Genomic DNA, 62468 nt, shown 5'->3' with positions numbered 1-62468 from the left:
GCAGGTAGTTGATTTGCAAAGTAATCTCAGGAAACACTGGTAGGGTAGTAGGGGAGTGAAACAGGGAAGGGGAGGCAGCCAATAAACATTCTTATCAAGCAACTTTCTTGCAGGCATCTAGGCCTTAATCCTGCTGGAGAACACTGGGAAATAATACAGAACACTGTGCTGGTTAATTATTTGTGTCAACTTGACTGGGCCACAGGTTGCCCAGGTATCTGGTTAAATGTTATTTCTGGGTGTGTTTCTTGAGGAAGAGATTAGCTTTGGTAGACTGCACTCCACAATCTGGATGGACATCATCTAACCCCTCGGGGACCCAAATAGGACAGGAAGGCAGAGCAAGGTTGAACCATCTCTCTGCCTGTCTGCTTAAGCTGAGACATTGGTCTTCTCCTGCCCTTGGACTAGGACTTAAACACCATTGGCACTCCTGATTCTCAGTCTTTTAGATTCAAACTGGAATTTACACCACCACCTTTCCTCGGTGTGCAGCTTGCAGATGACAAATTGTAGGACTTCTCGGCCTCTATAATCACTTGAGCCAATTCCTTATAATAAATCTCATTCTAGATATAAAAATATACATATAGTGACCAGGCACAGTGGCTCATGTCTGTAATCCCAGCACTTTGGGAGGCCAAGGTGGGAAGATCACTGGAGGTCAGGAGACCAGCCTGGCCAGCATGGTGAAACCCTGTCTCTACTAAAAATACAAAAAAATTAGCCAGGCGTGGTGGCAAGCGCCTGTAATCCCAGCTGCTCAGGAGGCTGAGGCAAGATAATTGCTTGAACCTAGGAGTCAGAGGTTGCAATGAGCCGAGATTGGGCCACTGCACTCCAGCCTGGGTGACAACGTGGGACTCTGTCTCAAAACAAAAAAAATTAGCAAGGCATGGTGGCACATGCCTGTAATCCCAGCTACTCGGAAGGCTGAGGCAGGAGAATCGCTTGAACCCAGGAGATGGAGGTTGTAGTGAGAGTTCACCTCCTGATTCTCTCACCTCAGCCTCCCAAAGTACTGGGATTACAAGCGTGTGCCACCGCGCCCCGCCGAACTTCATTTAATTTAAACTGTGATGCACAGCTCAGTAATTAGAAGACTTTAGAATGATTAGAACAAGGGTATGTGACTCTACCGTAAATGCTATAAAATCTGAATACAAATCAAGTATTTCCAATGAAAATTTGACATCTGAATAGAGATGTGCTAGAGGTATAAAACATACACTGGGTTTCCAAGACTTAGCGCAAAAAAGGATTATAAAACATCTCACTAGTAAACGCTTATGAGTTGAAGTGATAATATTTTGGGTACATTGGGTTAAATAAAATATATTATTAAAAATTATTTTCATCTATTTTTAAAACTTTTTAAAATGTGGCTACTAGAAATTGTTAAATTTGATAAGTGGCTTGTGTTATATTTCTGTTGGACAGTGCAGGGCCAGAAAGTCTCCAAAGTGAACAAGGGCTTTGAAGTCAGACAGACCTGATTTGAATCCCAGCTCAGATATTTCATAGCTATGTGACATTTGGCAATTTACTCTCCCCTTCTGAGCCCAGGTTTTCTTATCTATGAAACTGAGATAACTGTGCCCACTATATAGGTATATGGTGAGGACCCAGTAAGATAATGTATGCACAGTGTCTGGAAGATCACACTGTCTATATGTTAGCCATGGCTGGGGCAAGAGGGGAAGTGGCCACTGTGCCTTTTTTTTTTTTTTTTTTTTTGAGACTGAGTTTCACTCTGTAGCTCAGGCTGGCGTGCAATGGCATGATCACGGCTCACCACAACCTCAGCCTCCCAAGTAGCTGGGACTACAGGCACATGCCACCACACCTGGCTAATTTTTGTATTCTTAGTAGAGACGGGGTTTCACCATGTTGGCCAGGCTGGTCTTGAACTCCTGACCTTCAGTGATCCACCCTCCTTAGCCTCCCAAAGTGCTGGGATTACAAGTGTGAGCTGCCACACCCAGCTCGCCACGCCATTCTTAAAAGGGGGCCAAAGCTGGGAATAGTGGCTCCTGCCTGTAATCCTAGCACTTTGGGAGGCCAAGACCAGAGGATTGCTTGAGTTCAGGAGTATGAGACCAGCCTGGGCAACATGGCAAGACCCCATCTCTACAACAAGTTAAAAAATAAAAAATTAGCCAGCCATGGTGGCACAGGCCTGTGGTCCTAGCAACTTGGGAGGCTGAGGTAGGAGGATCACTTGAGTCTGGGAGGCCGAAGCTGCAGTGAGCCAGGATCCCGCAACTGCACTCCAGCCTGGGCAACAAAGCGAGACCCCACCTCAAAAACAAAAAATAGGGCGGGGGGTGGTATTCCAAATGAAGGCACCAGACTGCTGATGGCCAGAAGGAAAATGAGTGAGTCTTTGGTGGTTTGGGATGTTGCTTAAAATTTAGTGGATAAGCTGAGAAAGTTTCATTTTCACAAAGAAACAATGCTGCCATTATAAGTAAGCTAAAAGTAATTGCCTCAAAGTCAAGTTACCGGGTCTCAATTTTTTTTGTTTGTTTGTTTTTGAGACGGAGTCACGCTCTGGGGCCCAGGCTGAGTGCAGTAGCGCAATCTCTGCTCACTGCAAACTCCACCTCCAGGGTTCAAATGATTCTGTCTTAGCCTCCCAAGTAGCTGAGATTACAAGCGCACACCACCATGCCCGGCTAATTTGTTGTTGTTGTTGTTGTTGTCGTTTGTTTTGTTTTTTTGAGACCGAATCTCACTCTGTTACCCAGGCTGGAGTGCAGTGGCGCGATCTCAGCTCACTGCAACCTCCACCTCCCAGGTTCAAGCGATTCTCCTGCCTCAGCCTCCTGAGTAGCTGGGATTACAGGCAGGTGCCACCATGCCCGGCTAATTTTTGTATTTTTAGTAGCAACAGGGTTTCACCATGTTGGCCAGGCTGGTCTTGAACTCCTGACCTCAGGTGATCCACCCGCCTCAGCCTCCCAGAGTGCTGGGATTACAGGCATGAGCCACTGCACCAGGCACATCATCTTTGTTTTATCTCGTGGCTACACTGAAGAAACTGAACCTTTAGAAAGTTAAAAAAAAAAAAAAGTTCTGGGCTGGGCGCGGTGTCCTAGCACTTTGGGAAGCTGATGCAGGAGGATCACTTGAGGTCAGGAGTTTAAAACCAGCCTGGCCAACATGGTGAAACCCCATCTTTACTAAAACTACAAAACAGTAGTGGGGCATGGTGGTGGGCAGTGGTGGGCACCTGTAATCCCAGCTACTCGGGAAGCTGAGGCAGGAGAATCGCTTGAACCGGGAGGTGGAGGTTGCAGTGAGCTGAGAACACACCACTGCACTCCCACCTGGGTGACAGAGCAAGACCCCATCTCAAAAAAAAAAAAAAAATTCATCATTGCTGTTGTCGTCGTGATTTTAGTAGGGAGTCATAACCACCACCCACTCACATCCAGTCAGCACATCGCAGTTTCCGAAGCACCAAACACATTCCACTCCACCTCCCTTCTGCAGGAAAGGGTCCTGAAGCTCTCTAAGATGGCTTTAAAATGGATCCACAAATTATTTGGCATTCCTTTCTTCAAGAAGTGGAGCCTAATTCCCCTCCCCTTGAGTGTGGACTGAACTTAGTGACTCACTTCTAACAAATAGAACAAAGCAGAAGCAACAGTGTATGGCTTCCAAGACTGGGTCGTAAGAGGCACTGTTTGTGGCTTCCTCTTTGCTCTCTCTTCTGTCTCATTGTGGGGAAAGCCAACTGCCATATCATGAGAAAACTCAAGCAGCAGCTCTAGGGTTAGCCCTACATGGTGAGGAACGGAGACCTCCTACCCACAGCCATGTGCATGAGCAGTATTGGAATGGATCCTCCAGCCCCAGTCAAGCCTTCAGATGACTGCAGCCCTAGCTGACAATTTGACTGCAACCTCATGAGCGACCCTGAGACAAGAACAGCCCAGCTTAGCCCCTCTCAAATCCCTGACCCACAGAACCTAAGAGATAATGAATATTTGTCATTTTAAGCTGTAAAAATGTGGGGTAATTTGTCACACAACAATAGATAACCAATACACTCTCTTTGGCCCATGTGGTAAAAGTCTGTTCTTCTCCAGGGAAAGGTGCCCCAGTCCTTGGTCTGGTCCATCTTGGGACTGCAGGGGCCACCCCAGGACCCAAAGGCCAAGGCACAGACCACAGACACTGGGCCGGGCTGCCTGTGTCTCACAGGCTGTTTATTTATCCAAGAGTAAGGAGGAGAGAGAGGATGAAGAGAAAAACCAGACTCCCCAAGGTGGCAGGGCTGAGGGGAAAAACAAACAAAGTCTCCTCTTGTTTCTCTTGCCGCTGACCCCAGGGGACTCCAGCTTCAGATGGGACCTCTAGGGGTGGCTTAGGGGCCTCGAGGAGGCCTGGCAGCTCAGCTGTTGGCTGGGGTCAGGATCCGCACAGGGGCAGGTCCCAGACTCGGAATGGCTTCTGTGTACACAAAATATCTCTCCGCAAAAGGCACTGGTGGTGGGGGGCAGCAGGAGAGCCACCCCATCACAGGCAGAGTCCACTCTGTCCTGGGTCTGGGTCCTGGGCCCCAGGCCCCAAGACCAATCCAGTCTCCCTCAGGGGTGGGGTCTCAGAGGCCCTTGTTCCTCTCCTCTCCCTTCCCTCAGCCCAGGGGTGAGCAGGCAGTCGGTGGAGGCCCAGCTCAGGCCATGTCATGGACACCCCTCTTCAGGGCTAGCGCATCCGGTGACTTCTAGGCCAATAGCCCAAGGCGGGTGACTTTGGCCGAGAGGAAGGAGTGGATGATGAAGACTATGGTTTTGGGACACGAGTGCAGGTCCAGCTGCTGCAGGGTGGATGGAGAGAAGAGTCAGGGCCCTGGCCAGCCTGGCCTCCAAGAGTGCATACCCCCTCCTCCCCAGGGTGCAAAGGCAGCCCCTCACTCACGATCTCGCCTTCAGCACCTCCAAAGTCCAGGAAAAGGAGACTGGCACCATCATCTGAAGACATCTGCAGCTTCTCGAAGGGCTGTCGCAGGAGCACAGCTCGGGCTGCACCTGGCTCAGCCGCCCACAGTGTGAAGCCCTTGTCGATATGCACAGACAGGCTGCAGGGACGCCCGTTCCATGTGCAGGCTGCAGGGAGGGCACATAGGTACAGGCACAGCTGGCACCTCAGACACTACACCCCAACCTCCAACCCCCACCGCAGCTTACAAAGTGGGGCCTGAATGCCTCCAGGGACGGGAGGCTCACTGTTTGTCGTGGCACCTGTACACCCACCCTGCAGAGAGTCATCACCCCCACCCTCAGAGGACCTACACCCACTTCCAGTCCACAAGTAGAAAGGGGGAGCTTAAAATCTGCCATGGACTGGAGGCTCACTCCTGATAAAGGCATCATCAGATCGACCAAGCACCGCCCTTGGAGACCTGCAGAGTTGCCCAGCTAAATTTAAATTTCAGATAAACAATGACTAATTTGGGCATACTTCTATGAAAAAAGTATTCATTGTTAACCTGAAATTCAAATAAGGCTGGGTGTCCTGTATTTCCTCTGGCAACCCTACCCCAAGTGCCATCTCTCACATCCTCACCAGCAGATTGACAAAGCTGGAGCAAGAAAACCCCAGGGAGAAGAGTCTCTGCCTGCCAGGGCACCTGCACATCCAAAACAGAGGGCCCAAACCCAACTTCCTTTTTTTTTTTTTTTGGAGAAACAGTCTCACTCTGTTACCCAGGCTGGAGTGCAGCGGGCACAATCTCAGCTCACCACAACCTCCACCTCCCGGGTTCAAGCGATTCTTGTTCCTCAGCTTCCTGCATAGCTGGGACTACAGGCACCTACTACCATGCCCAGCTAATTTTTGTATTATTATTATTATTTTTTTTTTTGAGACAGAGTCTTGCTCTGTTGCCCAGGCTGGAGTGCAGTGGTGCAATCTGGGACCACTACAACCTCCGCCTCCCAGATTCAAGCAATTCTTCTGCCTCAGCCTCCTGAGTAGCTGGGACTACGGGCACCCGCCACCACACCTGGCTAATTTTTGTATTTTTAGTAGAGACAGGGTTTCACCATTTTGGCCAGGCTGGTCTTCAACTGCTGACCTCAAGTGATCCACCTGCCTCAGCCTCGCAAAATGTTGGGATTACAGGCATGAGGCACCACACCCAGCCAATTTTTGTATTATTAGTAGAGATGGGGTTTTGCCATGTTGGCCAGGCTGGTCTCAAACTTCTGACCTCAGGTGATCCACCCACCTTAACCTCCAAACCCCATTTTCTGTCCCCTCCTGAAGTGCCCTAAAGAAGGAAGCTTGAATGCCCCTGGGGATAAGAGGCTCATTACCAGAGGGACACTCCCAGATCCTCCCAGCACACCTGTAGACACCTCCTGCACACCCTCGGCGGCCCGGTGACAGCCATCCACCAGCTGGCGGGTCCAGGCAGCCAGCTCCTGCGGTGACTCCACGCTGAACAGGTGAGTGTCCACACCGTGACGCGTGCCCGTGCGCAGGGCAAAAGAGAGCTCTGCATCGTAGGGCACTGAGCCCTTGGAGGGGCCTGAGTGCACCAGTCTGGGGGTGAGGGGCAGAGGGCTGAGCATGAGGCCTCGGGCAGGGGGCAAATAGTTCTGGGCAAAGGGGCCAATGACCTGGGAAAAACCCTGTAAATCCTTTACCACCTAACAGGACAGGACTTGCCAGGGGGCACTGATTGACTCAGCAGGAGACATCTCCTGCCACCCTCCCTGTCGCTCCCTTGGCTCCGGCTACACTGGTGTCCTCACACACACCTAGCACACGCCTGCCTCAGCACCTCTGCGTATGCTCTTCCCTCTGCCTATACACGCTTCCCTGATTATCTCCATGGCTCACTCCCTCACTTCCTTCAGATGTTAGTTTAAATGTCACCTCCTCTGAGAAGCTTTCCCTGGCCTGCCAGTCCAAAATAGCACCCTTGTCACTCACTAGCCTTACTTTTTCATCATGGTACCAGAAATTACACTTTTTATTATTTGTTTTTGTTGGTTTTTCACTGTCTTTTTCACTAGGATGTCAGCTAGGTTAGAAATGTTGATCTTGCGTTCACCACTGTATTCCCAATAAGTAAAACTATGCCTGACCACAGTAGGTGCTCAATAAATATTTGTTGCCTGACTTGAATCACTTGATTAGGTAGACAATCCAGGACCTAATTATCCCTAGTAGCCAGCAGGCTCCTGACACATGGGCCAGAGCCAGCCTGAGGTAAGGAGACATGGGTGACAAGGACTTCAGACCCCTGCAGCTTGACTGTCACTTGCTGTGTGGCCTTGGTAAGCCAACTGCCCCTCTCTGGGGCAGACCTAAGAGTTCTGCCCCATATCCCTCTTTGTTCCTCCTTTCACCCACTCTTTCTCCTATAGCTCACTTCCCCCCCAGACTTCTGCTGACGCCAGCCTTCCACTTTCCAGCCCTGAGCTGCAGACCCCTGAGTCCCCAAGCTTCCTATCCAAGCTCCCTCTCCATCCCACACACACTCTGGACTTGACTCAGCATCTTGCTCCAGCCTCCTCCCTTTCCACCCCCACCCCCAGTCCCACGCTCACCCAGACACCAGCTCCAAACCTCCTGTTCATTCCAGACCCCTCCTTCACCCGCCCCATCTGGCAAGCACGGAGCCCTGTTAATTTTACACCCATGTGGTTTCCAATGCCAATGCTGCCTTTCTTCTCCATCTGCTCCTGCCGCCCACTTCCACCTCCCCCAGCCACCATCATCTCTCCTGCACGACTGCAGCGCTTCCCCACTTCCATCCTGTACTCTCCGCTGCATTTTCCACGTGGCAGCCACAGGGATTCTCTTAAAGCAACCAGAGCACCTCGCTCCCCAGCTTAAACCCTTCAACACTGCCAAACTCTTAAGATAAAGCTAACATTCCTTAATCAGGCAAAAGAAGCTCTGCAAGATCAGGCCCTGCCAACTCCCTTCTCTCCATTTCCTGCATGAATTCTGGTTATCACAAACTCATAGCCCCATGAACACGCTATAGCCCTTCATGCCTCTGTACCTTTGACCATGATGTTCTCTCTGCATGGGATGCTCTTTCACCCTTTCTTAAACAGAAAACTTCTACTCATCCATCAAAGTCCAGCTCAGATGTCACCTCCTCCCTGAAGCGTTCCTCAACTACCCCTACAGAGTTAAGTGGCTCCTACAAACTCTGCACTGTAATGGCTGTTCCTGGGTCTGTCTCCCCAATCAGACAAGGTTCTCTCTGGAGGCAGCGACTGTTGGGGTCAGCTCTGTGCCCTCTGACCCATGCAGCATAAGGCATAAGTGTCAATGAATGAGTGGCTAGCGGGGACCTTATGTCCTTTTGTTCCAAGCACCCATTTTACAGATAAGGAAACTGAGGCCCAGACAGGGCAGAGACTTGCTTCAGGTCACCTGGGGAATAGCTGAGGGTGGACAGGGCTGGAGTTTCCAGCTTCTGGGGCCCTGCTGGAGCATCTCCCGGCAAGTTCTGGGGGAGACATACTGCCCCTGCCCATGGGTACCTGGTGGCGATGAGTGGGGCAGTACGGACTGGCCGGCTCAGGGCCTCGCGGGTCTCAGGGAGAGAAGAGTAGAGGAGCAGTTCCTTTTCAGTCAGCAGGGCCAGGGTGGGGGCCGTGCCCCCACTGGGCAGCTGCAGGGGACAAAACAGCAGTAAGGATGGGTGGGGGAAGAGAGGGCAGAGGGCCAGGGTGGGGCAAGGTAGCCGGGGCACTGGGAACAGGGCCAGCTCCAAAGGAGCAGAAGAGAGGGAGGGATAGGTCCCAGGCCCAGCAGGCACCTGCTCAGTCAGCCAGCCAATCTGCTTGATGTCCTGGCTGGCAGCTGTGCTGGTGGCTGCCAGCAGTGCCTGCAGCTCATCCTTGACCCGCAGCATCAGAGTGTTGACCTGGGCTTGGATGGCACTCGCCCACGACCTCGCGCTGGCCTCATCCTTGGCCCTCAGGAAGAGGGTGTCTTGGCCTTCTGCCGAGCAGATCTCCAGATACCTGCAGGCACAAATGGGTGGAGGCAAGGACCTGACCACTAGGCTGCAGCTGCCCAACCCTGGCCCAAGAAACCCCACCCACCACCAAACCAGAAGAAACCAGGGGGATGTCCCTGAGAATCAGGAGCGACCCTCACTGCTGGGCTCCAGCCGCAGTTGCTGTGGCCTCATGGGGCATAGGGACAAGAGAGTGTGAGACACACACACATATTCATGTATTTTGTGGGGATTTTGTTTTTGAAACAGAGCCTCGCTCTGTCACCCAGGCTGCACTGCAATGCCCCAATCTCGGCTCACTGCAATCTCCGCCTCCCAGGTTCAAGCGATTCTCCTGCCTCAGCCTCCCAAGAAGCTGGGATTACAGGTGCACGCCACCACACCCAGATCATTTTTGTATTTTTAATAGAGATGGGGTTTCACCATATTGGCCAGGATGGTCTTGATCTCCTGACCTCGTGATCTACCCGCCTCAGCCTCCCAAAGTGCTGGGATTATAGGCATGAGCCACCGTGCCCGGCCTTATTTTTTTTATTTTTAGTAGAGATGGGGTTTCACCATCTTAGCCAGGCTGGTCTCGAACTCCTGACCTCAAATGATTAACCTGCCTTGCCCTGCAAAGTGCTGGGATTACAGACATGAGCCACCGTGCCTGGCCTACACATATGCATATACACACAAATACACACACACACTCAAACATGCACGATGGTGTGATGGGGCCTAAATTATTGCTGTGTGACCATTCCTAATCTTGCCCCTTTCTCCTGGTTTCTAAGGAACATCCTCTTCTGGGCCAGCTCCCAGGTTCTCCTTGTTGCACAGAACCGAACTAATTCACTAATAAGAGCAGGAAAAAAAAAAAAAAAACTAGGCTGGGCATGGTGGCTCATGCCTGTAATCCCAGAACTCCGGGAGACTAAGCCAGGAGGATGGCTTGAGCCCAGGAGTTCGAGACCACCCTGAGCAACAAAGTGAGACACTCATCTCTAAAAAAGAAAAAAAAAAAAATTTTTTTTTTCTTTGAGATGGAGTCACGCCCTGTCATCCAGGCTGGAGTGCCGTGGCACAATCTCTGCTCACTGCCAGCTCCGCCTCCCAGGTTCATGCCATTCTCCTGCCTCAGCCTCCTGAGTAGCTGGAACTACAGGCACCTGCCAGCATGCCTGACTAATTTTTGGCATTTTTAGTAGAGACGGGGTTTCACCGTGTTAGCCAGGATGGTCTCGATCTCCTAACCTCATGATCCGCCCGCCCCGGCTTCCCAAAGTGCTGGGATTACAGGCATGAACCACTGCGCCCGGCCCAAAAAAAAATTTTTTTTTTTAGTTAGCCAAGCATGGTGACATGTGCCTGTAGTCCCAGCTACTTAGAGGCTGAGGCAGGAGAATCACTTGAGCCCAGGAGTTTGAGGCTGCAGTGAGCTATAAGGGTGCCACTGCACTCCAGCCTAGATGACAGCACAAGATCTCATCTTAAAAAACAGAAAAACAGGCCGGGCGCAGTGGCTCATGCCTGTAATCCCAGCACTTTGGGAGGCCGAGGCGGGTGGATCACCTGAGGTCGGAGTTCAAGACCAGCCTGACCAACATGGAGAAACCCCGTCTCTACTAAAAATACAAAATTAGCTGGGCGTGGTGGCACATGCCTATAATTCCAGCTACTAGGGAAGCTAAGGCAGGAGAATCGCTTGAACCTGCGAGGTGGAGGTTGCGGTGAGCCGAGATCGCACCATTGCACTCCAGCCTGGGCAACAAGTGTGAAACTCCGTCTCAAAAAAAAAAAAAAAAAAAAAAACCACAGAAAAACAGACCGGGCGCGGTGGCTCACGCCTGTAATCCCAGCACTTTGGGAGGCCAAGGCAGGCAGATAACCTGAGGTCAGGAGTTCAGGACCAGCCTGACCAACATGGAGAAACCCCATCTCTACTAAAAACACAAAATTAGCCGGGCATGGTGGTGCATGACTGTAATCCCAGGTACTAGGGAGGCTGAGTCAGGAGAATCGCTTGAACCCGGGAGGTGGAGGTTGTAGTGAGCTGAGATTGTGCCATTGCACTCCAGCCTGGGCAACAAGCGTGAAACTCCATCTAAAAAACAAAAACAAAAACAAAACAACCACAACAAAACTAAACTAAAGAGGTTTGAGGCCAGGCATGGTGGTTCACACCTATAATCCCAGCACTTTAGGAGGCTGAGCCGGGCAGATCACTTGAGGCCAGGAATTCAAAACCAGCCTAGCCAACAGGGCAAAACCCCATCTCTTCTAAAAACACAAAAAAATTAGCCAGACGTCATGGCGGGCACCTGTAGTCCCAGCTACTTGGGAGGCTGAGGCACCAGAATCACTTGATCCCGGGAGGTGGAGGTTGCAGTGAGCTGAGCTTGCACCACTGCACTCCAGCCTGGGTGACAGAGTGAGATCCCCCGTCTCAAAAAAAAAAAAAAAAGAAATAATAAATTATTGTTTTCTAAACCACTAAATTTTAGGAATGGTTTCTGATATAGCAACAGATAGCCAAAATACCAGGAGAAAAGACTTTGGCTTTTGTCTTCTTTCTGCCTGGAATATGAACACAATTCTTGGGATGCAGCCACCATCCTGCCTCCACAAAGAAGAAAACCGCCCATAATTAAAATGGCAGAGCAGGAAGCTAGAAGCCTGGTTCCTTGATGGCATCCTGGAGCATCTACAGCAGCCGGAATAGCTGACCCCTGGACTTTTTTTAAACGTGGGAAAATTAACCCCTTTTATTTAAGTAATTTCTTGTTGGAGTTTCTACACTTGCAGCCCAGTGCAATCCTAACATTGAGTAAAAGTTTGAAGTAGTTTTCATTATATTTTGGTTGCCAGGCTGTATCCCTATGACTGGGATACTGCACTGACAGTGGGCCATATGGAACCCCAGTTATATTCAGATTACATATATACTCAGGCATGTACATGTTCAAACACACATGCAGACACATATGTGCATACACACATACAAATAATATAAACACACACATACAAATCTATACTCACATGCAAATGCTCTCACATATACATACAAACACTTGCATTTACATGTCATCTACATGTGCACACACTTAGAAACATATACACACATGTTTCAGGTAATGTCTGGGATCAGGCTGGGAATCTAAGGTTCTATGAGTCTCTGAAAGGACTAATACTACCTCACCTTCACCCTCACAAAAGGCCCTTCCGGGCCAGGCATGGTGGCTCACCTCTGTAATCCCAGCACTTTGGGAGCCCAAGGTGAATGGATCTTGAGGTCAGGAGTTTGAGACCAGCCTAGCCAATGTGGTGAAACCCCATCTCTAGTAAAAAATACAGCCGGATACATGCCTGTCATCCTAGCACTTTGGGGGGCCGAGGCAGGCAGAATGCCTGAGCTCAGGAATTCAAGACCAGCCTGGGCAACATGGTGAACCCGTCTCTGCTAAAATACAAAAAAAAATTAGCCGGGCATGTTGACAGGTGCCTGTAATCCCAGCTACTTGGGAAGTCTGAGGCAGGAGAATCGCTTGAACCCAGGAGAAGGGGACCGCAGTGAGCCAAGATTTCACCACTGCACTCCAGCCTGGGCAACAGAGCGAGACTCCATCTCAGAAACAAAAACAAAAACAAAGGCTCTTCTGTAGAGCATCTGCAAGTGACCTGTGAATCACCAGGTCTTGCCTCATGGGGGCAGGCAAGAGGTGTGGCATCAAGTGAGACCAAGAGATTTGGATACTGGACATTATTAACCAGCCCTCCCAGCCAATGTTGGGCATTTGCGTGGCATTTAACCCTGGCTGTCACTAGGACCCACAGCCCAAGCTTGTAATGCATATACCACTTAAGCATCACCTCCAACACTGCATATCCCACTTGACCAAATATGCGCCATTCAGCCACCACCATCACTCAGGCATCTTGCAACTTCCAAAGCAGAAAGGACTACCAGGAATGAGGCAAGCACCACCCTTTCTGGTTGTGTGATCTCAAGCAGGTTACTTCCCCTCTCTGTCCTCATCTATAAAATGGAGGTGAGCTGGGAACGATGGCTCATGCCTGTAATCCCAGCACTTTGGGAGGCCGAGGCAGGCAGATCACCTGAGGTCAGGAGTGCGAGACCAGCCTGGCCAACATGGTGAAACCCCGTCTCTACAAAAAATACAAAAGTTAGGCAGGGCACAGTGGCTCACGCCTATAATCCCAGCACTTTGGGAGGCCGAGGCAGGCAGATCACCTGAGGTCAGGAGTTCGTGACCAGCCTGACCAACATGGAGAAACCCCGTTTCTACTAAAAATACAAAAAATTAGCCAGGCATGGTGGCGGGCGCCTGTAATCCCAGCTACTTGGGAGGCTGAGGGAGGAGAATTGCTTGAACCCAGAAGGCGGAGGTTGCAGTGAGCCAAGATCACACCATTGCACTCCAGCCTGGGCGACACAGTGAGACTCTGTCAAAAAAAAAAAAAAAAGTTAGCCAGGTGTGGTCGCGGGCACCTGTAGTCCCAGCTACTTGGGAGGCTAAGGCAGGAGAATCATTTGAACCCAGGAGGCAGGATTGCAGTGAGCCAAGATCATTGCACCACTGCACTCCAGCCTGGGTGACAGAGCGAAACTCTGGCTCAAAAATAGTAATAAAATAAAATAAAAAGGAGGTGAAATAATAGGACTTTGCCCATTGGGCCTCTGTGAGAGCTAAATAATACTGCACATGGAAAGCACTCAGCACAGTGCTGGGTACACAGTATATACTCAGTAAATGTTTGGTGGTATCAATATTATCAATGAACTGTTAAAGGCTGCTCAGATGTGAAGGATGTAACCGTCCATGGCCCTGATAAAACCAGACATCTCAGAGCTCAAGCAGAGTAAGAAGAGACGAGAGGATCGGTGAGTCTAATAACCTTATCTCACAATGGATAATCTAAAGGTCAGTGAGGAAAAGGGCCTAGTTCAAAGAGAACCAGGACTGGAACACAGGGTTCTTCCCCAGACCAAGTTCATCCCCATATGTGAGCTGCCCAGAGGAAGAAGTGAGAAGCAAAGCACACCATCATCTCCATAGCTTCACTCATGCTTCCAGTCAATCTATCTTTTAAGCACCTACTATGTTCTGGCATCATGCTGGTCATTCGTACAACACAGAGGTGTCTTTCCGTTGGTCCTACCATCTGACACCAGGGCATCTGTCTGTCTGAGTTGCCCCCCAGCCCAGCCTTACCTGGGCTCCGGGTCAGTGGGGGTGCACCTCTTCGAGACATATGCCATCTTCAGGGACACGTGTTTGGCCTCGCTGAGGTTCTGGGGTGTGGGGCCAGGGGAGGAAGGCTGCCGCTGAAGGGGTGAGGCGGGAGGTGAGTCCCAGCCGACCGAGGTCCCACCAGCAGAGTTCTTGAAATACGGTGAGACGTCCTTCATATACTTGACTGATTGGGAGAGACATCAGCAGTCACCACTGTGACATGGGCTCCCAGCACATATCACAATTGTCACTAATTTATTAAGAGTGTCCAGTGTCACTATTAGACCTTTAGTAAGCAAGAGTCCAATAGTGATATTAACAAATTCTTCTAGGTTAAAGTCTCTGATGGGGCAGTGGAGCAGAAAATACCGTATCCCTTTTCTCTATCCCTATATAGAGATAGGGCCTGCCTATATCCCTTCTCTCATTTTCCCTGTGGTTGATAGACACACAGCCACTGGAAGAAAGACTCTATTTCCCAGCCTCCTTTGCAGTGAGGTGTGGCCATGTGACTTTGTTTTTTTTCTTTTTGAAACAGTTTCTCTCTGTCACCCAGACTAGAGTGCCGTGGTGCTATCACAGCTCACTACAGCCTCAGTCTCCCAGATCAGTCAATCCTCCCACCTCAGCGCCCTAAGTAGCTGGGTCTACAGATATGCACCACCACACCCAGCTATTAATTTGTTGTAGAGATGGAGTCTCACCATGTTGCTGGTCTTGAACTCCTAGACAGTGTATACAAGAAGGTGGTTAAAAGACTTTCCCAGGCTGGGCGTGGTGGCTCACGCCTATAATCCCAGCACTTTTGGAGGCCAAGGCAGGCGGATCACTTGAGGTCAAAAGTTCGAGACCAGCCTGACCAACATGGTGAAACCCCGTCTCTACTAAAAATACAAAAATTAGCCGGGCGTGGTGGCTCGCACTTGTAATCCCAGCTACTGGGGAGGCTGAGGCAGGAGAATCACTTGAAACTGGGAGGACGGCCAGGCGCGGTGGCTCAAGCCTGTAATCCCAGCACTTTGGGAGGCCGAGGTGGGCGGATCACAAGGTCAGGAGATCGAGACCACAGTGAAACCCCGTCTCTACTAAAAATACAAAAAATCAGCCGGGCGCGGTGGCGGGCGCCTGTAGTCCCAGCTACTCAGGAGGCTGAGGCAGGAGAATGGCGTGAACCCAGGAGGCGGAGCTTGCAGTGAGCCGAGATCGCGCCACTGCACTCCAGCCTGGGCAACAGCGTGAGACTCCGTCTCAAAAAAAAAAAAAAAAAAAAAAAAAACTGGGAGGAGGAGGTTGCAGTGAGCCAAGATCGCTCCACTGTACTCCAGCCTGGGCAACAGAGCAAGACTCTGTCTCAAAAAAAAAAAAAAAAAAAAAAAAGACTTTCCCAGGCTGGGCATGGTGGCTCACACCTATAATTCCGGCACTTTGGGAGGCCGAGGCAGTGTGGATCACTTGAGGTCAGGAGTTCGAGACCAGTCTGGCCAACATGGTGCAACCCTGTCTCTACTAATAATACAAACGTTAGCTGGGCGGGGTGCTGCATGCCTGTAATCCCAGCTGCTTGAGAGGCTGAGGCATGAAAATCACTTGAACATGGGAAGCAGAGGTTGCAATGAACCAAGATTGCACCACTGCACTCCAGCCTGGACAATGAAGTGAGATTGTCTCAAAAAAAAAAAAAAGATGACTTTCCCAAGACCTTGTCTCTCTTCTCCCAACAAGGATATAGCCTCTATGGGTGCCTGATGCCTGCTAGCCTTTGGGCAGCCTCTCTTCCTCTGCAGCCTCTCTTCCTCTGCTCTCAACCACACCTGCTCCCAGGGCCATCTGACTTGCTAGCTATCTGACGTCTGCAGTCAAAGCCCAGCCAACATGCCCTGTGAGTGGACAGCCCAGGAAGGAGTTAGGAACTCTTGGCCCACCTCCCTGGAAGAACCAGATAAGAAGCTATTTCTGTCGCAGGAGATGCCTCTGAGGCTCAGATAGTATTCAAAGCAAACGGGGGCAAAAGAGAGAGGGAGTTACAAACCCTATTAGGGTTGGAATAGAAGCAATGTTGAAAGAAAGCAGGGCCAGGTTTTTTTGGAAGAAGCAAACCTAGGTCTGACTTTTGGGGACTAGGACTCAAATGACTTATCACTGCAGCAACGACTTACCCCACGACTGACTATTGGATTGTGTCTCAAAGGGCAGCGGAAGTGGGACATGTCACAGCCTACTTGACAGCCAAAAACCATCTCCCCTCTTTTTCCTTTGCTAAGAGAAGCCTGAGTCCTAGAGGCTCAGCTTCTCCCCAGCTTAAAGGGAGAACCTTGATTGGTCAAATCTAATCATGATCATTTCATCCTTCTTGCTTGGGATTGGTTTAGAAAGGGGCAAACAATACAGTTCTGGCCAATGAGATGTGATGAAAAAAACACTGCCTTCCTTTTCTCCTCCTTTCACCTTTCAAAGTTGCTAGGAGGGAGCTTGGTACTAGCACAACGACAGCTACTTTTTTTTTCCTTTTTTTTTTTTTTTTTTGAGACAGAGTCTCGCTCTGTCGCCCAGGCTGGAGTGCAGTGGTGCAATATTTGCTCACTGCAACCTCTGCCTCCCAGGTTCAAGCAATTCTCCTGCCTCAACCTCCCAAGTAGCTGGGATTATAGGTGCGTACCACCACACCCAGCTAATTTTTGTATTTTTAGTAGAGATGGGGTTTCGCCATATTGGCCAGACTGGTCTTGAACTCCTGACCTCAGGTGCTCTGCCGGCCTCGGCCTCCAAAAGTGCTGGGATTACAGGCGTGAGCCACTGTGCCCGGCCTACTTTTTGACCATAAAGGTTGGGGTCCACACATTGAAGATGGTGAAGCAGAAAGATGGAGAGACCTGAGTTTTCGATGATACCATGAGCCCCTAAATTAATCTTCCCTGGAGCCATGCTGCCTCAAGATGTTCTGGAAGATAACACATTTTCTTCGATGTTTAAACCTCATTGAATTGGGTTCCTGTTACTTGCAGTCAAAAGCATCCTGACAAATACAGCCCCCAGTGATGCAACTGCTACATCTCCTTGCTACAAGCGGCCACATCCCTCCCCTGCTCAAAGCCCTGCTCTGGCTCCCGTGCACCCTTTGCCTAACTTCAACACCATCTAGGATGTAGGCCCTGCCCATAGGTCCTGTCCTCCTCCCTGGCTTCACTTCTTGCCATATCCCTCATCTCACCCTCTAGTCCAATCATACTAACTACTCAGAGGCTGTATGAGCTTCCAAACTTCCACACTATTGAATGCAGTTCCCGGCCTTGCGCGGTGTCTCACGTCTATAATCCCAGCACTTTGGGAGGCCACAGTGGGTGGATTGCTTGAGTTCAGGAGTTTGAGATGAACCTGGCCAACATGCGGAAACCCCGTCCTTATTAAAAATACAGAAAAAAATTAGCTGGGCATGGTGGTGGGCACCTGTAATCCCAGCTACTTGGGAAGCTGAGGCCGGAGAATTGCTTGAACACAGGAGGCGGAGGTTCCAGTGAGCCAAGATCGCGCCACTGCACTCCAGCCTGAGGGACAGAGAGAGACCCCATCTCAAAAAAAAAAAAAAAAAAAAGGAAGTAAGTACAATTTAAAAAAAAAATTAGCCAGGTGTGGTGACACACACCTGTGATCCCAGCTACTCAAGAGGCTGTGGCAGGAGGATCCCTTGAGCCCAGGAGGCAGAGGTTGCAACAAGCCATGATTATGCCACTGCACTCCAGTCTGGGTAACAGAGTGATATCCTGTCTCAAAAAAAAAAAAAAAAAGAGAGAGAGAGAGAAAAGAAAAGAAAGAAAATGCAGTTCCCTCTGGAGTCAGATGCTCTTGGATTTGAATTCCAGCTCCAGCACTGTCTAGCTGTGTAACCATGGACAAGGTCATTCACCTCTCTGGGCCTCAATGTGCTAGTCAATAAAAGATGAATAGGGCTGGGCACAGTGGCTTACGCCTGTAATCCCAGCACTTTGGGAGGCCGAGGCGGGCAGATCACCTGAGGCTGGGAGTTCAAGACCAGCCTGGCCAACATGGCGAAACCCCGTCTCTACTAAAAACACAAAAATTAGCCGGGCCGTGGTGGCACGCACCTGTAATCCCAGCTACTCAGGAGGCTGAGGCAAGAGAATTGCTTAAACCCAGGAGGCAGAGGCTGCAGTGAACCGAGATTGCGCCATTGCACTCCAGCCTGGGCAACAAGAGCGAAACTCCATCTCAAAAAAATAATAATAATAAAAATAAAAAGTAATAAAAATAAAAGATGAATAACTACAGCCAGACATGGTGGCCCACGCCTGTAATCCCAGCACTTTGGGAGCCCGAGGCAGGCAGACTGCTCGAGCCCAGGAGTTCAAGACCAGCCTAGGCAACATAGCAAAACCTTGTCTCTACCAAAAATACAAAAAATTAGCCAGGCATGGTAGTGTGCGCCTGTAGTCTCAGCTACTCAGGAAGCTGAGGTGGGAGGATTGCTTGAGCCCAGGAGGCAGAGGTTACAGTAAGCCAAGATTACGCCACTGCACTCCAGCCTGGGCAATAGAGTGAGACCCTGTTTCAAAAAAAAAAAAAAAAGTCTACCTCAGAGAGATGTCAGGATTAAATAAAATGTTGTAAGGCATGTGGTGAGTATTAAGGACTCAAGAAATGGGTGTTAGGCCGGGCGCGGTGGCTCAAGCCTGTAATCCCAGCACTTTGGGAGGCCGAGGCGGGCGGATCACAAGGTCAGGAGATCGAGACCACAGTGAAACCCCGTCTCTACTAAAAAATACAAAAAATTAGCCGGGCGCCGTGGCGGGCGCCTGTAGTCCCAGCTACTCAGGAGGCTGAGGCAGGAGAATGGCGGGAACCCAGGAGGCGGAGCTTGCAGTGAGCCGAGATCGCGCCACTGCACTCCAGCCTGGGCAACAGCGTGAGACTCCGTCTCAAAAAAAAAAAAAAAAAAAAAAAAAGAAATGGGTGTTTCTCACTTATCAGCCTTCCTTGCCCACACTTCCTAGGTCTCTGATTCTGTGTGTTGGGGTTGTCTCCTCCACAAAACTGGGAACTCCTAAAAGAAATGGCCGGGCGCGGTGCCTCACACCTGTAATCCCAGCACTTGGGAGGCCGAGGCGGGTGGATCACGAGGTCAGCAGATTGAGACCATCTTGGCCAAAGTGGTGAAACCTCGTCTCTACTAAAAATACAAAAATTAGCCGGGCATGGTGGCATGCGCCTATAGTCCCAGCTACTCAGGTGGCTGAGGCAGGAGAATCGCTTGAGCCCAGGAGGTGGAGGTTGCAGTGAGCCGAGATCGTGCCATTGCACTCCAGCCTAGGCGACAGAGCAAGACTCCATCTCAAAAAAAAAGAAAGAAAGAAACTGGGCTTGCTCTTCAAACTCAGAGTTGGCCAGGTAGTAGCTTACGCCTGTAATCCCAGCACTTGCGGAGGCCGAGGCAGGCAGATCACTTGAGCCTAGGAGTTTGAGAGCAGCCTGGGCAACATGGCAAAACCCCGTCTCTACCAAAAATACAAAAAACTCGCTGGGCATGGTGGTGTGCATCTGCAGTCCTAGGTACTTGGGAGGGTGAGGTAGGAGGCTGAGGTGGGAGGCTTGCTTGAGCCCAGGTTGAAGCTGTAGTCAGCCTTGATCACACCACTGCACTCCAGCCTGCATGACAAAGCAAGACCCTCTTTCAAACAAACGAACCCAGAGTCAGTGTTCTGTGAATGAAAAAAATGAATGCCAGGGCAGGACAGGCTAATTTAGCAGGAGGTAAGAGGTGCCATAGCCCAGGAGATCCAGGCCCAGCTCACAGGTCACCTCCTCTAGGAAGCCTTCCCAGATGCCCAGTCTGGATTCATCATACCCATCACCTCTGCAGTCCCCTACGCTTCACTCCCCTGTGATTGTCTATGTGGGGTCTGTGTCCCCAACTAGACTGAGAGCACTTTGAGGGCAGGGACCTGGTCTGACTCTTCTCTGTGTCCCCAGAATCCAGCAGAGATCTCATACACTACATGCTCAGCAAATGAACATTTGTCAACTTTGAAGCCAGAGAAACTGCCAGATCCCCTGCTCACCCAGCCATCCCAGACCTGGGTCCCCCTCCTTTCCCACAGGAACATGCTATAAATGGACAGCATACCAGCTGATGCCAGAATCAGGGCTTGCATTTCACAAAACAAGTGGCCTGTCCCAGAGTGGGGGTGGGGTCCTGGGGGCCCCAGAGTGTGGCCATAAATAGCCCAACTCTGAGGCCTCCTCCCCTCTCTGATTTCTGCCTGAGTCACCTGACAAGGCAGGGTGGGGCTGCCAAAGCCTGTGGCCTAGAGAGCTGAGGGCACAACCACAGCCCTGTGGCCAGCATTCTTGAGACTCCAAAGATAGGCCTAGCCAGTGCCCCCGTCCTCCCCAGCCAAGCCTCTGGCCTGGGAACCCAATAAGCAGTGACACATGGGCCCTTCCTCCTCAGGGAAGCTGAGGCACCTACAAACAGAGGCCCCAATTTCCAGGGACCTCCAGGTCTGCCAAGGAGGGAAGCCAGGATCTGGCCCTGGCCCCAAAGAGCCAGGAATAGATTCCACTGGAAACACACGGAAGAGAAACAGGGCAGGATCACTCACCCAGCCCAGTGTAAGTGGACTGGGGGTCACATATGCGTTGCTGAGAGAAGGGAACACATGTGTTTGGGCAACAGGATCTCCAGTACTTATCCCAGTGCTTAATAAATGTCTGTGACTCAATGTCCTGGCTGAAGGGAAGCCTGTCCTCCAAGCTCAAGCTGTTCCTTGTCTGTTCAGTGTGTGGTCATTTACTTACCCCTGCTTGAAATTAGATGACAGAGCCATTGTTTACTAGCCCATGGCCTTTCTCCCCTAACCAGAATGTCAGTTCCCTGATAGCAGGGGCTGCCCTGTTTTCCATTTCACTAGGGTATCCTCACCATCAAGAATAGTACCTGACGGCCAGGTGCAGTGGCTCATGCCTATATTCCCAACACTTCGGGAGGCCAAAGCAAGCAGATCACCTGAGGTCAGGAGTTTGAGACCAGCCTGGCCAACATGGCAAAACCCCATCTCTACGAAAAATACAAAAACAGACCGGGCGCGGTGGCTCACGCCTGTAATCCCAGCACTTTGGGAGGCCGAGACGGGCGGATCACGAGGTCAGGAGATCGAGACCATCCTGGCTAACACGGTGAAACCCCGTCTCTACTAAAAAATACAAAAAACTAGCCGGGCGAGGTGGCAGGCGCCTATAGTCCCAGCTACTCGGGAGGCTGAGGCAGGAGAATGGCGTGAACCCGGGAGGCGGAGCTTGCAGTGAGCCGAGATCCGGCCACTGCACTCCAGCCTGGGTGACAGAGCGAGACTCCGTCTCAAAAAAAAAAAAAAAAAAAAAAAAAAAAACAAAAACAATTAGCCAGGTGTGGTGGCACATGCCTATAATCCCAGCTACTTGGGAGGCTGAGGCAGGAGAATTGCTTGAACTCAGTAGGCAGAGGTCGCAGTGAGCCAAGATCGCACCACTGCACTCCAGCCTGGGTGACAGAGCAAGACTCCGTCTCAAAAAAAAAAAAAAAAAAAAAAAAAAAAGATCCAGCTGGAGGCTGGGCGCAGTGGCTCACGCCTGTAATCCCAGCACTTTGGGAGGCCGAGGCAGGTGGATCTCTTGAGGCCAGGAGTTCAAGACCAGCCTGGCCAACACGATGAAACCTCGTCTCTCCTAAAAATTCAAAAATTAGGCATGGTGGCAGACACCTGTAATCCCAACTACTTGGGATGCTGAGGCAGGAGAATCACTCGAACCCGGGAGGCAGAGTTTGCAGTGAGCCAGGATTGCGACACTGCACTCCAGCCTGGGTGACAGACATCTCAAACAAACAAACAAAAACAAAAACAAAAAGATTCGTCTGGGCTCAGTGGCTCACACCTGTGAGCACTTTGGGAATCCAAGGCAGGAGGATCGCTTGAGCCCAGAAGTTCAAGAGCAGCCTGGCCAACATGGCAAAACACCGTCTCTACCAAAAATACACAAAATTAGCCAGGTGTGGTGGTGCACACCTGTAATCCCGGCTACTCAGGAGGCTGAGGTGGGACGATCACTTGAGCCCAGGAGGTTGAGGCTAAAGTGAGCTGTGATCGTGCCACTGCACTCTAGCCTGGATGACAGAGAGAAACCCTGTCTCAAAAAAAAAAGCCAATTTAAAAATAAATAAGTGAAAGATTCAATACCTGTAAAGCACCTTCTCCTGCCTGGCATAGAACAGGACTGTCCGGAAACAGCAGTGTGGTTATGATTTCTGCCGCTGTTGCTAGTGTGACAGTATAAGGGGCTAGGCATGTAATGTGGTGACAGACAGACGAGGATCTGAATCCAGGCCCCGTACTATCACTTGCATGAGGCAAGGTCTCTCTGAGCCTCAGTTTCTTTGCCTATATAATGGGCACTGACATGTCAGCCCTCAACTTGAACTTGAGGATTCAAGTTCCAGCTGCCCACCCATCCACCCGGGATGGTGTCAAGAGGACTTGGGATTCCAGCAGGCCCTGGAAGGGATGACCTTTAAGGTCTTGCTGGTCTAGCAAGGCTGAACTATAAATAGTTCCTAGACTCTGGCAGGCCCTATAACAGGGATGACCAGCAGAGCCCAGGGGTTGCCACACTTTGGGGGATAAAATCTTAATTTACCACACCCTTGAGTACTACAGGGGTTACGACCTATACAAGATCCCAAAAGCATGTGACCCTTTTGACCTAACAGCAACCCTTCCAGGAACCACCCTTCAGATAAGTGCTCACAGGTGCACAGAAGGCTCATAGCACTATTGTCTATCCTGCAAGAGGCTAGGGACAACTTGAATATTCGTGAGTAGGGGCTGCTAAAAACAAGATATGAACTCCCCGACTGGCAGACACTACTCAGTCTTGTTCATGGCTATATCCCTGGTGCCTGCATTCAGTCCTGGCACAGAGCAAGGGCTCAGTAAATATGTGTTACATTAATGAACAAATCCATGGGATTTTTTTTTTTTTTTTTTTTTTTTTTTTTTTGAGATGGAGTCTCGCTGTCACCCAGGCTGGAGTGCAGTGGTGTGATCTCGGCTCACTGCAAGCTCCGCCTCCCGGGTTCATGCCATTCTCCTGCCTCAGCCTCCCGAGTAGCTGGGACCACAGGCGCCCGCCACCAAGCCTGGCTAATTTTTTGTATTTTTAGTAGAGATGGGGTTTCACCGTGTTAGCCAGGATGGTCTCGATCTCCTGGCCTCGTGATCTGCCCACCTTGGCCTCCCAAAGTGCTGGGATTACAGACGTTAGCCACCGTGCCCGGCAGGATTTTTTTTTTTTTTTAATTTGTAGACATGAGATCTTGCTATATTGTCCAAGCTGGAGTGCAGCAGCTGTTCACAGGTGCATCATAGTGCACTCCACTCTCGAATTCCTGGCCTCAAACAATCCTCCAACCTCAGCCTCAGGAGTAAATAGGACTACAGATGTGTAGTCCTCCAGCCCAGTAATAGGATATTACATGACCATTAACAAGAATGAGGGGCCGGGCACAATGGCTCACACGTGTAATCCCAGCACTTTGGGAGACCGATGGTGGCAGAGCAACTGAGCTCAGTAGTTTAAGACCAGCCTGGGCAACATGGTGAAATCCCATCTCCACAAAAAGCACAAAAATTTAGCTGGATGTGGTGGTATGCACCTGTAGTCCCAGCTACTCAGGAGGCTGAGATGGGAGGATCACTTGAATCTAGGAGGTCGAGGCTGCAGTGAGCAATGATTGTGCCACTGCACTCCAACCTGGGCAACAGAACAAGACACTGTCTCAAAAAAATTATAAAATAAAAAATATTTAAAATATTTTAAAAATGAAAAAGACTTACATGTTCTCAACTTATTACGTGATAAAAACAAATATGGAAACTTTCTGGAAGAAAATGTGTGAAAGTATCAACACTGGTTATCTCTATAAGATGATCCCTTTACACTCTCCTGTTGTTGGTAATTTTTTTTTTAAAGACAGTGTCTTGCTCTGTCGCCCAGATTAGAGTACAGTGGCATAATCGTAGTTTGGGTACAGCCTTGAACTCCTGGGCTCAAGCAATCCTCCTACCCAGCCTCCTGAAAGCTGGGACTACAGGTGCACAACACTATGCCCAGCTAATTTTTTAAAAAATCTTTGGCCAGGCGCAGTGGCTCATGCCTTTAATCCCAGCACTCTGGGAGGCCGAGGCAGCTGGATTGCTTGAAGTCAGGAGTTTGAAACCAGCCTGACCAAGACGGTGAAACCGTGTCCCTACTAAAAATACAAAAATTAGCCAGGTGTGGTGGCCGGCACCTGTAATCCCAGCTACTTGGGAGGCTGAGGCAGGAAAACTGCTTGAACCTGGGAGGCAAAGGTTGCAATGAGCCAAGATCATGCCACTGCACTCCAACCTGGACAACAAAGCAAGACTCGATCTCAAAAAAAAAAAAAAAAAATTTGTAGGCTGGGCACAGTGACTTATGCCTGTAATCCCAGCACTTTGGGAGTCCTTAGGCAGATCACCTGAGGTCAGGAGTTTGAGACCAGCCTGGCCAACATGGTGAAACCCCATCTCTACTATATACAAAAATCAGCCAGGCATGGTGGCACATGCCTGTGATCCCAGCTGCTTGGGAAGGTGAGGCAGGAAAATCACTTGAACCCAGGAGGTGGAAGTTTCAGTGAGCTGAGATAGAACCATTGCACTCCAGCCTGGGTAACAGAGTGAGACTCCACTTAAAAAAAAAAAAGAAAAAAGGCCGGGCGCGGTGGCTCAAGCCTGTAATCCCAGCACTTTGGGAGGCCGAGACGGGCGGATCACGAGGTCAGGAGATCGAGACCATCCTGACTAACACGGTGAAACCCCGTCTCTACTAAAAAATACAAAAAACTAGCCGGGCGAGGCGGTGGGCGCCTGTAGTCCCAGCTACTCGGGAGGCTGAGGCAGGAGAATGGCGTGAACCCGGGAGGCGGAGCTTGCAGTGAGCTGAGATCCGGCCACTGCACTCCAGCCTGGGCGACAGAGCAAGACTCCATCTCAAAAAAAAAAAAAAAAAAAAAATTGGGCCAGGCACAGTGGCTCATGCCTGTAATCCTAGCACTTTGGGAGGCCGAGGCGGGTAAATCACCTGAGGTCAGGAGTGGCGAAACCCCATCTCTACTATACAAAAATTAGCCAGACATGTTGGTGTGCACCTGTAATCCCAGCTACTCAGGAGGCTGAGGCAGGAGAATCGTTTGAACCCAGGAGGTGGAGATTGCAGTGAGCCGAGATCACACCATTGCACTCCAGCCTGGCCAACAAGAGCAAAACTCCATCTCAAAAAAACAAAACAAAACAAAAAATTGTAGCAATGAGGTCTTGCCATGTTGCCTAGGCTAGTCTTGAACTCCTGGTCTCAAGGGATCCTCCCACCTCAGCCTCTCAAAGTGCTGTAATACAAGCATGAGCCACTTTTTTTTTTTTTCAAGACAGGGTCTCACTCTGTCACCCAGCTTGGAGTGCAATGGCACAATCACAGCTCACTCCATCCTCCACATCCCGGGCTCAAATGATCCTTCAGCCTCAGCATCCCAAGTAGCTGCAACTACAGGAATGTGCCACCATGCCTGGCAAATTTTTGTAATTTTTTTTTTGGAGAGACAGGGTTTTACTATGTTGCTCAGGCTAAGCTGGATATTTTTGAATGAGTATGTGTTACTTTTTAAATTTTCTTTTCCTTTTTTTTTTTTTTAATTGAGACGGAGTCTCACTCTGTCGCCCAGGCTGGAGTGCAGTGGCATGATCTTGGCTCACTGCAAGCTCCGCCTCCCGGGTTCACGCCATTCTCCTGCCTCAGCCTCCCTAGAAGCTGGGACTACAGGCGCCCGCCACCACGCCCGGCTAATTTTTTTGTATTTTTAGTAGAGACGGGGTTTCACCGTGTTCGCCAAGACGGTCTCAATCTCCTGACCTCGTGATCCACCCGCCTTGGCCTCCCAAAGTGCTGGGATTACAGGTGTGAGCCACCGCGCCCGGCCTACTTTTTAAATTTTCTAAAAAATCTAGTTTATTTTTCAAAAATATACCACACATACCAAGCCATACAAGCCAGGGTTCAGAGATAATGCTCATATCAATTCAGAAGCCTAGATTCAGGGTTCCAGAATCTTAGTAATGGGAGAAAGCAGTACTTATTGAGCACCCACTATATATTAGGGCCAAGCTCAACTCTCTCAAACACACCTTCACCTAATTTCACCAATTTGATGAGATGAATTAATGTCCTCATTTATGTCTATTTTTATTACTTTTTTTTTTTTTTTTTTGAGACGGAGTCTTACTCTGTCGCCCAGGCTGGAGTGCTATGGAGTGATCTCAGCTCACCACAACCTCCACCTCCTGGGCTCAGGTGATTCCCCTGCCTCAGCCTCCTGAGTAGCTGGGACTACAGGCACATGCTAAATTTTGTATTTTTAGTAGAGACGGGGTTTCACCATGTTGACCAGGCTGGTCTTGAACTCCTGACCTCAGGTGATCCACCTGCCTCGGCCTCCCAAAGTGCTGGGATTACAGATGTGAGCCACTGCACCCAGCCATAGTATCTTTATTTAATAAGGGTGAATAAACTGAGTCTCAGAGAGGTGACATAACCTGTAGTGCAGGTAAGTATTTAAGAATATAAGTTTTCACTGGGTGCAGCGGCTCACACCTATAATCCCAGCACTTTGGAAAGCCGAGGAGGGCAGATCACCTGAGGTCAGGAATTTGAGACTAGCCTGGTTAACATGATGAGACCTTGTCTCTACTAAGAATACAAAAATTAGCCAGGTGAGACCAGCCTGGCCAACATGGTAAAACCCTCTCTCTCTTAAAAATACAAAAAATTAGCTGGGCGTGGCGCCACGCGCCTGTAGTCCCAGCTACTCGGGAGGCTGAAATAGGAGAATCACTTGAACCCAGGAGGCAGAGGTTGCAGTGAGCTGAGATCGTGCCACTGTACTCTAGCCTAGGCAATGGAGCAAGACTCCATCTCAAAGAAAAAAACAAACATAGGGAAGGCACTTAGCATGGTAGGTGCTCATGTTGTTGAGCACAGTGTGGGTGCTCAATAAGCAGCAGACGCTACCATCCTGATTATTATCACTATTATTTCCTCCACCACCAGGAGCAGCCAGGGTCACACAGCTCATCAGGGCCAGAACCTGCCTCCAGAGCCCCACAAGGCATTTTAATCAAGGTCCGGGGAACAGGCCAGGGCTGGATTAAGCCAAGTTTTGTCTGTGGGGAGTCACATGGTCCAAAGCTATGTGTGTGCACAGCCAAGTAAACTTTTCCTTGAGAACAATGGTTAGAACAACAGGTCTCTGCGGCCATGGGAGAACTGAACAGGAGCTCCATTCATGCCCTCTTCCTGGGACAGGGGTCCCTCCAGCATCTCTGGGGCACAGCATGACTCAGCTAAGTTGAACAGGGTGGCCCCAAATTAGCTACATCCATGAATGACATCCGCTTTTGACAATGGTGATGCATCAAACCAGATCAAAGGCAGTACATCTGGCAGTGGCCATCTTCCTGGGAAGAGTCAGTAGGGAGCTGGCCTCAGAGTTCTGAGGACTCAGAACAGAAAAGCTCAAGAGTCAGTCAAGCTCAGCATGATTCTCAAGTCCCATCTTAAACATTTAGGAAAGTCAACAGCAATTGAAAAGGTGAAAGGTAAAGTAGAAAGGGTCCAAGATAGACCTCACTGATCAGTCTCCAAACACTCACCAAGATCTAATGTGTGGTGGACTCAGTGCCAGACCTGGGGGCTCAGAGACAAGCTACACATGGTTCCTGCCCTCAAACAGCTTCCAGTTTACTAAAGAAAACAATAACAGGATCAGGCACAGTGGCTCATGCCTGTAACCCCAGCACTTTGGGAGGACTGCTGGAGCCCAGGAGTTAAAGACCAGCCTGGGCAACACAGGGAGACCCTGCTTCTATTAATTTTTTTTAATTAGGCAGGCGTGGTAGCATATGCCTGTGGTCCCAGCTACTTGAGAGGCTGAGATAGGAGGATTGCTTGAGCCCAGGAGTTGAGGCTGCAGTGAGCTGCAATCACACCACTGTGCTACAGGCTGGGCAACAGAGTGAGATCCTAAATAAATAAATAAAAGCCTGATTTCTATGAGGGCTATACCTTCCTTACTTTGTATAAAGCACTAAAATTCACTTTATTAATTTTTTTTTTTTTTTTTTTAGATAGACACTCGCCCTGTCACCCAGGTTGGAATGCAGTGGTGCAATCTTGGCTCACTGCGACCTGCACCTCCTGGGTTCAAGTGATTCTCCTGTCTCAGCTTCCTGAGTAGCTGGGATTACAGGCGCCCGCCACCACACTCAGCTAATTTTTATATTTTTAGTAGAGACAGGGTTTCACCATGTTGGTCAAGCTGGTCTCGAACTCCTGACCTCAGGTGATCCACCCGCCTCAGCCTCCCAAAGTGCTGGGATTATAGGCGTGAGCCACTGTGCCTGGCCTCAGTATTATTTTCTTGGGTTTTGTTGGTTTGGTTTTGTTTTTTTGAGACGGAGTTTTGCTCTTGTCGCCCAGTCTGGAGTGCAATAGTTCGATCTTGGCTCACTGCAACCTCCGCCTCCCAGATTCAAGCAATTCTCCTACCTCAGTCTCCTGAGTAGCTGGGATTACAAGTGCATGCCACCATGCTCAGCTAATTTTTGTATATTATTAGTAGAGACGGGGTTTCACCATGTTGCCTAGGCTAGTCTTTAACTCCTGACCTCAGGTGATCCACCTGCGTCGGCCTCCCAAAGTGCTAGGATACAGGCATGAGCCACCGCGCCCAGCCAATACTGTTTTTAATGCATGACAGGCTCACTGTTGTCACAGTCTTGCCAGCCACACTGGAATGGGAGGAGGGAAGGATGTTTTCCTTGAAGCTGTCCCTCCCTCTTCCCCCAGGCCTGGTCTCCAAGGGCCCAGGCTGGCCCTGGCTTGAGGTCTGCACACACAATGGGCCTCTCTAAGCAGCAGACAGACACATGTTGGCTGCCAGCTTGGGCCCAGCCTGTGGTCACAAACACAACCCTCTGGCTGAGAACAGGATCAGGACATTCCTACAAACCCCTGACCTAGCAGAAGAAATGTTCTAGGAGGCAGATTGGGGTTGCTGAGGCTCAGCTGAGCCCCCAGCTTAGGCCAGGGAAGTAAGGCCCTCTAGCTGACACCAGGAGTTTGCCGGTAATGCTTGTTCTCCCAGGACATTCTCAGGGGATTCACTACCCACTGAGCTGGAAGAATATCCAGCTGCTTGGCCAAGTTCACATCCAAAGCCCATCCTTCCATGGCCGCTTGGAGGCAGCCTCAATAATGGGATGTGAGTAGGGAAATGCTGAACAATGTGGCCAGTGATTGGGCTCCCGGGGAACCTAGGCCCAGAGAGGGTCCCAGGAACCCTGGCTGCTCCAGACTGGTGCAACTGCCAGGCCCGGACCTTCTCCACTCCCCAAAGTCTCAAGGAGCAGCCACAGCCCAGCATCCTCCTATCCTTCAAACTTCTCTGATCACTCTTGCCATTCAGAGATTCCTGACTCAAGTGCCTTCCACCACTCCTCTTCCCCTCTTTGTGCTATCTTGAGTGGAATGACCTCCTTCCATGAGACCTTGGGCCAGGAGAATAGGTCGAAAAAGACTTCAACTAAGGAAAAGTGGGGAAAAACATGAAGGCCACACCCTTCTTCCTCTTACCCAGGCCATAGGCAGGGTTCACCAAGGAATGATCTTGTCCTATGAAACATCTCAGAGAATATAAGAGCAGGGGCCCCTCAGTCCTGGGGTGATACACATGTTAGTTCTCTATTGCATCTATAGTAGACATTGCTAATCAATTCCAGCTCCTTTCTGCTGAGCCCAGACAAAGCCTCCCAATCCTTCCAAATATGGAACTTACAGAACTACCAGTGGAGCTGACACTTACACTGGTTTTTTTTTTCCTACAGAGATGAAATCTCACTGTGTTGCGCAAGCTGGTCTGGAACTCCTGGGCTCAAGTGATCTGCCCACCTGAGCCTCCCAAAGTGTTGGGATTACAGGCGTAAGCCACCACACCTGCCTGAAGCTGACACTCTAAATAATAGCTATTGATCACCTCTGATCTAGCCTAACTTCAATAGGAAAACTGAGGTCCCTAGAAGGCAAGGGTCTTACCCAAGGCCAGAGATTTATTGCAAGAGCAGACAGGATTTCAGGCACCAGCTTTTTTTTTTTTTTTTTTTTTTTTTTTTTTTTTTTTTTTTTTTTTTTGAGATGTCGTCTTGCTCTTGTGGCCCAGCCTGGAGTGCAGTGGCACAATAACAGTTCACTGCAACCTCCACCTCCCGTGTTCAAGCGATTTTCCTACCTCAACCTCCTGAGTAGCCGGTATTACAGGCGTGTGCCACCGTGGTCCGGCTAATTTTTGTGTTTTTAGTAGAGACGAGGTTTCGCCATGTTAGCCAAGCTGGTCTCAAACTCCTGGCCTCAGGTGATCTGCCCGCCTCGGCCTCCCAAAGTGCTGGGATTACAGGCATGAGTCACCGCACCTAGCCACTGGCTTTTAAAGAGTTTCTTTAGGCCAGGCATGGTGGCTCATGTCTGTAATCCCAGCACCTTGGGAGGCCCAGGCGGCTGGATCACCGGAGGCTGGGAGTTCGAGACCAGCCTGGCCAACATGGTGAAACCCTGTCTCTACTAAAAAAACAAAAATTAACTGAGCCATGGTGGCACACGCCTATAATCCCAGCTACAGGACTGAGGCAGAGAATCGCTTGAACTTGGGAGAAGGAGGTTGCAGTAAGCTGAGACTGCACTACTACACTCTAGCCTGGGCAACAGAGTGAGACGCTGTCTCAAGAAAAAAACAGTTTGTATAGAGGAGACAGTGTTTATGTTTTGTCTCCCCTACCACATGGTGAGCTCCTTCAGGAGAGGCCCTGGGTGTGTTTAGCTTCTGACTAATGTACACACCAGGCACACAGTAGGTGTCCATGAAAGTTTCTTGGCTTACTGAGGAGGAATGGATGACATGAGTTAGAGGGAAGGCTTGAGTATTCGCTCCTAAAGTCAGAAGATGCTTCAAGGTCACACATTTACCGATACTACCCTCTCAAAACAACATACATGGGAACCCAGATAGATACATTCTTAATCTAAAGATGAGGAGGTGGGCCGGGCATGGTGGCTCACGCCTGTAATCCCCGCACTTTGGGAGGCCAAGGCGGGTGGATCATCAGGTCAGAAGATCAAGACCATCCTGGCTAACACAGTGAAACCCCGTCTCTACTAAAAATACAAAAAATCAGCCAGGCATGATGGCAGGCGCCTGTAGTCCCAGCTACTCAGGAGGCTGAGGCAGAAGAATGATGTGAACCTGGGAGGCGGAGCTTGCAGTGAGCCGAGATCCTGCCACTGCACTCCCGCCTGGGTGACAGAGCGAGACTCCGTCTCAAAAATGAATAAATAAATAAAAATAAAAAATAAAAATGAGGAGGTGAGGGGACCTCCGTGTGGATGTGGATTTGAATTGTGTCTATAGCAGAAATTTTACCATAGACTAAACTTTCAAACAATAGAAGCTAAAAGAGCTTACAAGTCAACTAAAATATGACACTTCAATGAATGTCAGTGGTTTCAAACCGCATTGCTGACTATAAATATCAAAGTAATGAGGCATGTGGGGAAAGTCTCCTATATCCATATCATTTATGTGAGATTCTATTATTTAACTTTGCCATTAAAATATGACTGATACACTTAAGCTTTTAAGACCAACACTCTACAGTCAGCTTTTTTGAAGTATCCAAAAAATGCATCTAGACTGGGCACTGTGGCCGGCAATCCCAGCACTTTGGGAGACTTAGGTGGGAGGATCCCTTAAGCCCAGGAGTTAGACACCAGCCCGGGCAACATGGTGAAACCCTGTCTCTACAAAAAATTGGCTGGGTGCAGTGGCTTACGCCTGTAATCCCAGAACTTTGGGAGGCCAAGGCAGGCAAATCACGAGGTCAGGAGTTCGAGACCAGCCTGGCCAGTATGGTGAAACCCTGTCTCTACTAAAAACACCCACACAAAAATTAGCTGGGCATGGTGGCATGCACCTGTATAGTCCCAGCTACTCGGAAGGCTGAGGCAGAAGAATTGCTTGAACCCGAGAGGTAGAGGTTGCAGTAAGCTGAGATCTTGCCACTGCACTCCAACCTGGGCAACAGAGTGAGACTCCATCTCAAAAAGAAAAAAAAAAAAAGTCAGGCACGATGGCTCACGCCTGCAATCCTAGCACTTTGGGAAGCCAAGGCAGATGGATCACAAGCTCAGGAGTTTGAGACCAGCCTGGCCAATATGGTGAAACCTCATCTCTACTAAAAATACAAAAATTAGCCGGGCATGGTAATGGGTGCCTGTAATCCCAGCTACTTGGAAAGTTGACGCAGAAAAATTGCTTGAACCCGGGAAACAGAGGTTGCAGTGAGCCGAGATCATGCCACTGTACTCCAGCCTGGGTGACAGAGTGAGACGCCACCTCAAAAAAAAAAAAAAAAAAAAATTAGCCAGGCATGGTGGCATGCATCTGTAGTCCCAGCTACTCAGGAGGTTGAGGTGGGAGGATTGCTTGAGCCCCGGCGGGTGGAGGGTACATTGAGCCAAGATCATACTACAGTACTCCAGCCTGGTGACAGAGCAAGACCCTGTCTCAAAAAAAAAAAAAAAAAAAAAAAAAAAAAAAACAAGAAAAAGAAAAATGTATCCATGACATTTAAACAGATATACCTAAAATATAAAATAAAACAAAAACGAATGGGAATTAAGGTCTGGGGCCACAAGAAGGCCAAAGATCAATCAAGGACCCAGAACCTATTTGCTTCTGTGGCCTCTTGGACACTCCTTTAGGGAAACCAAGGCAACCCACCAGGATTTGGGCCTGGGACTCAACTCAGCAGCTTCTCTGGCCATGTTATTCTCCATCAGCCCCCGCCACCTCCGTGTGTCTGTTCTGGGCCATAAGCCAGAGACACATTCCTCAGGCCTCCACTGGCTTCCAGAGCTGACAGAGTTTGAGGAAAGGGCTGAGCAAAGCAGAAACCTCTTGAGAGACATGGCACAAGATGGTCGTGGGACAACCTCAGCAGGAGGCCTATAACAACTGATGGGGAAGCTGAGGCCCACAGAGGGCAAGTGTCCCACCCAAGACCACACTGTGAGGGAAGAGTGGAGAAAGTCATCCAACCAAGGTTCCACCACAAAACTCCTCTCTGATCATCGCTGGAAGGATCTGATGTCCTGCTCTATAAAAGCCAAGGCTTCCAGATGTGGCAGCTCATGCCTGTAATCCCAGCACTTTGGGAGGCCGAGGCAGGTGGATCACCTTAGGTCAGGAGTTCAAGACTAGCCTGGCCAACATGGCAAAACCCTGTCTCTACAAAAATACAAAAATTAGCTGGGCATGGTGATGCACACCTGTAATCCCAGCTACTTGGGAGGCTGAGGCAGGAGGATCACTTGAACCCAGAAGGCAGAGGTTGCAATGAACCAAGATCATGCCACTGTATTCCAGCCTGGACAACAGAGCAAGATTCCATCTCAAAAAAAATAAAGTAAAATAAAAGCTGAGGCTTCTCCCAAAGGAAGATGGGTCTTAGGGTTTTAAGGTCCAGGAACCAAAAGAACCTGAAGTCAAGAGCTCTCCAGGCCCCAAAGGAAATAATCTGAGCTGCCCCTTCCCCAGTCTGCACCCCTCTCTCCCTGTGTCACTCAGGGGCTGGCACACTCTGCCATGTACCTTTTTGCCCTAGTCGCAACAACCCAGAAAGGCAGGAGCTACATCCCCGTTTTACAGATGAGGAAACTAAGGCTCAGGGAAATGAAGTGACTTGTCCAGGGCCACACAGCTAGTGACTGGAAGACAGAAAATGCAAACCAGGTCTGCTTAGCTCTGTGCCAGCTCTCCCTCCACCACCCCACGCTGTCTTCAGGCAGGTCCCTAAGTTCTGTTTCTATTTTCAATCCTGCCCATCTCCCAGCCCCCAGTGCTGGGCTGGGGCCTCTTGAGGCCTGGGGGAGGTAGGGAAGCAGTGGAACACGTCCACCCGGCCCGTCTGGACCCTGGAACGTCCGTGCTTACCCTCCAGCACCACCTCCTTGCCTGTCTTCTTGAGGGCCTGCACCGCCTCATCATGGGTAGCAGAGGACAAGTCTTCCCCATTCACGGACAGGATGGCATCCCCCACATAAAGAGCCTCTGTCTGGTCAGCTGCCAATCCCTTGAAGATCTTGGAAATGAGAATAGGCATCTTGTTCTCCCGGCCGCCTGCATAGGCACAGAAGGAGGACAAGACTGAGGCAGATACTCCGACAATTGGGAGTTGCATCGAGGCACAATTATTTCTGAAGGCTTCCCTTGGTGCCTAGCCCCGTGCTGGAAAACGGAATAGGAGAATAAAGGGAATCTGAGAAACGTCTTGGAAGTTTGGGACACTAGTAATACTAATAGTACATCATTTTCGATCAGGTTCGGTGGCTCATGCCTGTAATCCCAGCACCTTAGAAGGCTGAGGTGGGCAGATGACCTGAGCTCAGGAGTTCAAGATCAGCCTGGGCAACATGGCAAAACCCCGCCTCTACTAAAAATAAAAAAATTAGCCAGGCGTGGTGGCAGGCACCTGTGGTCTCAGCTACTAGGGAGGCTAAAGTAGGATTACTTGAGCCCAGGAGGTCGAGGCTACAGTGAGCTGAGATTGTGCCACTGCAGTCCAGCTTGGGTGGCAGAAGGAGACCCTGTGTCAATAAACAAATTAATTAATTAAATGAATCATTTTCAAAATTCATAATGCTATAGTTTGATCCCTGGATCTTTTGATTAAGTGCTTTGGGTATTCACTAGTGTTTGTGCAACTTACAAAGTGCTTCAATCACTTTTTCTTAAATATTTTGGATTTTCTCATGTACCCCATAAATATATACACCTACTATGTACCCACAAAAACTAAAAATGAAAATAACCAGATAAAGTGGCTCACGCTTGTAATCCCAGCACTTTGGGAGGCCAAGGCGGGCAGATCACTTGAGGCCAGTAGTTTGAGACCAGCCTGGCCAACATAGTGAAACCCTGCCTCTACTAAAAACATAAAAAAGGGCCAGGTGCGGTGGCTTATGCCTGTAATCCAGCACTTTGGGAGGCCAAGGCTGCCGGGTGGATCACCTGAGGTCAGGAGTTCGACACCAGCCTGGCCAACATAGTGAAATCCTGTCCCTACCAAAAATACAAAAAATTAGCTGGGAGTGGTGGTGGATGCCTGTAATCCCAGCTACTCGGGAGACTGAGGCAGAAGAATCGCTTGAACTGGGAGGCTGAGGTTGCAGTGAGCCAAGATTGCACCATTGCACTGTAACCTGGACAATAAAAGCGAAATTCCATCTCAAATAAATAAATAAATAAAAACACAAAAAATTAGCTGGGCCTGGTGGCACACGCCTGTAGTCCCAGCTACTCAGGAGGCTGCGGCAGCAGAATCGCTTGAACCTGGGAGGTAGAGGTTGCAGTGAGCCAAGATCACACCACTGCACTCCAGCATGGGTGACAGAACAAGACTCCGTCTCAAAATAAAATCAAAATACAAAAATTAGCCAGGCATGGTGGGTGTGCCTGTAATCCCAGCTACTCAGGAGGCTGAGGCACGAGAACTGCTTGAACCCAGGAGGTGGAGGTTGCAGTGAGCCGAGATTGCGCCACTGCACTCCACCCTGGACAACAGAGCAAGACTGTCTCTCACACACACACACACACACACACACACACACACACACACAAAAGAAGGCAACAATGTGGGAACCCACTGATACCCTCCAAACTGGAATCAAGAGAGAAGTCGGCTATTCCTATGGCCTCAAAAGACTGCTTTAGCAATCATAATGTTTTACAATCCAAAATCCAGGTTGGAAACCAAAGCCTTAGAGTCTAGCGATTCTAAAAACCTACCTGAATGGCATCTTGGATACAAAAGAAGCTAATACATTTTACTAAACGGCTTTATTACCAAACTCTTAAATGCCCTTTTAAAATAAGAAATAGTAATAATAGGTCACCTTAGTTGCATGTACCAAATGCCAACATTGTGTCTTTACAATATCCCATCACGTAGGCATGCTCAGTTTCCTATTACGGAAACTGAAGTGTGGAGGGAAGCCCCTTGTCCAAGGTCACTCAACTAGTAAGTAGCAAAGCAAGCCAGTATTTGCACCTAGGCCTCCAGGCTCAAGAACCAACACTATTAACCCTACCACAGACGGCAAGTCAGGCCCTCAGATATCACACTCCTGGCTCATCCCCAGAATACTGAAGATGAAGAATTAGTGTCCCAGAGTGGGAGGTCATTGTTCCAAGGTCACACAAGCTGCTGGCGGAGCTGGGACTGGAACACCTCTCTTGACACCCACGCAGGCCCCACCGTTTGCTTATCTGCACAGAGCTTGAAGTCTAGGAGAGGAAGGGGTTTCTATTTATATCTGCCCTCCCCCACCTGAAACTAGGGGCTTCAGTTCAGTTTGAAGCTATGATCACTCATGGCTGCCTCAGACTAAGCTAGACTCTATAGGAGGGGTTACCATGGCAACAGGAGCCCAGATTTGGATCCAGTGGAAATACCTGAAGTCTCCTAAAAGTACCTTCCCCTCCACCTAGAAGTATGGAGCTGGGGAGTAACTTTGTGTGACCCTGGAAAGTCCCTGCTCCTTTCTGAGTCTCAGTGCGTCCATCTGCAGAATGGAACTCTGTATGAATAAGTTCCTTCCTGCTCTGACACACTGAGTGTATAATTTTTGGATTGGTCTGTTGCCCTATCCCATGCTGGAGATTGAGGGTAAGACTGGTGCCCATACCCTCATTTTCCCATTTCCCCTTTTTAGCCTCTCTTGGTTGGGTGCCTGGGGATCTGCCCTTCTACAGGAAAAGAATCAACTTCCCTGAGCACTCTCTGGGGGACAGTAGCTGATAACTAAGGTTCAAATCCCAGCGCTGACACTCACTGTGTAATGGTGGGAAAATCATTTTACCTTTCTGAGTCTCAGTTTCTTCATCTGCAATATGGGGATTATACTCCCTACCTTTCACCACTTGTTGCCAGGATGAAGTGGATCATGAGACTAGTGTCTTGGGCACAGCACCTGGCACACAGTGGTGGCATTCACCACTATCTGCACCACCTCAGCCAAGCCAAACAGTCTGGAGGCACTCATCAACAGAACCAGTACCAGGGAGACCCCAGAGGGTACGGTACATATTCAAGGTGGAAACAAAGGCTGACACCCTTTCCCAAAGCACCCTGCTAGGGGCTGGGATCCTGAGAAGCCGATGGGCAAGCATAGTGAACCCAGCAGCTGGGGGTGTGCACGGATTTTGAGAACTATGTTTAGCTGCTTTGGGAGTATCTCCTGGCCTGCATTTTTCCTCTCCGCTAACAGCAGTAATTAACTAAGGCACCTACAATGTGCTGGTGTGGTGAGCCCTGCTCTCAGAAACATCACAACTCTATCAGCCTCTTATACAATTGAGGCAACTGAGATTCAGAGACGGGACGGGACTTTTGCAATCTCACACAGCTGATCCTCGATTCAAACACAGTCTGGTTGCACCCTAACTGCACCCCACTAGCAGTCAGTCCTGGGGACTGAAAGCTCCATCCTGTGCAAGGTGGAGATGGTCAGATCAGGAGACCCAAATCCAGCTGTCAGGGCTCCCCGCAGCCTTCCTGGGTCCTTAGATTCCTAGGTCCTTGCTGGCCTTCTGCCTGTGACCCCAGTCTGTGCCTGCACCCAGGCCTCCTATCCACCCCTGTGCTTCGCAGACTGCAGGCCTCCCCTCTGTACCCACCTTGGTTGCTTCTCAGGGACTCCCTCCTCCCTGTCCCACTGGTATCCCGGCCTCAACCCCCTTTCTCCACCCTCTGCTTTCCGGGGGACCCCTCTTGTCCTTGATGTTCATGCTGGTTGCCTCTCAGACCCCCACGCCTCCACACAGAACTCCCACCCACGTGTCCTTGGTGCTCCCACAATCTCCTCCACACCTGTGTCTTCCGTGCCCCCTAAGGCCACCAACTACCGAAACCCACTCCGACCTTGGTGCGCCCAGTGCCCTCCGTTACCTGTTTCCTCAGACCTCCCTTACCCCCGGACAGGAGGCCTCCAGCTCCATGTCCTGGGCGCGCTGCCAGTCCCTTGCTCCCTCGGCGGCCCCCAGACACCACGACCCCGCGCCCTCGGTGTCCCGCGCCCACCTTTGATGCTGATGCCCAGCCCACCGGCGTCGGCCTTGCGCACCGTCACGCGGCGCCGCTGGAGCAGTAGCGCCTCTGGCAGCTGCGGGGCCCTCGCGCCCGGCTCTGCGGCGCCGTTGAGCTGCGCGGGCTCCGGCTCCCGCGGAGCGCCGGACTCGGGACCAGGGTCGCCGTCGGCGGGGCTCACGGTCAGCATGTCCTCCGCCAGACTCAGCAGCACCCGCTGCCACCGCTCGCCGCCGGTCCCCGAGCCCGCCCCGGCGCGCAGCTCCAGCAGCCCGGTGCGCGGGGCGCGCCTGCCGGACGCCATCTTCGCCTCCGAGACCCCGGGACGCCGCGCTTGCCCTGTCCCGCCGTGCCCAGCCCGCTCCGACCAAGCTCCCAGGGCAGAGGGCAGCGGGGGCCCCGCTGGGCCAGCCGCCACCCTACCCGGGCCGCTGGGGGAGGCGATCTAGGGGCGGGGCTACCCGGGGGTGTGACCAGTGCTGGGGACTGGGCCTCGGGCAAATGCGGGAGGCCGGGGCGGGGCCCGGGAGCCGAGGGCCGCAGTGTGAGACTACCTAGGGGGCGAGTCAGAAGGGCGGCGTGGCGGGACCACTAGGCAAGGCGAAAAGCCCGGGAGGCGCGGTGCTGGGCGGGGCGTCGGGGGGCGGGGCTTCGCGTCGTGGGCGGAACCCAATCAGCCCGCGCAGTGGGCTCTGCGCTCGGCATGTCCATCGAGGGCCGGGACTGTAGCTCCCGGACGTGGGAGCGCATGAAAAAAAAACAGAACCACGTATCCTGGTGCGAAGCACTGGGCAACGGGCTGGGCTGCATATGGCGGAGGACTGGGCTGCGTATGGTGGTCTGGGCTCCAGGGCTTGAGTTTAAGAGGTAGACACCGGCCAGGCGTGGTTGCTCACGCCTGTAATCCCAACACCTTGGGAGGCCTAGATGACAGCCCAGAGGCTCGAGGCTGCAGTAAGCTGCGATCGCGCCACTGCACTCCAGCCTGGGTGACAGAGCGAAACCCTGTGTCAAAAAAACAGAAAGGTGGACGCTGAGCCGCGAGAGACCTTGCAGGCAGAGTTGCTAGTTGGGGAGCTGAGGAAGAAGCTGGTTTCCCATCAGGTGGTCGAGGCTTTGGTCTGTGGGCGTGGCTTATCGTTGGCGTGGCTTCTAAAGGGGACAGGCCCCGCCCCCGGAGGAGAGAGCTGCCGACTCCACTTAGGGCTTGGGGAGGGGGTGGGCAGGATCCCCACTTCAAAACTGGAGGGATGTTTAAGAGATTAATCCCTGGCTGTGTTCGCAGTCAAGTATAGAAAAGCCCGAAGTCCCACACTTTGAGGCCTGGCAGAAAAACCCAGAACTCCTAGTGTGGGGGAAGAAGGTTGCAAGGTGGGGCTCTGGGTCTGGGCCTCTGGAGACCTGGTTTCTAATCCTTGCTGCCTGTGTTAGCTCCAAGTCGACCTTGGTCCCCTCACGTTACTGCTCTAGGCCTCAATTTCCTCATCTGTAAAATGTGGATCATAATAATACCTACTTCACTGGGCTGGTGTGAGGATTAAATCAATGTGAAAACACGTGGTAAACTGTGACTCTATGCTATAATCACTTTCATTTAGTGACTGCTTACTCTTAGCTAGGGCTAGCAGAGTATTTTCCATGTGTTATCTCATCTTTACATTAGCCTCCTGGAGTAGCTAAGAGCACCCCCAGCTGGGCACAGTGGCTCACACCTGTAATCACAACTGAGGTGGGAGGATCGCTTGAGCACTGGAGGTCCAGACTGCAGTGAGCTGTAATTGCACCATTGCACTCCAGCCTTGGTGACAGAGCAAGGAAAAAGAGCACCCCTATTATATGGAAGGGAAAACTTGGATTTAGTCTAATTGGCCTAGGTCACACATTTATGAGTGAGGCAGAGCTGGGATTCAAACCCAGGACTGTTTGACACCAGTGCCTGGGCACTGAACCACTCTGCTAGACAGCTGACAAATACAGAGGTAAAGCATGATTGCAATCAGAAAAAATCCACCACATCACACAGCTCAACTGGCCTTCATACCTGCTTCTTGTCTCTATCCTCCATTTCTAGCTGGGATATGTTGGGCAATAAATAAGTAAGACCACACCAGTGTTTTGACTCCCTGAACTTTTGGGTAAAATCCTCCACATAAGATATCATCAAGAAAAAAAAGAGGGGGCCAGGTGCAGTGGCTCACACCTGTAATCCCAGCACTTTGGGAGGCTGAGGCAGGCGGATCATGAGGTCAGGTGTTCGAGACTCAGCCTGGCCAACATGGTGAAACCCCATCTCTACTAAAAACACAAAAATTAGCCGGGCATGGTGGCAGGCGCCTGTAATCCCAGTTACTTGTGAGGCTGAGGCGGGAGAATCGCTTGAACCTGGGAGGCAGAGGTTGCAGTGAGCTGAGATTATGCCACTGCACTTCAGCCTGGGCAACAGAGCGAGACTCCTTCTCAAAAGAAAGAAAGAAACAAAGAAACAAAAGAAAGAAAGAAGGAAAGAAAGAAAAGAAGGAAGGAAGGAACGAAGGAAGGAAGGAAGGAAGGAAGGAAGGAAAGGAGGGAGGGAAAGAAAAAGAAAGAAAGAAAAAAAAAGAAAGAGAAAGGGAAGAAAGGAAGAAAGAGGAAGAAGGAAGGAAGGAGAAAGGAAAGGAAAGGGAAGGAAGGAAGGAAGGAAGGAAAGAAGGAAGGAAGGAAAGAAAAGAAAGAAAGAAAGAAAAAGAAAGAGAAAGAAAGAAGGAAGGAAGGAAGGAAGGAAGGAAGGAAGCAAGCAAACTCAGGGCCAGGCACAGTGGCTCGCGCCTGTAATCCCAATACTTTGGGAGGCTGAGGTGGGTGGATCACTTGAGGTCAGGTGTTCCAGACCAGCCTGGCCAACATAGCGAAACCCCATCTCTACTAAAAATATTTAAAAATTAGCGGGGCATGGTGGCAGACACCTGTAATCCCAGCTACTCAGGAGGCTGAGGCAGGAGAAACACTTGAACCTGGGAGGCGGAGATTGCAGCAAGCAGAGATTGCACCACTGCACTCCAACCTAGGTGATAGGGTGAGACTCTGTCTCAAAAAAAAAAAAAAAAAAAAAAAAAAAAAAAACGAACAACAAAAAGAATTGTTTTAAGTTAGAGTGGTGTCAAAACAGGAGAGACACAGGTTTAGAAAAAGAACCCAGGGTCTTTCATGCATATATATAAGGGATTCCGAGGATGAAGGATCACTTGAGGCTAGGAATTTGAGACCAGTTGGGCAACTTAGCAAGACTCCATCTCTACAAAGTAAAGAAATTAGCCAGGCTTGGTAATGTGTACCTGTACTCCCAGCTACTTGAGAAGCTGCAGTAGGAGGCCTGTTTGAGGCTGCTACAGTGAGCCACAATCATGCCACTGCACTCCAGCCTGGGTGACAGAGCAAGGCCCTGTCTCAAAAATGAATGAAAGAAAGTGAGAGAAAAGAAGGAGAGGAGGGAGGCAGTGAAGGAATATAGCATTGTATATAGGCATTGATATCTTAAAAGTATGACTGAACTTAAAGATTGTAGGACAGCCTGAGGAATTTGGGGTAAGCACTTGTGATAAATAACTACAGCCTACTTGGCTTGTGGAAGCTTCACTCCAGTGGTAGAGAAAGGAGGGGAGGACAGACCCGGCAGGAGGCAAGAGACCAGCAGGGAATTGAAGTTCCTTTCCCAGGACCAAAGCCTGGAACCAGATCCTTAAAAGTCCCCCCACGTACTGCCCTGCTTTAAAAAGACTTAATGAGGCCCAGACAAACTTGCTGAGAAAGATCCCTAAGAGAGGATTTCTCCTCTAGGGGACAGTTTTCTGTGGCTATAACAGGAAAGAGGGGAAGGAGTGATGTGTGCAAAGGGGCTAACACAGAAAGAAGATGTAGAGCCAAGGAAACAGCGACATGTACATGCATGTGTGTATGTCTGTATGTGAGTATGGGTGTGTGTGTGTTTGTGATCACACTTGATAGGCAGTGCCAATCACCAGTAGCTACCCCCAAGAACCCTGCAGCTGCAGGAATGCTCTACCCCTACCCTGTGATCAGCCGATGCCTCTCTGCTGTGGCTCAGAAATTGGCCTCCCAGATAGATACACATAGGCCTGGCTCCCTGCCAAGCCCCAGGCAGAGCTCCCAGAGGAAAACAGTTCACTCCCAAGGGATAGGAGAGGGAGAAGGGGAAAAAAAAGGGGAGAGAGGCTGCCCAGCCTACTAAAGTCTCTGTAAGCTCTGGCCAGGCACAGTGGCTCACACCTGTAATCCCAGCACTTTGGAGGCCTAGGCGGGTGGATCACCCGAGGTCAGGAGTTCAACACCAGTCTGGCCAACATGGTAAAACCCCATCTCTACAAAAATACGAAAATTAGCCGGGCACAGTGGCTCAAGTCTGTAATCCCAGCACTTTGGGAGGCCAACGCCAATGGATCACGAAGTCAGGAGATAGAGACCATCCTGACCAACATGGTGAAACCCTGTCTCTACTAAAATACAAAAACTTGGCCAGGCGCAGTGGCTCATGCCTATAATCCCAGCACTTTGAGAGGCCAAGTTGAGCGGATTGCTTGAGGTCGGGAGTTCGAGACCAGCCTGGCCAACATGCTGAAACCCTGTCTCTACTAAAAATACAAAAATTAGCTGGGCGTGGTGGCACACATCTCTAATCCCAGCTACTCAGGAGGCTGAGGTAGGAGAATGGCTTGAACTCAGGAGGTGGAGGTTGCAGTGAGCCAAGATCACACCTCTGCACTCTAGCCTGGGTGACAGAGCTAGACGCTGTCTCAAAAAAAAAAAAATTACCCAGTCGTGGTGGCACGTGCCTGTAGTCCCAGCTACGTGGGAGACTGAGGCAGGGGAATCACTTGAACCCGGGAGGTGGAGGTTGCAGTGAGCCGAGGTCACGCCACTGCACTGCAGCCTGGTGACAGAGCGAGACTCCATCTCAAAAAAAAAAAAGATACATAGATAGATAGATAGATAGATAGATAGATAGATAGATAGATAGATAGATAGACAGACAGATAGATAGATAAAAATTAGCCAGGCATGATGGCGGGTGCCTGTAATCTCGGCTGCTTGAGAGGCTGAGGCAGGAGAATCACTTGAACCCCAGAGGCAGAGATTACAGTGAACCGAGATCGTGCTATTGCACTCCAGCTTGGGCAACAGTGCAAGACTCCATCTCAAAAGTAATTCTACCACTACTAATAATAATGCAAAAATTAGCTGGGCTTGGTGGCACATGCTTGTGATCCCAGCCACCCAGGGGCTGAGGCACAAGAATAACTTGAACCCAGGAGGCAGAGGTTGCAGTGAGCAGAGATGGTGCCACTGCACTCCAGCCTGGGCAACATGGTGAAACCCCATCTCTACTAAAAAATACTGAAATTGGCCAGGTGCGGAGGCTCACGTCTGTAATCCCAGCACTTTGGGAGGCCGAGGCGGGCGGATCACCTGAGATCAGGAGTTAGAGACCAGCCTGGCTAACATGATGAAACCCCGTTTCTACTAAAAACACAAAAAATTAGCCTGCATGGTGGCAGGCACCTGTAATCCCACCTACTTGGGAGGCTGAGGCAGGAGAATCGCTTGAACCCAGGAGGCGGAGGTTGCAGTGAGCTGAGATCGTGCCATTGCACTCCAGCTTGGGCAACAAGAGTGAAACTCCATCTAAAAAAAAAAAAAAAATACAGAAATTAGACTCCGAAGCGGGGAAGTGGGGCAAGATGGTTTACATCTCGAACGGACAAGTGTCGGGCAGCCACAGTCAGTATCCGTGGAGATTATCTTTGATAACAGATTTCTTCTGGGGAATAGCTAAGTTTGTGGTTTTGTTTTTCAAAACTCTGTTTCGGCAAGATGTGAAACAAAGAAGAAACTATGGAAACTCATCTGATTCCAGATATGATGATGGAAGAGGGCCACCAGGAAACCCTCGCTGAAGAATGGGTAGAATCAATCCTCTGCATGGCCCCAGTCCTTCTCCAGTGGCTGGTGGATGAGGAAGGTAAATGTCTACTCTAAGAAGCAGACAACTGGACATGCACATCCATAGCAGAAGGAAACCGTCAAGAAGTGGAGCGCTGACCATGCTGAGCAATAGATGAATGTGTGTGTCTAAACAAGAACTGCTCTGTGTCCTCATTCGCTGGGAATTCCCTCTGCAGGTAATTGACCTGACTGACATGCAGTTCCATAAATACACATATGTGTCTCATTACCTTTTTTTGTATAGTTTATTAAAGTATTAACATAGTTTTCACAAGTACATATTTTTAGGTTGCAGAATGGACTCCTCATCTTTATATTAAATTCATGAAAACACTGAATCTGAATAAAATAAATAAAAGGCTGTGTATGTAGCACTTTTAGTGTCACCTTTTCAACTTCTGAAATACTGTTCATTGTTAACTTGTTCTCATTTATAAATCACATTGTATTTATTTTGGTAGTATGCATACCATATCTGTGCTCTTCAATTAATTTTTATCTTTAGTATATTTGTCTCATGAATCTTTAAAAATATATACAAAAATTAGTGGGTGTGGTAGTGGGCACCTGTAATCTCAGCTACTCGGAAGGCTGAGACAGTAGAATTGCTTGAACCCAGGAGGTGGAGGTTGCAGTGAGCCTAGATCATGCCACTTAACTCCAGCCTGGGTGACAGAGCGAGACTCCCTCTCCAAAAAAATAAAAATAACCTTCATTGCAGCCTTGTGAAGCAGTCACTAGTATCTCCATTTTGCAGAAGAGGAAACTAAGGCTCAGAAAGGGGAAGTGATTTCTCCAAGGTGCCAAGGTCACACAGCTCATAAATGCTAGACCCCAGATATGACCAAGGGTATTTCTGATTCCAAAGCCATAAACACTTTTACTGGCTACCCTAGGATACTAGTTAGAATCGAGCTCAGACTGTTAGAGAATTGAAATCAAAGGCTTGTGGAATTTAGAGTAAAGGAGACTGTACACGGTGGCTCACGCCTACAATCCCAGCACTTTGAGAGGCTGAGGCAGGAGGCTAACTTGAAGACAGAAATTTGACACTAGCCAGGGCAACATGGTGAGACTTCATCTCTACAAAAAAATAATAATAATAATTAGCTGAATGTGGTGGTGTGAGCCTGTAGTCCCAGCTACTCAGGAGGCTAAAGCAGGAGGCTCGTTTAAGCCCAAGAGATAGAGGATGCAGTGAGCCATGATCAAAAAAAAAAAAAAAAAAAAAAAGAGTAAAGCCGGGCTCAGTGGCTCATGCCTATAATCCCAGCACTTTGGGAGACTGAGGAGGGCAGATCACAAGGTCAGGAGTTCGAGACCAGCCTGACCAACATGGAGAAACCCTATCTCTACTAAAAACACAAAAACATTATCCGAGCCTGGTGGCACACGCCTGTAATCCCAGGTACTTGGGAGGCTGAGGCAGGAGAACTGCTTGAACCTGGGAGGCAGAGTTTGCAGTGAGCTGAGATTGCGCCAGTGCACTCCAGCCTGGGAGACAGAGCAAGACGCCATCCTGAAAAAAAAAAAAAAAGGAGCAAAGAAATGTCGGCCGGGCGTGGTGGCGCAGGCCTGTAATCCCAGCACTTTGGGAGGCCGAGGCGGGCAGATCACGAGGTCAGGAGATCGAAACCATCGTGGCTAACACGGTGAAACCCTGACTCTACTAAAAATACAAAAAAAATTAGCTGGGCATGGTGGCGGGCGCCTGTAGTCCCAGCTACTTGGGAGGCTGAGGCAGGAGAATGGCGTGAACCCAGGAGGCAGAGTTTACAGTGAGCCGAGATCGTGCCACTATACTCCAGCCTGGGCAACAGAGCAAGACTCCATCTCAAAAGAAAAAAAAAAAAAAAAAAAAGAAATATCAGCTTCCTAAAATCTTGGCATTTAGGAGGGGAAACCTGTTAAATGCCATCAGGTCCAATTTCCCCCATCCTACTCTTAACAAGCAGCCCCTTTATAGCATCCCTGAGACCTTCACCTCTAGCCTGAGCTTGGATGTCCCCAGTAACAGGAATTCACCTTTCCATAAGGCAGTCCATCCAGTTAAGAGGCCACTCCACACCACCCAAGTCAGGGCAGGGAAGAGAGAACCCATACTCACATTTTTTAATCATGCTTTAATCACATTTTTTAATCATGATTTAAAAATCACATTTTTAAATCATGATTAAAAAATCACATTTTAAAATCATGATTAAAAAATCACATTTTTAATCAGTGTTAGGGACTCCAGACTGCCTCCTCAAAATGCATGTTCAAATTTAAGCTGAGAGCCAGGCATGGTGGCTCACTCCTGTAATCCCAGCACTTTGGGAGGCCGAGGTAGGTGGATCACCTGAGGTCAGGAGTTCAAAACCAGCGTGACCAATATGGTGAAACCCCCTCTCTACTAAAAATACGAAAATTAACCAGGCATGGTGGTGGGCACCTGTAGTCCCAGCTACCTAGGAGGCTGAGGCAGGAGAATCACTCGAACCCAGGGGCAGAGGTTCCAGTGAGCCGAGATTGTGCCACTGCACTGCAGCCTGGGCGACAAAGCAAGACTCTGTCTCAAAAAACAAACAAACAAATTGAAGCTGAGAGAAAGTCTCTAACAATTCCCCCACAATTAAAAAAAGAAAACAATTTCATTGGAAATGCTTGTAAAAAAATAAAAAGAAAGGAAGAAGAAGAAAATACATAATAATACCTGGCACACAATTAACGAAATAGAAGGCCGGGTACGGTGGCTCACGCCTGTAATCCCAGCATTTTAGGAGGCCAAGGTGGGCAGATTGCTTGAGTCCAGGAGTTCGAGACCAGCCTGGGCAACATGGCGAAACCCTGTCCCTACAAAGAACACAAAAATTAACCAGGTGTGGTGGTGCATGCCGGTATTCTCAGCTATTCTGGAGGCTGAGGTAAGAGGATCTCTTGAGCCCAGAAGAGGCTGCAGTGAGCTGAGATCACACCACTGCACTGCAACCTGGGTGAAAGAGTGACAACCTGTCACACACAAAAAAAAAGAAAAGAAAAAAGAAAGATAGAGAGAAAGAGAGGGAAGGAGGGAGGGAGGGAAGAAGGAGAAGGAAGGAAGGAAGGAAGGAAGGAAGGAAGGAAGGAAGGAAGGAAGGAAGGAAGGAGAAGGGAAGGGAAGGCAATGGAGGGAGGGAAGAAGGAAGGAAGGGAGGGAGGAATGAAGGAGAAGGGAAGGAAGGAAGGAAGAAGAAGGGAAGGGAAGGAAGGAGAAAAGAAGGGAAGGGAGGGAGTGATGGAGGAAGGCAAGAAGGAAGAAAGGAAAGAAGGAGAAGGGAAGGGGAGGGAGGGAGGAAGGAAGGAAAAGGGAAGGGAAGGAAGGGAGGGAGGGAGGGAGGAAGGAAGAAAGGAAGAGAGGGAGGGAGGTAGGAAGGAAGGAAGGAAGGAAGGAAATAGAACATGGTCAATTCATCTGGGACCTCTGCTGCCTGATACCATTCCTCCTTCCCATGTCCAGAAAAAAAACTATGATTCAAAATTTCTGATACTGATTTTCTTACAATTCATTATAGTGTTAATATCTATGTGTGAATTCTAAACAATCTATTGTTTAGTTTTACATTTTTTAACATCAAATAAATGGATGTTTTTCCTTCTGCTTTTGGAAGTTATATTCTCTAATTGTATTAACTGCACTCTATTATCTTTAATTACTCTCTCCCAGATTATTCACTATGTTTGTCAAGTATTTAGTGCTAAATATTTTTCTTTGTATTTATTTATTTATTTTTATTTTTTTATTTTTTAAGACAGAGTTTCACTCCTGTTGCCCAGGATGGGGTGCAGTGGCACGATCTCGGCTCACTGCAACTTTCCGGGTTCGAAACCCCATCTCTACTAAAAATACAAAAAATTAGCCAGGTGTGGTGGTAGGCACCTGTAATCCCAGCTACTTGGAAGGCTGAGACGGGAGAATCCCTTGAACCCGGGAAGTTGCAGTGAGCCAAGATCACACCACTGCACTCCAGCCTGGGAGACAGCAGAGCGAGACTCTGTCTCAAAAAAAAAAAAAAAAAAAAAAACTGGGGGTTTCACCACGTTGGCCAGGATGGTCTTGAACTCCTGACCTCAGGTGATCCACCCGCCTCAGCCTCCCAAAGTGCTGGGATTACAGGTGGGAGCCATCGCACCCGGCCTCTTTTTATTTATTTTATTTTATTTATTTATTTATTTTTTTTTTTTGAGACAGAGTCTCGCTCTGTCACCCAGGCTGGAGTGCAATGGCGCGATCTCGGCTCACTGCAAACTCCGCCTCCCGGGTTCACGCCATTCTCCTGCCTCAGCCTCCCGAGTAGCTGGGACTACAGGCGCCCGCCGCCTCGCCCGGCTAATTTTTTGCATTTTTAGTAGAGACGGGGTTTCACCGTGTTAGCCAGGATGGTCTCGATCTCCTGACCTCGTGATCCGCCCGCCTCGGCCTCCCAAAGTGCTGGGATTACAGGCGTGAGCCACCGCGCCCGGCTATTTATTTTATTTTGAGACAGAGTCTCACTCTCGCCCAGGTTGGAGTGCAATGGCACTGCTACCTCCGACTCCCAGGTTCAAGTGATTCTTTCAACTCAGCCTCTAGAGTAGCTAGGATTACAGGCTCATGCCACCATGCCTGGCTAATTTTTGTAGAGACGGGGTTTCACCATGTTGGCCAGCCTGGTTTTAAACTCCTGACCTCAGGTGACCTGCCCGCCTCAGCCTCCCAAAGTGCTGGGATGACAGGCGGGAGCCACTGTGCTCAGCCTGAAGGTGGCAGGCAAAGCTTTCTGTCAAAGAAGGCCAAATGCCTCTTGCCCAATCTTTAATTATCTCTTAAATTAGAGCATCTTACTCAAATCTCCATGTCTCTTAACTTTCTTTCATATCTTCTCTTTTCTTTTTTCCATACTGCATTCTGAGTAATTTCTTCAGTGATATCTTCCAGTTTACTAATTATTTCTTTAGCTAGAACTAATCTACTGTTTATCCTATTCTTTGAATTTAAAGTATCAATTGTTACATTTTTTATTTCTAGAAATTCCACTTTCTTTTTTTTTTTTTTTTTTGAGACGGAGTCTTGCTCTGTCGCCCAGGCTGGAGTGCAGTGGCGCAATCTCGGCTCACTGCAACCTCCACCTCCCAGGTTCAAGTGATTCTCCTGCCTCAGCCTCCTGCGTAGCTGGGATTACAGGCATATGCCACCAAACCCAGCTACTTTTGGGGGATTTTTTTGTTTGTTTGTTTTGAGACGGAGTCTCGCACTGTCGCCCAGGCTGGAGTGCAGTGTCATGATCTCAGCTCACGATAACCTCCGCCTCCTGGCTTCAAGTGATTTGCCTGCCTCAGCCTCCCAAGTAGCTGGGATTACAGGTACCCACCACCATGCCCAGCTAATTTTTTGTATTTTTAGTAGAGACAGGGTTTCACTATGTTGGCCAGGCTGTTCTCGAATTCCTGACCTTGTGATCCACCCGCCTCAGCCTCTCAAACAGCTGGGATTACAGGTGTGAGCCAGTGTGCCCGGCCGTAATTTTTGTATTTTTAGCAGAGACAGGGTTTCACCATGTTGATCAGGCTGGTCTCCAACTCCTGACCTCGTGATTCACCTGCCTCAGCCTCCCAAAATGCTGGGATTACAGGCATGAGCCACCATGCCCAGCCCTACTTGATTTTTTTTTTCATATCTGTCTGATTATGTTTATAGTATCTTTTTTTTTTTTTTTTTTGAGATGGAGTCTCGCTCTGTTGCCCAGGCTGGAGTGCAGTGGCCGGATCTCAGCTCACTGCAAGCTCCGCCTCCCGGGTTCACGCCATTCTCCTGCCTCAGCCTCCCGAGCAGCTGGGACTACAGGCGCCCGCCACCTCGCCCGGCTAGTTTTTTTTTTTTTTTTTTTTTTTTGTAATTTTTTAGTAGAGACGGGGTTTCACTGGGTTAGCCAGGATGGTCTCGATCTCCTGACCTCGTGATCCGCCCGTCTCGGCCTCCCAAAGTGCTGGAATTACAGGCTTGAGCCACCGCGCCCGGCCTTTTTTTTTTTTTTTGAGACAGAGTCTTGCTCTGTCCCCCCCAGGCTGGAATGCAATGGCGTGATCTCAGCTCACTGCAACTTCCGCCTCCTGGGCTCAAACAATTCTCCTGCCTCAGCCTCCCAAGTTAGCTGAGATTACAAGCGCCCACAACCACCCCTGGCTAATTTTTTGTATTTTTAGTAGAGATGGGGTTTTGCCATATTGGCCAAGCTGGTCTTGAACTCCTGACCTCAGGTGATCCACCTGCCTCAGCCTCCCAAAGTGCTGGGATTACAGGCGCGAGCCACCATGCCTGGTGTAGTCTCTCTATTCTTTACCCATGCTTTTGATACCCTTTTGAAATGTATTTAAACCTATTAATTGTACTTATTTTACATTATCTATATAGCAGTTCTTTTTTGTTTTTATTTCATCTTATTTATTTATTTATTTTTGAGGCAGGGTCTCACTCTGACACCCAGGTTGGAGAGCAATGGCACGATCTCAGCTCACTGCAACCTCCACCTCCCAGGTTCAAGCGATTCTTCTGCCCCGGGCTCCCGTGTAGCTGGGATTACAGACATGTGCTACCACTTGCAGCTAATTTTTTTGATTTTTTAGTAGAAATGGGGTTTCACCACGTTGACCAGGCTGGTCTCGAACTTCTGACCTCAAATGATCCACCCACCTCGGCCTCCCAAAGTGTTGGGATTAAAGGCGTGAGCCACTGCGCCCAGCCTCTTTTTTTTTTTTTTTTTTTTTTTGTTTTTAAAGAGACAGGTGCTTGCTTTGTCACCCAGACTGGAGTACAGTGGCATGATCATAGCTTCCTGCAGCCTCTAACTCCTGGGCTCAAGACAGGCAAGCCCCAAAATTGGGCCTTAGCCTGAGAAGCTTCTTGGCTTCTCCCAGGAAATAATTCAAAGGTGAGCCAGTGGTATCAGACAGCAACTTTTATTGAAGCAGTGTACAGCAGCAGCAGAGGTACTGCTCCTTGCAGAGGAGGGTTAACACATAGGCAGTGTGCCCAGAGTAGCTTCATCTGGGCTGGGGGCAACTGTATTTATACCCACTTTTTGGTTGTTTTTTTTTTTGAGATGGAGTCTGGCTCTGTTGCCCAGGTTGGAGTGCAGTGGCACGATCTTGACTCACTGCAGCCTCCACCTCCTGGTTCCAGCGATTCTCCTGCCTCCGCCTCCCGAGTAGCTGGGATTACAGGTGTGTGCCACCACGCCCGATTCATTTTTTTTGTATTTTTAGTAGAGATGGAGTTTCACCATGTTGGCCATGAACTCCTGACTTCAGGCGATCTGCCCACCTCAGCCTCCCAAAGTGCTAGGATTATAGATGTGAGCCACCCGCGCGGCCTATACCCACTTTTAATTATATGCAAATTAAGAGGCAAGTTATTCAGAACTTTCCGGAAAATGGGCTGAGTTTCTGGAACCATATAAGGTAACTTCTGGGCCATTGCCATGGCCCATTGCCATAGCCTTTCTAAACTGTCATGGTACCAGTGGGAGTGTCTTTATGCAAATGAGCAGTGAGGGCAACTAGTGGTCATTTCGGTCACTATCTGCTGATTTGGGCTGGCTTCTTCACTGCACCCTGGATTGGCCAGATTCTGCTCTGATCAGCGGGATGGTGACCAAAGTCAAGACCAGTGCTCGGAAAACAAATCTTGCTGATCTACCTCAAAACTCCTGGGTTCAAGCTATCCTCCTGCCTCGACCTCCCAAAGCACTGGGATTACAGGCATGAGCTTATATAGTAATTCTGATTCTGAAGTCTTGGTGGCTCTTTTTTCTTTTTCTTTTTTAAAATTTGCTTTAATTTAATTTAAATAGAAACGGGGTCCCACTATGTTGCCCAGAGTGGTCTGGAACTCCTGGACTCAAGCCATCCTCTCACCTTGGCTTCCCAAAGTCCCGGGATTACAGCATGAGCCACTGAGCCCAGCCTTTTTCTTTTTTCTTTTTTTTTTTTTTTTTTGAGACGGAGTCTCGCTCTGTCACCCAGTCTGGAGTGCAGTGGCCGGATCTCAGCTCACTGCAAGCTCCGCCTCCCGGGTTCACACCATTCTCCTGCCTCAGCCTCCTGAGGAGCTGGGACTACAGGCGTCCGCCACCTCGCCCGGCTAGTTTTTTGTTTTTTTTTTTTTTTTTTTTTTTTTTTTTTTTTGAGACGGAGTCTCGCTCTGCCGCCCAGGCTGGAGTGCAGTGGCCAGATCTCAGCTCACTGCAAGCTCCGCCTCCTGGGTTCACGCCATTCTCCTGCCTCAGCCTCCCGAGTAGTTGGGACTACAGGCGCCTGCCACTGCGCCCGGCTAGTTTTTTGTATTTTTTTTTAGTAGAGACGGGGTTTCACCGTGTTAGCCAGGATGGTCTCGATCTCCTGACCTCGTGATCCGCCCGTCTCGGCCTCCCAAAGTGCTGGGATTACAGGCTTGAGCCACCGCGCCCGGCTAGTTTTTTGTATTTTTAGTAGAGACGGGGTTTCACCGTGTTAGCCAGGATGGTCTCGATCTCCTGACCTCGTGATCCACCCGTCTCAGCCTCCCAAAGTGCTGGGATTACAGGCTTGAGCCACCGCGCCCAGCCGCCTTTTTCTTAAAGCAATAAAAGAATGGCTACTCCATAGACAGCAGCTGGTGGATCTTTTTTCTTCGTTACATGTGTGTAATCTTTTTGACTACACAGTTTATATGCATTCTTTGAGGCCTGGTATGAAGTAGGTTCTATTCCTTCAGAGAGGATTTGTGGGTACTTCTGTCAGATGCCTGATGGTATAGCCAACCTGAGAGTGCTTTCAGGGCGGGGCGTGGTGGCTCATGCCTGTAATCTCAGCACTTTGGGAGGCCGAGGCAGGTGGATCACGAGGTCAGGAGTTTGAGACCAGCCTGACCAACATGATGAAACACAGTCTTTACTAAAAATACAAAAATTAGCCAGGCATAACGGTGCGTGCCTGTAATCCCAGCTGCTCAGGAGGCTGAGGCAGGAGAATCACTTGAACCCGGAAGGTGGAGGTTGCACTGAGCTGAGATCGTGGCACTGCATTCCAGCCTGGGTGACAGAGCGAGACTCTGCCTCAAAAAAAAAAAAGTGTGCTTTCAATACTTAGCATGAGGCTGGGCACAGTGGCTCACACCTGTAATCTCAGCACTTTAGGAGGCCAAGGCAGGCAGATCACCTGAGGTCAGGAGTTTGAGACCAGCCTGGCCAACACGATGAAACCCTGTCTCTACCAAAAATAAAAAATTAGCTGGGCGTGGTGGTGCCTGCCTGTAATCCCAGCTACTTGGGAGGTTTAGGCAGAAGAATCGCTTGGACCTGGGAGGCGGAGGTTTCACTGAGCAGAGATCATGCCACTATACTCCAGCCGGGTCATTAAGAGCAAAATGCCATCTCAAAAAATAAAATAAAATAAAATAAAATATTTTAGCATGGGATCTTTGGATTCACACAAGGAGTAGAAATACAGGTTGCAATCCCATGTGAGGTTACAAATTCTCAGAGATGCTTTCCCCCCGCCCACTATGTTCATGATGGAGAAATTTCTTTGCTGGTGCCCTCTGCAAGATTTTTGCAGTCCACTCTTTCTTTATTTCTTTTTTTTTTTTTTTTTTTTTTTTTTTTGAGATGGACTCTTGCTCTGTTGCCCAGGCTGGAGTGCAATAGCGTGATCTCAGCTCACTGCAACCTCTGCCTCCCGGGTTCAAGTGATTCTCCTGCCTCAGCTTCCCGAGTACCTGGGATTATAGGCACCCGCCACCATGCCCAAGTAATTTTCTATTTTTGTAGAGATGGGGGTTTCACCATGCTGGCGAGGCTGGTCTCGAACTCCCGACCTCAGGCGATCCCTATGCCTCGGCCTTCCAAAGTGCTGGGATTACAGGTGTGAGCCACCGCGCCTGGCCCAGTCCACTCTTTCAATGAGGATGTAGCCTTTCCAGACCCTGGCTTTATGTGAGGGTCACCTAACAGCTTTTTCACCCTGGGTGGGCCCTGGGCTTGTCTCTTGCCCCATAATTCCAAATGTGCATCAAAACTGAAGCTTCGTGGCTGGACGGGGTGGCTCACATCTGTAATCCCAGCACTTTGGTAGGCTGAGGTGGGCGGATCACAAGGTCAGGCGATTGAGACCATCCTGGTCAACATGTTGAAACCCTGTCTCTACTAAAATACAAAAATTAGCTGGGTGTGGTGGTTCCTGCCTGTAATCCCAGCTACTCAGGAGGCTGAGCCATGAGAATTGCTTGAACCCAGCAGGCAGAGGTTGCAGTGAGTCAAGATCATGCCACTGCATTCCAGCCTGGGTGACAGAACGAGACTCTTTCTCCAAAAAAAAAAAAAAAAAACCTGAAATTTCTTGGTGGGCACAGTGGCTCGTGCCTGCAATCACAACACTTTGGGAGACCGAGGCTGGCAGATCACCTGAGGTCAGGAATTCGAGACCCACCTGGCTAATATGGTGAAACCACGTCTGTACTAAAAATAAAAAATTAGCCAGGTGTGGTGGCACGCACCTGTAATTCCAGCTACTCGAGAGGCTGAGGCAGAAGAATCACCTTAACTCAGGAGGCAGTGGTTGCAGTGAGCCAAGATCACGCCACCACCACACTCCAGCCTGGGTGACAGAGCAAGACTCCATCTCAAAAATAAATAAATAAATAATTTAAAAGAATAATAAAACTGTAAAAAAATTGTTTTTAAGAAAAACAGGCCGGGCGCGGTGGCTCAAGCCTGTAATCCCAGCACTTTGGGAGGCCGAGACGGGCGGATCACGAGGTCAGGAGATCGAGACCATCCTGGCTAACACGGTGAAACCCCGTCTCTATTAAGAAATACAAAAAACTAGCCGGGCGAGGTGGCGGGCGCCTGTAGTCCCAGCTACTCGGGAGGCTGAGGCCGGAGAATGGCGTAAACCCGGGAGGCGGAGCTTGCAGTGAGCTGAGATCCGGCCACTGCACTCCAGCCTGGGTGACAGAGCGAGACTCCGTCTCAAAAAAAAAAAAAAAAAAAAAAAAAAAGAAAAACAAAAAAATTAGCCAGACATGGTGCTGTGCACCTGTAGCCCTAGCTACTCAAGAGGCTGAGGCAAGACAGTAGATTGAGCTTGAGAATAAAAGAGTTCGAGGCTGCAGTGAGCTATGATTGCACCGCTGCAGTCTAGCCTGGGTGACAGAGTAAGACCCCGTCTCTTAAAACAAAAAAAAAAAATTTGGCCAGGCATGGTGACTTACACCTGTAATCCCAGCACTTTGGGAGGCTGAGGCAGGCAGATCACGTGAGATCAGGAGTTCGAGACCAGCCTGGCCAACACGCTGAAATCTCATCTCTACTAAAAATACAAAAAGTTAGCTGGGCATGGTGGTGCACCTGTAGTCCCAGCTACTCAGGAGGCTGAGGTAGTGGGATCGCTTGAACCCGGGAGTCGGAGGTTGCAGTGAGCCAAGATTGCGCCACTGCACTCCAGCCTGGCGACAGAGCAAGACTCTGTATCAAAAAACAAAAAAAATGAAATTGTTCACAGGGCAGGTGGTGGTGACCTGAACTGGAAAGGTGACTGCAGTGAGGATGGAAAGGTCTAAATATAATTAAGAGGTATTAAGGAGGTAAGATTGCTAAGCCTTGCTAATGGCTTGTGTGAAGGAGATTAAGGAGAGTTAATGACATATGGAAGATATTTAAAGTGTGTGACAGTCTAAGATAACCTAGGAAGAGAGCATAGAGAAAGAAGAAAAGTGGGCCATGTGCTGAGCCCTGGAGTAGATATGAAGCTGAAGAGGACAGAGCAAGCATAGACAAACCAGCTCTGGAAGCAGGACACTCGCTATAGCGGGGGATGTATAGGATGGTGATTAAGGGGTTTTCCACTTAAACCAGACATGAATCCTGGGCCTGTAATTCTGGCCCCACAATAAGAAAATCAACCTTGTTGGGTGATGGTGATGCTTCAATCTGGGCTCTGATGATGTTCAGTTAGGGAGGAGTAAGACGCTTCCAGAGAATAGAAGCACAGGCGCCCAGACGCGGTGGCTCATGCCTATAATCCCAGCACTTTGGGAGGCCAAAGCAGGTGGATCACTTGAGGTTAGGAGTTCGAGACCAGCTGACCAACATGGTGAAACCCTGTCTTTACTAAAAATACAAAAATTAGCCAGGTGTGGTGGCGGGCACCTGTAATCCCAGCTACTCAGGAGGCTGAGGCAGGAGAATCGCTTGAATCTGGGAGGTGGAGGTTGCAGTGAGCCCAGATTTCCCCATTTGCACTCCACTCCAGCCTGGGCAACAGAGAGACTCCATCTCAAAAAAAAAAAAAAAAAAAGAGAGAGAGAAGAAGAAGGAGAAGGAGAAGGAGAAGAAGAAAGAGAAGGAGAAGGGCCGGGCGCGGTGGCTCAAGCCTGTAATCCCAGCACTTTGGGAGGCCGAGACGGGCCGATCACGAGGTCAGGAGTTCGAGACCATCCTGGCTAACACGGTGAAAAAAAATACAAAACACTAGCCGGGAGAGGTGGCGGGCGCCTGTAGTCCCAGCTACTCAGGAGGCTGAGGCAGGAGAATGGCGGCGTGAACCCGGCAGGCGGAGCTTGCAGTGAGCTGAGATCCGGCCACTGCACTCCAGCCTGGGCGACAGAGTGAGACTCTGTCTCAAAAAAAAAAAAGAGAAGGAGAAGAAGAAGGAGAAGAAGGAGAAGAAGAAGAGAAGGAGAAGAAGAAGAAATACAGGGAATAGGAACCAGGGCAAAGGGTTTGGCTTTTTCTTTTTTATTTCCACCCCCGCCGAGATAGAGTGTTGCTCTGTTGTACAGGCTGGAGTGCAGTGGCCCAATCTTGGCTCACTGCAACCTCTGCCTCCCGGGTTCAAGTGATTCTCCTGCTTCAGCCTCCTGAGTAGCTGGAATTACAGGTGCCTGACACCATGTCCGGCTAATTTTTGTATTTTTAGTCAAGACAAAGTTTCACCATGTTGGCCAGGCTGGTCTCGAACTCCTGATCTCGTGATCCGCCCACCTCAGCCTCCCAAACTGTTGGGATTACAGGGATGAGCCACCCAGCCGGGGTTTTTTGTTTGTTTGTTTGTTTTTTGAGACAGGGTCTCACTCTGTTTCTTTTTTGTTTGTTTCTTTGTTTTTGGAGAAAGGGATCTCAATCCGTCACCCAGGCTGGAGTGCAGTGGCGCAATCACAGCTCACTGCAACCTCCGCCTCCCAGACTCAAGTGATCCTCCCACCTCAGCCTCCTCAGTAGCTGTGACTACTGGTGTGCACCAATTTTTTTTTTTTTCCGGAGACACGGGGTTTCACCATGTTGTCCAGGCTGGTTTGGAACTCCTGAGTTCATTTGATCCACCTACCTCAGCCTCCCAAAGTCCTGGGATTACAGGGGTGAGCCACCATGCCCTGCTGGTTTGACTTTTTGGCTGGAGATCATGAAAGGCCAGGAAGATGTTATCCTCGGCAGAGAACGATTCAGAGTCATGGTCTAGGAACTTTTAGTCCCAATCCAAAATTTCATTAGAGAGGAACAAGAGGCCCAAGAGGAGGTATCCCCAGCTGCGTCCTTCCCACCCTTGTATTGGTCACTCACAAAAGACACTGTTGCTGCCCTGGAAACAGGCTGAAGATTTCACACCCAGGCGCCACCTGACAGATGCCAGGAGGGGGCAGCAGAGAGCCAGGGTCGCAAGGTTCCAGCCGGTGCCATCAGCCCTGAAAGTGTTGGAAGGCGGGAATGGGATGGGAAGCTGGGCTCCTTGAGGTTGTCACTTTTTGTTTGTCGGTTTGGTTTTGGTTTTTGAGGTAGAGTCTCACTCTGTTACCCAGGCTTAAGCGTAGTAGCACAACCACGGCTCACACGCATCCTCGAACGCCTGGGCTCAAGCGATCCTCCCATCTCAGCCTCCCAGGTAGCCCACCAACAGGCCTGACTATTTTTCTTTTTCTTTTGACAGAGTCTCACTCTTTCGCCCAGGCTGGAGTGCAGTGGTGCTATCTTGGCTCACTAAAACCTCCACCTACCGGGTTCAAAGGATTCTCCTGCCTCAGCCTCCCGAGTAGCTGGGATTACAGGTGCCTGCCACTAGGCCCCGTTAATTTTTGTATTTTTAGTAGAGACAGGGTTTCACCATGTTGGTCAGGCTGGTCTCGAAGAATCCTGACCTTGTGATCCACCCGCCTCAGCCTTTCAAAGAGCTGGGATTACAGGTGTGAGCCACCATGCCCGGCCGTAATTTTTGTATTTTTAGTAGAGATGGGGTTTCACCATGTTGATCAGGCTGGTCTCAAACTCCTGACCTCATGATTCACCTGCCTCAGCCTCCCAAAGTGCTGGGATTACAGGCATGAGCCACCATGCCCAGCCCTACTTGATTTTTTTTCATATCTGTCTGATTATGTTTATAGTATCTTTTTGGACCTGGACTTGAGCCACCGCACCCAGTTCAGGCCTGGCTATTTTTCTTTAATTTCTGTAGAGATGGAGTCTTGCTGTGTTGCCCAGGCTGAGATTGTGACTTCCGAAGCACGTTTTTCCCTTCTCCATGTGAGGATTACACATCCATTTTACACATAATGGTGTCACCATTATTATACCATTATTATACCAGTCGCCAGTTACTGAGCCCCTCCCATCTCTTTATTGCAACTCTCCAGAGTCACAGACTGGACCAATGGAAAGAGAACCAATGTGAGGCTGGGCACAGTGGCTCACACCTGTAATCCCAGCACTTTGGGAGGCTGAGAAGGGTGGATCGTTTGAGGTCAGGAGTTTGAGACCAGCCTGGCCAACATGATGAAAACATGTCTCAGCTGGGCACAGTGGCTCAGGCCCGTAATCCCAGAACATTGGGAGCCTGAGGAGGGCAGATCACGAGGTCAAGAGATCCAGACCATCCTGGCCAACATGGTGAAACCCTGTCTCTGCTAAAAATACAAAAATTAGCTGGCATGGTGGCATGCGTCTGTAGTCTCAGCTACTCAGGAAGTTGAGGCAGGAGAATCACTTGAACCTGGGAGGCAGAAGTTGCAGTGAACTGAGATCGCGCCACTGCACTCCAGCCTGGTGACAGAACAAGACTACGTCTTTTTTTTTTTTTTTTTTTTTTTGAGACTGTGTTTCGCTGTTGTTGCCCGGGCAGGAGTATAATGGCTCCATCTCAGCTCACTGCAACTTCCACCTCCTGGGTTCCAGCAATTCTCCTGCCTCAGCCTCCTGAGTAGCTAGGATTACAGGTGCACACCACCATGCCTGGCTCATTTTTTGTATTTTCAGTAGAGACGGAGTTTCACCATGTTGGCCAGGTTGGTCTTGAACTCCTGACCTCAGGTGATCCACTTGCCTCGGCCTCCCAAAATGCTGGGATTACAAACGTGAGCCACCATGCCCGGCCAAGACTTTGTCTTTTGGAAAAAAAAAAAAAAAGAAAACAGTGTGGGGGTCAGACCAAGGGCATCAAACCCTGATTCTCCCACGGACTCATCGTGTGACCTCAAACAGGTCACTTCCTTGCTGTCTCACTTTTCTCATCTGTAAAATGAGGATAATAAAACAAAAGACTGGAGGGTTCTGAAAGCACTAAACTGGCCTTGTGTAAGCAAAGTACCTGGCACATGAGAGCCTCCATGAACTTCATTTCCTTCCCCTGGCTTCTGTAGACTGTTTTATTTTAGCTATTTGTTTGTTTGCTTGCTTTTCTACTCCACAATAGAGGTAATGGACTGTTTTTATTTAAACAAATGTTAAAATGTCATTTAACAGGTATTCACTGTCACTCTGTCCCTGGTCCTGTCCTTGGTACCGGAAACATAGAGTGGCGTCCCAGGTGAGCCCAAAGCAGGAAGGCACCCACTGTGCGAGGGCGATCCCCACAGAGACTAGGGTCTGTCTATCTGGATTAAGAGCCACGATTCCAAATTCCTGCGGCCTTGCCACTCACTATGTGATAAATAATAATGTTTTGTGATCCAAAACATGTCAAAATGGAGTCACTTATGACAAGTGACTCAGCCTACAGTGAAACTGCTGACCCCTCAAAGTGTACGGTGGACAGAGGTGATAACACCTGCTGTGATCAGGCACCCCCAAGACCTAACAAGACCTAACAAGAAAGAGAAGCCACAAGGCAGCTGAGATAATGGCTATGGAGACTCCTGCAGAGAGCCATGAACACCGCAATAAACTGACCATCACGGGGCATTATGGGTCATGCCTGTAACCCCAACATTTTGGAAGGATGAAGTAAGGAGACTGCTTGAGCCCAGCAGTTCAGCAGCAGCCTGGCAACCCAGGGAGACCACATCTCTAGTAAAGATTTAAAAAGTTTAGCCGGGCGAGGTGGCGGGCGCCTGTAGTCCCAGCTACTCGGGAGGTTGAGGCAGGAGAATGGCGTAAACCCGGGAGTCAGAGCTTGCAGTGAGCTGAGATCCAGCCACTGCACTCCAGCCTGGGTGACAGAGTGAGACTCCGTCTCAAAAAAAAAAAAAAAAAAAAAAAAAAAGATTTAAAAAGTTGGCCAGGCACGGTGGCTCACGCCTGTAATACCAGCATTTTGGGAGGCCAAGGCAGGTGGATGACTTGAGGTCAGGAGTTCGAGACCATCCTGGCCAACATGGTGAAACCCCAACTTTACTAAAAATACCAAAAAAAAAAATTAGCCAGGCATGGTGGCGCACACCTGTAGTCCCAGCAACTCGGGAGGGTGAGGCAGGAGAATCGCTTGAACCCAGGAGGCAGAGGTTACAGTGAGCCAAGATCACGCCACTGCACTCCAGCCTGGGTGATAGAGCAAGACTCTGTCTCTAAAAAAAAAAAAAAAAAAAAAAAAAAAAAAGGCCGGGCGCAGTGGCTCAAGCCTGTAATCCCAGCACTTTGGGAAGCCGAGATGGGCGGATCACGAGGTCAGGAGATCGAGACCATCCTGGCTAACCCGGTGAAACCCCGTCTCTACTAAAAAATACAAAAAACTAGCTGGGCGAGGTGGCGGGCGCCTGTAGTCCCAGTTACTCGGGAGGCTGAGGCAGGAGAATGGCGTGAACCCGGGAGGCGGAGCTTGCAGTGAGCTGAGATCTGGCCACTGCACTCCAGCCTGGGCGACAGAGCGAGACTCCGTCTCAAAAAAAAAAAAAAAAAAAGAAAAAAAAAGAAAAAATGTTAGCTGGACGGTGTACTCCTGTAGTCCCAGCTCTCCCTGAGGCTGATGTGGGAGGATCATGTGAGCCAGGGAGGATGAGGCTGCAGTGAGCCGTGATTACACCTTTGCACTCCAGCCTGGGTGACAGAGCGAGACCCTGTCTCAAAAAGGAAAGAAAAAAAGAAAAGAAAAAGAAACTGGTCATGGCAGAGATGCCTGTAGGAGCTCTACCAATGAGAACTCTGAGGCCTCTTTTCCATCAGGCTCTGCTGGGAGAAGAGCCTCAGCCCCCCACCTCTCCTTCAGCCCCCCAACCCTTGTTGGCATTCCGAGGGAAAACAGTCAGTACGGTCATCCCAGAGCTACTGGAACTACTCCCTGTGGCTTGTTCCTCCTCTCTCATTACTGCCTACGTGTTGGTGTGAAAGCCTCTCAATAAACCATGAATTTGCAAACATTCAATTGGCCATTGAGTCATTGTGAAACTTCCCTCCCGCCCCCGCCTCCCAATCAGAGTTAGCACAACTAGGCTGATTCGCATCTGACACAAGAAAGACTATGTGATTGCTGGGTGTTGTTGCTCACATTTGTGAGTGAGATCCCATCTCTACAAAAGATCAAAAATTAGCCAAGCATGGTGGCGCGCACCTGTAGTCCCAGATACTTGGCGGGGGGCGGGGGGGCCAAGATGAGAGGATCGCTTGAACCTGGGAGATCGAGGGTGCAGTGAGCCGTGATGCTGCCACTGCACTACTACAGCCTAGGTAACAGAGTGAGACC

At 49.7% G+C, this 62468-nt stretch overlaps 1 protein-coding gene and 1 pseudogene across 1 annotated transcript; one reads left to right on the top strand and one right to left on the bottom strand.

The window, feature by feature from the left end:
* Positions 1 to 4189: 4189 nt before the first annotated feature.
* Positions 4190 to 39138, bottom strand: SNTA1 (syntrophin alpha 1). Its single transcript, XM_050807143.1, has 8 exons — positions 38553 to 39138; positions 34406 to 34591; positions 14224 to 14428; positions 8801 to 9008; positions 8523 to 8653; positions 6362 to 6558; positions 4930 to 5117; positions 4190 to 4828 (listed from the first exon to the last, which is right to left on the bottom strand). Exons 1-8 carry the CDS (start codon positions 38860 to 38862, stop codon positions 4736 to 4738), a joined length of 1518 nt encoding a protein of 505 aa, XP_050663100.1. The 5' UTR covers positions 38863 to 39138; the 3' UTR covers positions 4190 to 4735.
* Positions 39139 to 44271: 5133 nt separating this feature from the next.
* Positions 44272 to 44619, top strand: LOC126964333 (selenoprotein K-like; annotated as a pseudogene).
* Positions 44620 to 62468: the final 17849 nt, after the last annotated feature.

The sequence above is a fragment of the Macaca thibetana genome, chromosome 10 (genome assembly GCF_024542745.1).
Source record: "Macaca thibetana thibetana isolate TM-01 chromosome 10, ASM2454274v1, whole genome shotgun sequence".
NCBI lineage: Eukaryota > Metazoa > Chordata > Mammalia > Primates > Cercopithecidae > Macaca > Macaca thibetana.
Note: the sequence above shows the minus strand (reverse complement) of the source record. Positions and strands in the feature narration are given on the sequence as shown.

Excerpts from the sequence above, each read along its gene's own strand:
- SNTA1 (XM_050807143.1), bottom strand. The coding sequence starts at position 38,862 with ATGGCGTCCGGCAGGCGCGCCCCGCGCACCGGGCTGCTGGAGCTGCGC. Across the intron at positions 9,009-14,223 it reads CCCACTGACCCGGAGCCCAG|GTATCTGGAGATCTGCTCGG; the intron begins GTAAGGCTGGGC and ends TTGTGCCTGCAG. Across the intron at positions 6,559-8,522 it reads GCCCCACTCATCGCCACCAG|ACTGGTGCACTCAGGCCCCT; the intron begins GTACCCATGGGC and ends CCTCACCCCCAG.